The sequence below is a fragment of the Candoia aspera genome, chromosome 1 (genome assembly GCF_035149785.1).
Source record: "Candoia aspera isolate rCanAsp1 chromosome 1, rCanAsp1.hap2, whole genome shotgun sequence".
Lineage (NCBI taxonomy): Eukaryota > Metazoa > Chordata > Lepidosauria > Squamata > Boidae > Candoia > Candoia aspera.
In genome coordinates, this window is record NC_086153.1 from 51,828,330 (window position 1) to 51,900,418 (window position 72,089).

Below are 72,089 nucleotides of genomic sequence, written 5' to 3' on the forward strand. Positions count from 1 at the left end.
CCTTTGCCCGGACCAGAGAAGCCATCAACATACCTCCTGGACATCGCCACATTACCCTGGGGCACACACCTGCACCGGACACAGGAAGGAGGCAGAGGAGACCAGCGATAATCATCCTGATCGCCCATCAACAGACCGGTATCGCATCCCGATCGCCCATCAAGGATCCGGATCCAAACTGTGGGACAATAGGGGGTGGGGAAGGGCCAGGTCCGCACCACAGGTATTTACGAGGTACCCCGCAACCACGCCCTCATTCCCGTCTTTTTGCGCGTATGCACTCTGTTCTCATTAAACGGAAATCCTTAGCCCCATCTAAGTGAGTCCGTGTCTTTTTGGGAAACAAGGCAACCGTTACAGCAGGGCAGAATTGTTCAAAGATGTTCCTGAAGACAGGACTAGAAAGGAAGAATTTAAACTAAAAGGAAGTATATTTCAGTTGGAAATCTAATGGTAAAAGCTGTTCAACAGAGGGACTCAGGTCAGATGGTGAACTCTCCTTCATTATTCCTACCAAAAAATTCAGCAATTATTTGGGAGTGGAAGACTTTGCTCCTACTTAAACTGCTGAAATTTGGGCTGTGAGTTTCACCCTTCTTCCGTGCCTGATTGCTTTGGATTCTGAGCCTAAATAAACTAATCACCACCCTCCTGGTGGTCCTGAACAACCTACCAGCATTCTGGCTTTCTGAAAAAACACTAATGCTATTCCAAACATCAGATGCCATATTTTCATGGCCATCCCTCCAAATGCTTGGAATGTTAGCAATAACTGATTCTTTTCATAATTCAGCTGAGCAGTCTATTATTTATTTATCCCCTAAAAAAGGAAGGGTTCTTAAATATTTGATGTCACTGGCTTCAGAATCTCCACTGCCTCTAATCTGGCTGTCCTTGAATGTTGTAAATTCCATGGTGGGCTGCCTGTGAATTACAATTCTCCCATTCTAGCTACAAGGGAGTTTATTTATCTATCCTGGCTAGAGTTCTTAGTATCAACGCAATGTTTGTGATTAATTTTTATTAGGACATGATTGTAGCCCCTGATTGTAAAATGGAAGTCCCAGGTTCAATCTGTGGCATTCTCATTTTAAAAGAGCATGAGAAAGAGCTCTGCCTGACATAGGACATTACTAGGTCATTTTGACAAATGACCGTGTATAAGACAGTCTTCCTCTCTAATTTCAGGTCAGGTAGAAAGGAATTTTAATTTCAATCCATCTCTGACTGCCATATGGGATACCCCTACAGGACACCAACCTTCTAATCATTTCTTTCAAGTCTTCTCTTCATCCCCGGAAATTTATGCATTCAGTGATAAACAATAAAGTATTTTATCATTCTAGCAGGCAGAAACAGTCTGTACTTTCACTGCTTGATAGCAGGACACAGTATCCTGCTGATGAGACAGTTAAAATAAAGGTGCCACCACACCACTGAATGCACTGGAAATGCACTCAGGTTGAGCTGACCTGCATCTCGGTTGGAATCAGTAGCTTTCCCTGCTTTGATCACCCTTCTTTCAACTTCAAAGCAGCAACATTGTCAAAAAGCCAGATTAGAGGCAAACTTTTGGGTTTGATTGCCATGAAATCTTCTAGGATATACAGTGTATATCTGGGGCATTTTTCATCTGTCTTGCGATACATACAGTTAGTGTTCCAAACTGTAGGCTATCCTATGTTCCGTTCCTAACCTGTCCAGTTAGAGCAGCCTCCACTAACCTATTCCCTCCGGGACTGGACTAGAACCTTAATAATCCCATGCTTATTGGGAATAGGGGAGCTCTGATCCAATGCATGTAGAAAGCACCAGGCTGAAGGAGGCTGAGTAAAAGCTGACATAGCTGGAGTGGGGAGGGGAGGAGAAGGACAGAACCCTCAGCCCAGGATTCTTGGAAAGATATTGACATGCCTTTGTCAACTTTTATGAACTCGATTTGAAAAAAACGCAAGGTAAATGAGAGCCAACTGTCTATTTAAAAGCAGACTTTTTAAAAAAGTAATTTAAGCATGAAGTTTAAAAGCTGAACTTTTTGAAAATGAAATCTGATTACATATTTTAAAATTTGGTATGTTTCAGTTTATTGGATTACCTCCAGTATTGTCCACAGAACAACAAATTTAAAAGCTGAAGTTTAAAGAAAAAGGTGGGATGGAATTACTTTCACCCCATTCTCCTTCCCTGCTGTAACTTTCCAGTGTTCTGGAGGGCCAGAAGGACTCTCAGAACAGGGTGGAAAGTGATTTTTAGGAGTGCCAGGAGAAAATCACCTGCCGCTCCCTTGTTCTGACAGAAAGCATCTAGTAGAGGTAGGTCTGGCCCTAACCCAGTTTATCTGATAACAGGATTGTAAACTGAGAAAACACTTTCAATTTTATAAAAGAGAATAAAAGCAGGAGTGAAGCTAGAGTGCAGAGAAAAATGAAACAGTACAAAATGCATGGCTGGAGCCATACTTTTTGCTAAGCCGTTGGGCAGCAGGTTGTTTGGTTTTGATTCAGTATAATGTGCAAATCCAACAAATGCAGGGAGCATGAATGTCTGCAAGGGATCACAGTAGTCAAGCTGGTGGGCACGTCGGTGCAACTGAAGCCCCACCCCTTTTTTACATGCATCACATGTACAATGCATGTAAAAAAGGGGCAGGATTTCAGTCTTGCAGATGGACTGCTATCTTTTTCTACTCCCATGCTCCTGCAGATGCCCCGGCAGGGACTCACTTCTGGCCCTGGATGGGTGTGCCAGAGGGTGCAATCCAAAAAACAGAAACATGAAAATAATAAAATTGATTTAATTTATATTTCCAAATGCATTAGAGATAACTCAGTATGTTTAACTGGTTTACTTCCCATGTATTCATTTTTTTTTCTTTTATAACTGGGTGGTGGCTTTTGTGGGAGCCTCAGACAAGGCTCCTGGGATCCTACCTTGTCTTGGGGCATTCCCAGCTCTGTGCCATGAGTGAACACCACCACTGGGTCTTGTTCTGCAATTTCCCTGATCCTGAAGTGCATGAAAGAATGGTTTCTCATTAGGCAACATTAGGCCGGTCACTGTAGCAATACATTTTGGAAAAATTAATACAAATACAATGTGATTGTGCAAAATAACAGACTCTGGGATGGTTATACCCTCCTATATTTAAATCCTGTGCAGAAATCCTGGCTTTTTTTCCAATTCAGCATATGAATAGCAAGAGATTGTCATAAGTACAAACATAGTTGCCCAATCACGTGCTCTAAGAACTTCTTCAAAACCTATAAACCTGAATGCCAAAATGACAGGTTATATACAGCCTCTGTCACATAAGCCAGCTCAGTGGAGTCAAAGTCCCTTTGGGTCGGCAGTGGAAACTTACCTTTTCCAAATACGATGAACACATAAGCCCAAGGGCTGAATGCAGGATTGCTGAGATCAGGGCTATTCTGGGGCAGACAAGTTATGTCCTGCTGATAGGAAAGGATTAATGACCTGGTCGGCTCATTCGTTGCAATTAGAAACAAGACTCAAACTATTCTGGGGCTAGTTTGATGGCAAGAAGTTGAACAGCAGCTTATCAGAACCCAGCTACTTGTAAGGCTTCATGTAAAATGAGGGATGATGTAAACGTTTTATTTAATTAATTAATTAATTTCTATCCCCCCTTTATTATTCTTATAAATAACTCAGGGCGGTGAACATACCTAATACTCTGTCCTCCTCCTATTTTCCCCACAACAGCCACCCTGTGAGGTGAGTTATCAGATGATAAAACCAGGGACAAGCACTAAACTGGTGGTTCCTCTTTTAGCAGCCAAATGGGCTATGTATTAACTGGCACACAGGCATTTTCAAGGAGGACAGGTTTAGGGAGCAGACCCAGCAGGAATTCGGGGGTGGGGGATGGAGCTTGCATTATTTGACTGCAGCTCAGGCTGCAGGTGTTGTTTTAGCTGCTATGAGGAACAAGAAGATCTAACCTAGGAAGTGCTGCACCAAGGACTTCAAAAAATGTGGGGATTTTTGGCAAGGAAAAGGATATACCTCTTGCATGCTTCTTTTGCTAAGAGTGTTATGATTGGAGTTTGTTCTCCATGCCTGCATGTTTTTGACAAGGAAGAGCCTTTGCCAAAATAACCTATCTTGCTCAGTATCTTTTTTCCAATTCATGATCACCAGTCAGATGCTTCTAGAAAGCAGCGATGAGGTTAGGGAATGCTAGACTCTGGATGTAGTGATCTTGCAGAAAAACAGTGGTACAGGTCTATTCCGTGTTATTGTTTAACTCTTACCATTGAGGTTCAAGAAGAATGGATGAAACTATGCCAAAAGGAAGATAATGAAATTGGTGAAAGACCTTGTAAGGAAGTCCTATCGGCAAAGATTGATGAGATTGCCAGATTTTCTGAGATTTCAGTTTATCACCCCAAAGATTTCACAAGATCTCTTGTCGAGGATGCCAAACTTTCATGAGGTTAGAAAAATCTTGTGAGATACTTTCAGCCATTTATGTATGTCATTTTAGAGTCCAAATGATGTTCAGATACCTAGAAGCACTGTGTTGGCAACCTTTCCCCTAAATAGCCCCAATTACAAATGCTTGGGATGATGTTTTGGAAATATTCTCCTTATGACAGTTTTCCAGGTATACCGACTCCCCTGTCTTTCTTTCACGTTATTCCTATCAATAGCTTTCCTGGAGTTGATGGTAAGGAGTAATAAAGTTGTGTGATAACTCACCCCAAAACTTAATCTTCCCCAGCAGTTTCAGGTAGAGGTTGAACAGCATGCAGAACAAGAGAAAGCTCCTGGGATGCCATAGGTCAATACGTTGAACAATTCCCTAGCACCTCATTCAGGACATGGCCTGACAGTAAGTACTGGAACCACCATTGCTTCTAGGGCTTTATCCACCAGGCATCCAGAAGGATATTGTAGTCAGTAGTATCAAAAGCCATCAAGAGATTCAGGAGAACTGGCTGGTCCACATTCTCTCCATCAAGTTTCCAGACTCCCTTAATCACAGGCCAGTTCCATATCTAAAAGCCTATCACACAAGACAGTAATATAGAAGGCATCAAAGGGTAGTGAGACTATAATTGCTCAATCACCAATCCATTGTCCATCCTGTTTGGTGATATTGGAAATTAGAAACAAATACCCGGGAAGTCACAGGCTTCCTACTCCTGACATCAGGAAAAAAATAAATAAATTTAGAAGTATAAATTCATCTTTGGCTAACAGTTCTCCATAACCCAAGAAGAAGTTTAGTCAAGGAGAGTTCCTATAATTTAAACAGTGCAAATTCACCTCCCCATGTTTTCATGAAGCAGCTATCTTCATGCAAATCAGGACCTGATCATTCTTAGCCTTTTATTATATAGTACATTCCCCTTTGAAAGGAGGAGGAAATTGGGAGAGAAAAAAACTGCCACTATTCAGAAAAAGGCAAAATATATAATCAATTCTTGTAGAAAAATATTTTAATAAAATGCATCAAATATCAAGAAAATATATGTTTAATATTAACATTGTTTGGCAAAAGTAGTTACATACATTTCTGGGATCCACATACATAAGTCTTCTACCACAACTCCTTTCTTTTAGTTTCATTCAGTATATATATATATTTTTAAAAATCCAACGCCCCTGCCCCCATTGCAACTATGATGCTTATCCAAATCAATTCTACAAACAGTAGACATTTCCCCATTCCTTCCAAACTGATCTTAATAGAAGGCACAACTTACCATCAAGATTTCTGTGCACTCCATTGAAATGAATAAAAGGGGCACAAAAAGACTCATTTGAATGGCTCTTACACAGCCCTTTATTCTGCCAAAGCTTTCCATCAACCAATAGCAGGCTTACGCTATAAAATGGGAATCCTCACAGGTGACTATTTAAGAAAAACTAGCACTTCTAATGAAGTCAGTGGTAAAGCAGGATTTAAAATGTCCAATTTCACACTGACATGACCAAGATGAAAAATAAAACATAGATATTATTCCAAAGTGAAAGGGACTGGAAGCCAAAAGCACTTTCCCCAAGAAGATTCAAACAGTTACTTTTCTGAACATGGGTATTTAATTTGTTGACAATAAAATAATAGACAAATGAAGATTTAGATGATTTCCTGAGAATGAGTAGTCCTCAAATCACAACTCCATGAGAGATGCCTCCATTTTATTTCTGCCTTTACTGGTCCCCCATTTAGGAATCACATAAATACAACTAAATTGGGTTCTTTTCCACATTTAAATAGCTCTAATGGTGCAAAATGAAAAGTTAGTTAATGATAAGTCTGTACTACAATGTCTTATGCTGCCACTTCACTAGTTAACTGGAGATGCCAAACTAAAAAATGACATGAAGTTTCTGCAAATTTCCAAACTTGTATCTGCTTTGTGATTCTCCCATCTGTTATGCATCCACCTGGGAATCAGTGCACACCTTCTACTAGTGTCAGAATTACTCATGTGAATTAAAAATTGGCAAAAAAAAATCCCAGGAAGCAGACAGCTGCACATGCGCATTCCCTGAAATGACCGATACTTTTCTCCATTATTACTTTTCTTTTCCCTGCTTTGCATTTACACTTCAGAAAAATAAAGTCAATTCCCTGAGAAATATTTGAGAACTTGCAAGATATCTTTTAGGTGGAAAAAAGAAAAGAGAAGAAATGGGAGAAGAAAGTGCATTTCAGGAGCCTTTTGCCCTCTTTAGACCTGATGAGAGCCCTTGATGAAAAATTCATCTGTAGGTCCTGTAGCTGCCATCTGTTTTTGCTATTTGTTCTGTGTGCATTGGGCCACACACATGCAGGCTTATTGTGTCAATGGTAAGCTGGCCCAAGTGAACATGCTTCTGGTGTGTTGATGCTGCAGGCACACTGACCAGTTGTCAGATGTCATCTGGATCAAGCCAAGAATGTACGGGCCCTCCCTCACTTCATTCCTTCTCTTTTGTGAATACATCTGGGGATATCTCAGATAAATCCAGAAGTCTGGAATCTGGGGATATCTCAGATAAATCCAGAAGTCTGGAATTAGTGTGTTGAAGAGAGAAAGCAGCACAGAGGCAAAAGTCTCTATTTTAGTTCAATATACCATGTTTAAACTAGGGCAAGATTGTTGTGCCTGAATGAGGCCGCTGTAAGTGAGATAGGAGCCATGGGATACATCATGGATAAGTTATCTGGGCAAAACACATGCAGTCAATTCCCGCTCCCTGAACTGTTCCATACCTATTACAAGTTGGAAGCTAAACTAGCTAAGTGATTTTATTAAGGAAATAATAAAAAGGACACACACACTCACAATTCTAAAACACTTCATTTTATAATCACCTTTTTCTTTACATAAACAGAAACACGCCAGTATTTTGTGCGAAAAAATATTTCAAATAAACTTTGCTTATTCTTGATCTGTGTACATTCTGATATACATATGTAACAAGGTTTATGGCACCATAACTAGAACCAGAAAAGGGGGAGGGGGGAATAATTGCTTTTGTTGTATTCCTGCTTCTATATCAAGCCAGTCATCTCTGCACTATTTTTAAAAAAATAGTATTATTGGGTAGCCCGCAGTAACTGGTTTGAACACTCAAAATAAAAATGCTTTCCATTCCCAAAAACTATTATTGCACAAGAAGCCAATAAAGGCATATGGCATAAAATGGTCAAGTCCCTTGGTGTTTAATGTCCTAGCCCACCTACCCACACCCCAAATAGAAAAATAGTACCAGAAGATGAAACACAGGAAATAAAATGGTTTTCTCTAGTCAGAAGGGTGAGAAGTGATTTGCAAATAATTTAAGCTGCTCTGATCATCTTTGCACCAGCAAGCATTTTCCTTCAGTTTTCTTTAGCAAAGTCTTTGCAAACTCACCTGCGGATCTGGTCTTTTTGCTATTACTTTGGCTGGTTGTGTTATTATTTTTTTAAAAATAATAAAGCTGTTCTCAGTCTATGAACCTGCACAGACTACTTAATCATAATCTCTACAAGTAGCTGAACCACCCACCCCCTCAAAAAACAAAAACAAAAACCCTAAATAATATCCAGGATGGTTTTTTTCCCCTCATAAACATATCAACTTTAAAAAGCTGGTTTCTTTTTAAGCCTTTCTCCTTCATCCATTTCTTTGAGAATGGACTTGCAATGGCATTCTGCGCAAAATCTGTGAAGACCTTTTGAAAAAGAGTTTTTTTTATAATATATATAGGCTTTCCCTAGTAAAGCTGAAAAGAAAAAGATCACCCGAGCCTCCCAGTCTCCGGAAAGTTAAAAAAAAAAACAGTCCTGTGTTTCTTTGCTGTCACACGACAGTCTCCACCCCAATCAGCTTTGGTGTAAGAATTCGTGGGGTGACTCCGTTGTTCAAATCTTCTTCGAACTCCAATAACTGTCCCATAAAATTAAGATTGGGAGAAATGATTGGTCGCTTGCCTTTGACAAACTTATAGGCGTCTGTCATAGTCATCCTTGTGTGCTTCATAAGGTAAGCAATGACAATGGTGGCGGAACGGGACACACCAGCCTGGCAGTGGATAAGAAGACCCTTCCCACATTGGTGAGCTTCCTCTGAAAAGATCAGAAACAAAGGGAGACATTGACTTTAACAGGACAAGGCCTTTGAAAGCAATCAAGACATAACGTCATCGTGCAATTCACAGCTTAACATTTCATTGGTCTAGTTTAATGCCAAGGGAAAAACATACGAGCATATATTTAATGCACCCTTCCCAGCCTGATGTCTTCTGGATGTGTTATGATTGCAACTCTGAGAATTCCCAGTGAGCATGAGAATTTCGCATTGGGAAGGAGGAGGAGAAGGAAGAGAAAATAAAATTGGGCATTGATCAGTTTCACTCTGCCCTGGTTTGTTTTTGCTAATACACAAATCAATACAGGTCAAATAAATTCAAAGGATTGCAAGGAAGAATGCTTAGTTAGGATGCAAGCAACAAATGAGAAGAAATTGAGGAAGAACTTGACGGGAGTCGTCTTCTTCACTGCATAGACAGGAGAGCTGGGGAGCAGGAATGAAAGCCCCCAAGCCCAAAGCTTTGCTTGTTCTCAGAGAGACTAATGAACCCAAAAACTGCATTTATATGAATCAGCATTGTTGCTTATGAAGTGTCCAAAAAGTACAAAGTTCATATACTTTTGAGAAATGTGTGCTTTGCTTCTCTCTGCCCCAGAAAGCGATTCTAAAACTTTGTTAGAAAAATGGCTGAGAAGAATCCATTCACCTCTCCTCTCTCCTGCACTCTTCATTTCAGAACATTTCTGCTATTACAACCTCCCATGAAAGTTCATCAGAGTATTGCTGATAATGCATGGCAGGCACACATAGACAGGTTTTAGATAGATAGATAGATAGATAGATAGATAGATAGATAGATAGATAGATAGATAGATAGATAGATAGATAGATATAATGAATTGGTCTAGCTATTTTTCATGGGGCCCAATAGCCCTACATATTGTATCATGACAGAAGTTGAACAACATTTAAGAAAGGAATTGGGAACCTTCAGGCTGGACACTTGTGCAGAAACACAACTCTCAGCATACTTTGTCCCTGGCCATGTTGCTTGGGGAGGCTAGAGACACTAGCAGCATTTGAAAATTCTCCCCCTTTAAGATTTTGTCCTCTATTTCAGAGTCTTCATATGAATCACATACAGACTTGAATGCACACAGGCCAGCAATGCAAGCATTGGTAAAATGGTGACTAGAAGAGATTGAGTACAACTAAGATATACAAACAATGAAGGTCACTACTCTTATACAGCACACATATATTTCTGACTGTTCAAATAAGAATCTCTGCCTGCTGCTATCTGAGTAGTTTCGTGTAACTTAACGTAAAGGAAGTGCTTCGGTATTGCACACCACTTGAAAAAAACAGCAGTGTCTTTGAGATTGATTATACCCTCATGTCTTCCCAGGAAGTCATCATCAGAAAAGAAGTATCTGCAATCTTCTTTGGCAATGTTCAGATCTCTTAATTTTAAATGGGAGAAATCCTACAATTCTATTTATTCCACCACATGGGGTGCATTTATAAGAGAGAAGCAATAGTAATATTTAAAACTTGGTTCTTTTCCTGGCAAGATTTCTCTCTCCACACACATTTTAAACGAAACATAAATTCAGTGCGATTCCTTACATCACTCAAAGCTATCCTAAACAAACCTACCAGCAAAAAAAAAGCAAAAGCAAAAGCCAGGCCAGGATAGTCTCCAGCTTTGGCTAATCCAGAATATAACACTGATAGGATTTAGGAAATGTCATTGTTCTGCAAGTAGCAATTAATGCCAGTCAACCTTTGTGGAGCCCTACAAAGCTAAGCCCTGGTATCCCCTTCCATGTTGGACAATGCAATAAACAATACAAAATTTTTAATGAGCAATCACAAAACTGAGTTTGCTAGTTAGAAAAAAAAGGCCAATTTTATTTTATGGTTTTCAAAGACCGTATCTGCCAGTTAAGAAGTAAAAGGTCTGTTGGAAATTCAACTTACCAGAGCTAGAAATTTGCTGCCTGTTTCGTTTTCCTCTATAACAAACAGCTACATTTAAGTATATTTAAGTTGCAATGTCATAATGGTCATAATGGGACAAGGCTTGGATGGTTAGATATGGCCAAATTCTTATTTTGCTATCTGGGCTCTAGAAAAATGGATTTGGCCTAGAGGCAAAATAATCTTCAGCTGATGGCAGGAGTCATCCTGTTGCCACAACAAAAAGAGAATGGACTATATTTATTTAGCAATAGAACTATTAAGTTGCTAAACAAGAAGTGTGCAACCTGGACCCACTGTCTTCTGAGTGAAAACTACAAAAGAGACATATTTACAGAAACATCAGGTCTATGTTCATTCATTATTCCCATCAATCCCATCTTTATGCCCCAAACTGAACATCACAAGAAAGCAGTGAGGCAAGCTGAAGGATTTAATCAACTTTTCTCAATCTTGTGCCTTTGGCTATATAGGGCTTCAACTATCACAGTCTTCAGCCAGTATGGTCAATGATCATGCTAACTGAAGGATGAGGAAGCTGATGACTAATACATTTGGCCCAAGTTGGGGAATGCTGTCTTAACTTACCTAGGAAAAAAATGTGCTTTTCTATTTCCACAGATAAAATAGCTGCAAGCATTTTAGCTCAATATTATTAGAAATTCTGAAAGCACAATCATTGTACCCTTTAACATTCTGCCCATACCCAAAAGCCAAAATGCATCATGCCAGATACAGCAAGCAATGAGAAAGCATTTCTTTGAACAACATACACATATATAATTCTTGGCATGTTATGAAGTCCCAGATTTCTCTTGCTTTGCTGCAGTTCCCCCTTCATAATCTTTCCTGGTTGTGTTTAACTCTGTCCTATTTATTCACTTTTTCACCAGCCTCTTATCACAAGCCTACTATACAGGATTGTATCACTTGAGATGTTTGCAGAGCAAATGGCATAAAGTTTTGTGTTCTGTAGAAATTATCCTTCCTTCTTGAACTGTATGCTGGGGAAAAGTCCCTCAGAAGATCCTTCAGTGTTCTTAATGAAGGACCAGTAATAAAAGACAAGCAGTTCTCACAGTGTTGATGGACAAACTGGCTAACTTCAAAACAGTTCTGAGGGATCAAAGGAAGACCAAAGAAAGACCCATCTAGCCCAGCATCTTAATCCTAATTCCCATAATCTTAATTCCCATAATCCTGAAATTTTTGTTCATTGTTGGTTTTTAGCAGCTGATATTCTTGTGGCATGCCGCTTCTCATCCTGGAAGCAATAAAACACTACTGCATTTAGCCACTGAGACCTCTATTCTCCATGAATGTGCCTATAACCCCCTGGGAATCCATGGCCATAATCACATGTATGAACCAGATTCAACAGTTTAATCAAGCACTACTATTTTAACATTGTGACTACAATTTCTCAGCTTCTGTATTAGTGAGTTTATGAAGGTGGAGTCCATCTGAGGTGTTTTTCCCAGATCTCTCAGCACCTGGACTGAGTTACTGTTTCTGAGATAACCTGCCAGTTGACTGTCCCAAACATCCCCACAGTCTCTCATAGGCAGGTATGTTGTTCCTTTAAGAGTGTGAGAATACAGAGAAGTGATATTAGCAAACATCTGCAGGATAGCATTAGTATAGTATTCATAAAGAGAGGCTACAATTCCCTGTCAAACCTATGTTCTAACAAAGAACAAAAACACCTTCTATGCCCTAAAAACCTGCAGGAAAAAGCTCAACACTAGAACTGAGTGATCAATTATTTTGGAAATGCAGCCAGAGATAGATAAAGAGCTTCTGTCCAAAGTAGCAACAATCATCCAACCCTCTGGGCACAGATATATTTTTCAACCCAGAACTAAAGTCAGGAAAGCAGCACTTAGAGCAATCTAGCCAAACTGGAAACAAAGGTAGTTACCAATGAATTCAAAAGCCTCTTCGAAATACTGTCTGAGGTTCTGCTTGTTGCTGTCTGTGGCGGGGAGACGTTTGTAGCTGAACAAACCTTTCTCATAATGGTAGAGAGGGAGGTGAGTGGTGACGTTGATTACGTAGCCGATGTTCAACCTCTGGATCTTCTCCAAGTCCTGAGCATCATGTTCATTGCCGAGGAAGAGGAAGGGCAAAATGGGGGTCAGCTCAGCGTTCTCAATGTCAGGAGTGGTAGGGATGGACTGAGGTAGTGTACAGGTCACTGCGGCACCTCCGCCTTCAGGACACTCCTGAAGTTGGAGGGAATTATTGCAGAGGTTTCCATGGTTCTGCTTAAAACTGCTGAGTCCACCTGCAACGAGAGAAAGGGGTTGGGGGTTTTTAATGACAGAGAATAGAAGGGGAGGTCAGGAGCGATTCAGAGCCTCAGTGCTGACATTCCTAGTCCACCAAGCAAAGACATAGCTCCACCCTGTTTCTGAAGCTGTAATTTTCATTTTCTGCCACATGCTGGAAATCCAAATCAAGAAGGCTGCTTGGGAGAGCAAATTACCATGGACCACAAAGTCCAGGAATGTATTTGCTTAGCGGTTACTTCACTGGTGCATCAGTGGCCTCAAAAAAACAGACAAGGTACCTCTGAGTTGCCGTAGATACATGTACTTACTTTACGTATACGTAAACCTCAGCACAGGAAGAACTGGAGTAACTCTGGTTTATATACACCTTTCTGCAGGTTGTTAGCAACTTTCCCACAGATCTCTTAGCCCACAGGAGATGAATCTAGTACCAGGAAACCAAAGTTGAAGCAATGCCTAACTCTGGTTTGTCTGTTGCAGGAAATGGAAACAACACAGAGTTGGTACCTTTTGCTTTTTTTTTCATTCAGAAGGGTAACTTCTGAATAAAACCATTTGGATTTCACAATCCAATTTTCCTTCTAATAAAGTTCCACAAATCTGCTTCACAAAGAAGAGATTACTCAAAGAGAGGATGGTTGAAAGGCAGGGCTACACGCAAGACTGAACATTTCTTTCTAGTGCCTGAGCAGGCTTCAGGATTGCCCTCTGTTCTCTAGCAATCGGGACAACGATTCTGAAGAGAAAAGTAGAAATGTGGAAACTTTATTCCCCTCAATCCAAAATGACTTCAGCTGAGGCTCCCCACCTGCCTGGTTGCCATGGCACTGACACAAAGACATAGAATGACATCAGCTTGGCATGACATCAGCTCTTTGAGTGCAAACAATGCAAGAAGCACCACTTTGTTTAAGGGCTTTTGGTACAACTGTGTGCTTCAGAGTCCATGATGTAATGCTATAACAGGTGGTTGGACCAGCTTTTGCCTAAGAGGGAGAAGGAGGAAAAATACAGCTATGTCTCTTCTGAATGCATAGGAGATTATAGGTGAGGCTGCAACTAACAACAGAGGAACTCTGTCTTTAATTAAAGAGAAATGCTGCTTTTGGCAAACCGGGCAAGCAGACATTTGAAAACTGCAAGATGTCTTGCACACAGCAAAGTCATCTTAACAGAAAGTATTGCTCCCTATAAGCACTCTGAAAGTGAAGAACTGGTAACCTAAAGGCAGTTGTGTTCCCAAACAATTCAGGATAGTCCCACTATTTCATCCACTGATGCTCTTCTGTGCCAAAACAACTTAAAAAAAAGTTTAGACATTCCAAACTAAGTTCTCAAAAAAAAAAACACCCCAAATATACCACTCCGTTAAAAAAAAAGAAAAAAGACTAGCTTGTATTTGAAAGGCAACCATCACGTCCTAGAAAACAGGTGAGGATGTCATGAGAAATCAAGAGTTTGATTATCCTAATAATTTAGCAGTTTGCTCAATTCATTTGAAGATCTTCGCCCCACACCCTCTGTTGGGTTTTGCTACTTTGTTAGCCAACAGAGAAACATTATGATCAAGATCTAAAGTAATTTGACAAAGGCATCTCAGAAAGATCAGATTCTTTTGCTCTGAATTCTATTCAAGCCCTTAAAGGTTTCTTCCTTTCAGTCTGGAGAGAACAGTGGGAGAAACCTTGAAACATTTCAAAAGAGAGATCAGCAGCACCCAATTGCAACTTTGGCTTTAGCCAGAGGAAATCTTTTTTCTTCTCCATATCGTGAACACCCTTAATTTCTTTAACTATCTGCAATGGTTCTTAGGTAGTGGTGCAATTATGAGTTTTTTCATGAAAAAGTTCTGTTCCTAATGATGGCTTGATGGAAAAATGCAACCAATGCACACTTTTCTACTTGCATAATCAAGTTATACCTGCCCCCTAGTCCACACTGAGGTTTTTGTTGTTGTCATTGGGCCTGGAGTAAAAGGCAGGGTCTCTCTCCAAAATGAGGAGCAGCCCAACTGTAAGAAAAGCTTCCATGCTACTTTAGAAAACATGGCTGCAAAACCTGTGGCTCTCTCTAGACATTGCTAACAATATATCCTTCATCATTGGCCAAGTTCTTTGGAGGTGGTGTGTGTTGTGGTTCAGCAACATTTGAAAGGCCACCCATTCTCCAACTCCCTATAAAAGATTTCAGGAACCACTGATGCAAATACAAGCAAAGCTCTGCTGAGTCTTGGAGCATCCACAAGATTAGTGTCCCCACCCCAAGCCACACATTTTAGACATGGTTATAGCAAACTCTTGGTTTAACTGATCTTTGATACAATGAACTGGGAGATGGGCAATGGATTATAAGAGCTAGGAAGACTGGGTGTGCATGTTTCATATTTGAGTTCCTGGTAAAGTGGGGGGAGGCACTAGGAAGATTGGTCAGAGGGGTGGGCAGCAGTGGAGTTAAGGGAGCAAGGCTGGGAAGGAAGAATGGGTGGGTGATGTGCTGGGGCAGTAGCTGAGGAGCAGGGAGGAAAAGTGCTGGGAAGATTGATAGGTCAGGCAGGCAGTTGGATATAAGTTGGCAGCAAATATAATTCTTTCCCCTCACCATGGCTCCTGCCCCAATCCATAGCTCCTTGCTGGCAAAACAATAGGAGAAAAACGGATCCTTCAACAATCCCTAAAGCTGGTGCCAAGAATGATGTCCCTTAGAGAGCTATCTTTGAAGTGCCAGTATTGCAGTCAGTCTCAGATTCAACAAACTCTCCTTCCTCCAAACAGTACTTTAAAATGAGATTCCACTGTAATTCCCAGTTTGATCTCCAGGATCCTAATGTTATTGTATGCCTTTGTACTTGAACACAACCCCTTTTTTTCTTAAGAGAATGAATATCGAGCAATGTCTTCCTTAAAAACCCTTAACAATATTCAACTTTCGCATCCATCACACCTGTACTTATAATGGTTTTGGAGTACAGGAGGAGATGAATGGGAAGAGAACACTGTGAAACTTCCAGCAGAGTTTTAATACGTAAATAAATAAGTATCTTTCCATATCATATTATATGTAGAAGAGTTGGGTTTAGAGCAGTGTTTTTCAGCCTTGGCAACTTTCAGATGTGTGGACTTCAGCTCCCAGAATTCCCCAGCCATGTGTAAGGTCGGAGAACCCAGAAGCAATAGCTAATTGCGACTGGGTACTCTAACCTTACACATCAAGGGGAATGAAAGAGAGAAGATAAATAATGGAGGGACGAGGGATGAGAAGAGAGCAGCTAGCAACAACCCCACTCACAACTGAAAGACTGCGAAGCCACCATCACACAAGCTGTCAACGCAGAGGAAGGGGTGGGACAAAGAAAAGGCAGGAGGTGGGAGGAAGTGGGGTTAGTTGTGGCTTTGACAGCCTGAGAGAAAGACCTAATAAAGAACTTCACATATCCATTGTGGCTTGTGCTGTGAGTTTCTAAAATTAGGCCTTAAAATCATAACTCTCACACCATGTTCTCAGACACAAATTGGTATCTACTGCAGCATGCAGATACACAGAGAAAGGCTGGGGCCCTGGGAGCCCTCTTCAGTCCCAACTTTTCATAGAATCATAAGAGTTGGAAGGTATCTTTGGGGTCATCCAATCCAACCCTCTGCTCACTGCAGGATCCACTAGAGCATCTCTGACATCTTTTTCCTCCCCCTATTTACATGCATTTCCCGTCTGTCATTTCTATTTATGCTTTATGGTTTAAAAATATTCCTACATTTTTTAGAATTAAAATATTCTTTACACAATACACAAAATATGACTGGATTAAAAAATAAATCATCGTAAAAAATAATTACTAGTAAAATTGTGTATTTCAGTTGCACAATAATCATAGGAGCTAATAACACTTTTGAAAAGTGTTGTGCAAGAAAACCTTATCAGATGAAGAGTTCATACAAACTCTGAAGTATGTACACTTCTTTTGTACAATTATGGATGTTGGATTTTTGTCATGGACCAGCATGTCTATGCATTACTGATTTTATTCATACAATAAATGTTGATAAGAATAATATGGCATCAAATATTGGGGGAAGATCTTAGCCATGAGGTTCATCTTCAAGATACATCAAAAACACAGCACAGTACATGGGATTTCCAGGTGTTTTAAATGAAAGGCCATTTCAGAGCATCAATGCCATGGTCAAAACTTATTTGGCACATTGCAATAGCTGTGCTTTTGTACTCAGGTTTACTTTTGCTCTGCCATGCTTAGGATTGCTATCTAATACCTAAACTCAGTAGTGGTAAGAATTCATGAGAATCCTATTATTTGTCCCTCAAAGTGCACATACTCCCATTTCCTTGGGGTATAAAAGGCTAGAAACTAGAAGAAGAGGCACTCTACACCTAACTGGCAAGATGAGCTTTGAGCCATGCCCCTCCCAGGATGGAGGCAAGATTCAAAGTCCAAGTAGAACTTCTAGTGGAAATAGGATGGTATTTGCAGCCAGCCAACAGTCCATAAGTGAGGCAGAACTCCTTGGTGCAATTCAAGGTGTTGGGTGTCACCTCTAAAGCCTACATGGACTTTCTCTTAATTGAAAAAAGGCAGTCCCATAAATAACCATGGCTCAGGCCCTGGTTATTTATGGGACTGCCTTTCTCCAATTATCACTACCTGTACCATAAGATGAAACAGATTAAAGAGTCCCATCTTGTAGGATCCTGGAGCCATGCTTTCTCTACCATCACCCCCACCCTCTAGAATATTGTTTCCAGGAGGTTCACCTGGCCCTGACCTTCATGTCCTATGAAAAGCTCTAAAAACCTGCCTTTTGAGACCAGAGGCCAGTGTGATTTGTGATCCCGACACCAGAGGATAGTTGATAGTAAGGTGCATTTTTTCTCCCCAATGTGTTCTATTTGTCTATGTGACTTTATATTGTATATTTACACTCTTTTTGTACATTGACTTGAGTCTTCAGATTTGGTGGCCTACAAATCAAACTAAATAAATCTCAGAGGGAAGCAGAGAAACATGGAGACAGGAGAAAACCAGAGTTTCTGCTGAGTGTTCCTCAAATATTTTTCACAAGAAATACTCATATTTAATCAGCAGTAAATGATATTAACCTCCTGAAGTGGTAACAGGGATTGCCGGTACAGGAAACATCAAATAATCAATGCAAGCCATCTATGTGTGCACATACAAGTGCCCTGCTGTAAAAACTTCTAGTTCTAAAGGAAGAAACTGATAAAAGCAGGAAAATCTCAACCCATCATTCTGTGGGAGAACAGATGGTCTTAATCCCCAGAACAAAATCCTGCTTTAGCATCTCAGAAATTCTGGAAGTACAACAGAGAGCGGAATCTATGATTGTATGCATTATTTTGCTGACCTTTAAATAGGATTTCATTTTCTTTCATCATAGGCAGTTTCTACAATTCAGTTACGTGAATTTATATTTTATACACACATATATCACACTGCCCTTTGGTGGGGGGGGAATGAAATTAGTTTCACTTTATTTGACCAGTCAGTGTCAAGTAACATGTCAGTAAGATCACACTGTGAAAAAGGTGTGTAAGCAAAATGCCAGCATAGAGACAATAGCGTATCTCATGGTTTTCCTGGTGCAGTACTCTCCAAATGCATTGAATCATGTGCTGTCAGGACCATTAGCATGGCCAGTAATTTATTACAGTCTGAATCATTTGGAGAGCAGTACATGGGTAAGGCTGACCTAGAAAATTTTAGACCTTCTACTTAGTCTATAAGTAACATACATGCAAATACAAATACAGTGAAACAGTAGATCCATTTGGGTTGGGGTAGACTGACAATTTGATTATCAACGGTCAGATTCTAAAACCATTGTTTTTATTTTAATTAAAAGTCGAGGGAAAAATGCAGAGATTTCAGTGCCTGCTCTTTATAACTTCCAGAAATACATCCACATTTAAAACATATTTTTAAGAATGTCAGCAACATTCATCCTCAACCATGACGTCTGAGAAGCAACATAGCTGCCCAATTTTTTATAGATCATCTTGCAAAAGCAGAAAGGCCCCACCTAGGAAGGAGAGCCTTTTAAATAATGGAATCTATTTAATTTAGAAGATTCAGGCTTGAAGTTGGCAGTCACATTGAAAGAAGAAAATCGGAAGGGTCCAACAGATATAATGAAAATACGATTTTCAGACAATCTTTGACAATGTGCTGTTAGCCAGAGAGTGAATCAGAGTTATTTCAACATCAAATGCCTGCTTTTTATAACAAGCAAGCCAACTCACAGGCACAGCTGACTGAATCTATCAATATCAAAAATCAACAGAAATTCCCATTTTCTTTCCTATTGTCAATGATGTTACACAACAGTATAGTACACACTGCATAAGCAGTTAAATTATTTCTGGCATTTGTCATTGGCTTCCAGCCTGAAAACAAGCACTGGTCTATCTGGACTTTCCAGAAAGCTCCTATAGATGAACTTTGTCTTTTTAGGCCAGACCATTGCTGAAGATCATGGGGCCTGTGCTGAGTGACATTTTACAGTTTTACAGACTGACTGGTTTAACTCATTCAAAGGGCTTAATCAACCTCTCAGGAATACACTTGGGCTTTCTACTGGTTCAGCTATGTAGTCACAGAACAAAGAGGTGACCCACATTTAGTAAATAATTTCAGGATTTGGGCAAGATATCCTCAGCTTTGTGTGTTAAGTATTCTCCAATATCACCTCTGATATCCATAGGTCATCTTTAGGACCACACTGATGCCAGACATCATCCTCTGAAGCTAACTTGGAAGACAACAAAAAGCTATTTTAAAAAGATAATTGAGATTTACAATTCTAATGTGTTGTGAGTGCCTAAAGGAGGCCTTTTAGACTGAAATGATCTCAAACTACCTTCTTGAAATTTAAGCAGACAAAAAACTTACATAACCCATGTTGGTAGCATTATAAAATCAGATTTCCTCCAGCAGTTACTATTGAACATAGTAGTTTATTCACAAAAGCTTTTGCTTAGATTACCCTCAGAAGAGCCTCTGAGTCAGTGCAGTATAGAAGATAGTGTCTGGAGACAGAAGACTGGTGAGAATTGGGTTTAACTGCCCAATTACCACTGATGAACTAATCTTTGGATTACACTGATCCAAAGTCACCATTCTTAGAGAATTTGTGTTAGACATTCTTCCAAGGAAGAAAAATTTTCAGAGAAATCTCATGGGTATTGTATGGTGGCCAAGATTTTCATAGGTACATAAATGGTATGTCTTTTATTGTACATTTCTGAAACCTCCAGGGTTTCCCCTGTTTCAGTTAAGTCTCAAGAAAGTCATCAGGGAACAAAACTCTTCCCCACTCTTCTTACTCTGTAGCAGTGCTTTTGCCACTACTAAGAGGAAGTCTCACCCTTGAGAGTGTTAGGAAATTTCTCCTTTTCTTATTAGAATGCACAGCAATTGTCCACCCACATTTCCTAACCACAATGTGCTAGAGAATTCTTAAAGGATATTTATGCCTAGCAGTAGTCTATACTATCTTAACTTAAACCTGTCAGGGTCCACATTCCAGAACCAAACTGGATGGAGGTACATATGCACTCTCTCTGGGAAAAATCGGAACTTGCCCTGTTGGGCTCCGTCCTTCTCTTTCTCCATCCCTTCACTGTAGTAGTTGCCCAGAATAAATGGCACAAGGTAACAGTTCTTGTCCAAAGTCCTCATCTGCGGATCTGAAGTCAATCCATCCCCAAAACCATGGGGACATATAAAGAAGTTAAACAAGGTTGTAGTGTATTTTGGTGGTAAAAATGATGAGTTGAAGAGTGGCTGTATGTCCAGAAACCAGTCTCAGGTATGGAAATCAGCCATTAACAATTTCAGTTCTCACTGGTGTGTCTGACTGGGTAGGCAATACATATCTGCGTGCAACAGAAGAATCTATGAAATTGGCTGTGGCTCCTGAATCAATCAGGGCTTCAGGTTTATTATAGATCTACTTTGAGAGTGAACAGTAACAGGCAGTATAAAACACTGTAGGTCTAAGATCCCCTAAATTGCTGTATGCCCCCCTCCTGAGCCTCTGGAGAGAAGAACTGTGTCATTTCCTAGCAATGTAGGTTTTGTGTGACTAGGGTACTTTACTTGGAAAATAGTCCTTCAACTCACAGTTGTGACACTTCACAGTCAATTCAAGATGGTTTATTGTGGAAAGCTAGTGCAAAATGCCCCAAAGCTCCACAATATAAACAAAGACCTTGCATACATTTGCACTGTTTTTCTGCAGCCATCAGTGAGGTCCATTGGCTATAAACTGCATGGGCTTGATGTTTGAAAAACCTGATAACTGAGCAAGAGAGAGGGAAGGGGTACTCATACACAGAGAGAGAGAATAAAGGCAGCTGCCTGTTCCCATCCATAGTATGCCATAGTTCTTCAATTCTTCCATCAATAGTCATATGCTGAAATAATCCTCAAGAATTTGAATACTCTGTGAAACAGCTCAGCCCACAGTTCATCAGATAGGACCTCTTTGAATTGATCAGTTTAAGCCATTTCACTTCATTTCATTCCAGTCCAGTCCAGTCCATATCCCAAATCACTAATATGCCTATACTCAGCATTTACCTTGTTGTAACCTGTTAATTTCATGGCTGGCTGTCACTCTTCCAGCAGTGATGTCCGAGGCAACTCTCAGTATGACCATAAAATTAGCATACTGTCCAAGGCAGGATTGTTATTTTCCAGAAGTAAAATTGCTCATTTAGCTGCTCCCCTTGTTAAGAGTCCAAGTATAAATCCTACATGAGAATACTTAGTGGGGAATTCTACCTGTCTTCTGGAAATGTATAATTTATAGTAAGTGATGAAAGCCTTAAATCACTCTGGTACTCCATGGGGAGCTATGTAACAAGGTAGCAGGAAGCTATGCAGCAACAGGCGGTTGCTGGGTTTTTCCCATCTGTTGCGTGATCCAGCTTATTGTTTGGATCAATTGGTTAATCTGCAAATCTATTTGCGTCTGTAGCAGATCCGTTTGGTCCTTATACTGGAGCAAGGCATTAACATTTTCTCAGTGATCAGTGGTGTGGTAAAAGAAGTGGTCATCATGGTCCAGGTCTAGGAGCTTGAAGCAAGCACCCTTACAGTGAGAGTAAATAGTTGCTGAAATTTGTCACGCTTCAACCCACAGGCAGGACTGAATCAAGAATTATAGATAAGTAATGTTTACTGGAGAAAATAGGAAGCTATAACCAAAGAATTTGTTACTTCTGTGATTCAAGAACAAGCCCTGTAGATAGAAACAATGATCAAACCGTCTTATTTTTTGTTTTTCTTTCTGCCCCATGTAATGGACTACTTAGCCCTTCTCTTTTGAGTGGGCTGGCCTGTTTCCATCTGTCCTTTGTTTTTGTGGCTATCAGATTTGTGATCAAATTGTTTTTCACGGACTATATGAGAACTTTCACACCAACCCCTCTCATCTACCTACCCCCCAAAAAAAGCTTCCAGGATGACTCATTTTTACCATTTTACAATAAACAAACTCTGAGCATTTCATAAATATACAAGACCATTCTCCTGTCACCACCCTTTCATCCCCGATATACTTGTTACCTGTAGAAGCCAATTTATGAACAAGCTGCATCCTGAAGTAATTCACGAGCAATCTAAATTGTATTACAGTCCCTTTTTGATTCCTGAAGCAGCTAATGGCTGACCCATGAGCAACAGGTAGCTGTTACAATAGGCAGGGATAAAGTAGTAGTAAATCCAGGACAAGCAAATGATTCAGTCTCTCACCCTCCCTGAATACCACCTGAGCTGGTAAGCTTGCAAGTCTGATCCTTCTACTTTCCCTACATCCTGCAAGTGAAAAAAGCTCCCACTGTTGGAGTCAGGAAACAACATATAGAAGTTCGTGAATATAACTGAAATCAAAAGCAGCCGCATTCTCATGCTGACCTTCGTGAGAACGTGAAGACACATGCCTGTTAAAATTGAGCTGGGGTCGGCAGTATTTGCACACTGGTGCAGAAACTGTTTGAAACAAACTAAAAGCCAGGAAACTGAGAAAATGGACAAAACCAAAATGAACAAATTCCTAATTATCAGGGAAATTTTACAGGCAGTCCTCATTTAGTGACTGCCTCATTTAGCAACTGTTTGAACTTATGACAGTGATGAAGAAGTAACTTTACAACCAGTCCTCACGTTTATGACCTTTGTAGGTCTGTAAAGCAAAAGAAAGCTGAGGTAAGAGCATAAAATGGGATGTTTCATTTAGTGACCACTTTGCTTAACAACCAAGTTCCCGTTCCCAATTGTGGTTGCTAATTGAGGACTACCTGTATATTGTCTATGCATGTATATGTGCAAGTGTAAGCAGGGATACATGTGTGTAGACATATATACAAATAGAAATTTATTTCCACACAGTAGTACTGAGTATATATTGTTTAAATCCATCTCATAATGTATTTCCCCTTTATTTTTTACTAACTGGTAAAATTAAGGCATATTGAAGTACTTTTGGATCCAGCCCTTGGCAGTTACAGCAACGTAAGTATATTTATAGCAATTGTTTGAATAAAGCTAAGACATCTGTAATTGTACAATTCATAAAGCATAAATGATACAGCCAAGCTGTATGTCATTCATAGCAATTTTTGTGTTTCTGAATAACAAAGCTTTCAAACAGAGCTCTAGAGCACACCTCTGTTGCTACAAGCTTTCTGTGGAATTTCTATCCTTTATATGCTGCAATGATCCATCTTTTACAATGAGTTTGCCACAACCTGGGATTTTAGCCCAGGATCCCATTGTCAGTTACCTTTTATTTCTCTAGCACAGGTATCCCACTCATGACAACCCAGTGTTCTTAGAACTTGGAAAGGCAGTGCGCCCATACAGGAATTTGCAATCTTAGGTCAATAATACGTGTTCATTTTCTGCCTAAGAACTGGCTGTCTATCGGTGCAATGGAAAGACTGATCAATATTATTTCACGTTGTCATGTTTTAAAACTGAGTTGAGTGAATTTCTCCAGATAAAATATAATATATCCCTGTTTTCTTTTTTATTTGTTCTTGGGGTTTTGTTTCATTTTGTTCTCTTTTTTGTATATTAAAACAGTAATGACAAAGAACTTACCTTGTCACACATTTTTAATTCAAAAATAATGAAAAGGTCCTTTATTTATTAATGGGGAGCACTAAAGAAAGGCAATCAGTGTTAGGATTTTTTTCCTTTACTGCCCAAAACAGGACATGCATTTTGGAACAGTGATGGTCCAAAAAGTTTTCTTCAGTGATAGCCAGGTATGCATAAGCTGATAATACTTTCAGAAAGCAACTAAAGATATTTTGATTCTGGATGGTAAAATCATCAACAAAATCATCATCATCATCATCAACTATTGCTTACTATGTGGGCTTGTACCCATCTTCAATTTACTAGGTAAATGTGAAATATTAAAATTGCTTTGAATTTTAAAAAAAAAGGTAATAAAATCCCCTCATTATGACTACATATGATATTTGTCTTTTTGACAAATTTGTTACCTCTGGGTCAGTGGATGCCACAAACTTTAACCTAAAGTTAAAAAATCCCAAAAAATCTTAAAAACCTTTTCTATCAAAGGAAATTTACCAATCTAAGAGTGATTGTAGAGATCCATCAGATGTATTTATCCATTGCTCTCAGGCCTAGAGGTGGTCAATGGCTGGTTAGAACAAACAAAAACAGCAAAAGGAGAATGTCCTGAAGCAAGACTTCAGCCAATTCTGGAATCTCATTTAAGGTGAAATCCGTGTACTAATTTTCAGGGACGTTAAATATAGTTATTCTTACTCTACTGCATGTTGCCACCCAATTCTTGGAAGCAGCCCACAGAACTCTTTCAAAATGTGTCAAGCTGTAATTCTTATTGTGACAGAAGGGGTGAAATTATTAAATGAATAGGGAAAAAGTTATATTAATTATTATGCATTTAACTTAACTAGATTTAAACTGAATCAAGGTGGGGGGAGGATGTCCTGGCCTTGCCTACTTTTTAGAAGTCAACCCCACCATACTACTTGAGAACCAAGTGCAGCTCTTGGGCCAAAAAGGATGGGTTCCAACAGTAAATTCATATTTCAGATAAAAATCTTCACTTTTAAATATCAATAAACAAATGCATCATTCCAGGTGATGGAAAAGGAAGCAGAAGCACTCAACTGTAATGAAGACAGTCAACTATAAGTGTATTGTCTAAAAACTGCAGCACCAAATTAAACAAAATACTAGTCAAATGAAAGTTCAGAGGTATTGATCTTTATGAAACTACAGAGGAATTTTATTATTGCAATCTTGTTATTGCCCAGAATTTGAAATGTAACCTTGAAGATATGGTTCCCCCTGAAGGGTGGTAATATCATCATATAATGAAAATCAGAGACCTTAAACCAGGACCTTCTTAGCCTGTTTGATAATCTAGCCCTGCTAAACATGGACACAGCTGCTACTTTCAGCAAACCACCTAGCATAATTGGAGGAGCCTTTATCTAAAGCAGCGTTTTTCAAACTATCTAAAGAAAGTGCAAAACCACCTCCCTAGAAGTGGTTCAGAGGAAGTATCTTGCAGAGTTTGCTTCCAATCTTCTTGTGTAAAAGATTCCACAGATCTCCACTGCAGCAAAGGTCAATTATTCTCCTACTTTCTGTTTTCAACCTTTGCACATCAATTGGCAATATATGAGTTGGAAGTTATATTTGATGGTTCACATTAGCCACAACAATTTTAGGACTGGATTGCCTCCTGACCACATACAAAGGATGATGTATTTGAAGTCAGCACTTACAAATTTTATGTTCATAGTTAAGAGATGAATCTCTAACAGGGCATGACCTTGAGTTTTCAAACTATTAGCAGTGGGCATATGGAATGAAGGAGAGAGTAGCTCCTGTCCAGGGGAAAAAAACAAAGTATTTTGATATATCATACCTGTGCATATACAGCAAGCAGAAATAACATTAAATTGTAAAGCTGGAGCCTAGAGGCATCTCCTGTGCCATTTATTCTTTGAAAGAAATAATATTCTAATTCAAAAACTGTGGCCTCAATCCAGTCAAAGTCACTCATGACCAAAACCCAATTTAAAGGAATGGGATTTAATTGTGATAAAGTGAAAAGGATATACAGTTTTTAAAAATGTGACTTCTTCCAAAGAGAAACTTGGGACTTGCTCCTCTTTACTCAAGTTATGTAATTATAAGTTGTGCTAAACTTTGCTTAACTCTTTAAACTATCCTTAGCCAATGTGGCGACCTCCAGAATTCACAATCCACACAACCAACAGTAATAACTTGTCAATGCCTCCAGGTTCCCTTATATACTGGAACTGTTTACAGCCTTCAGAGTTCTCAAACCCAATTTTTCCAGAAAGATTTACATAGCATAGATATACATATAAAACCAATTGTAACAAAAAAATACCCCAAAATATTGTTTGGGTCTGATGGGACTTGAGAACCAAAACACTGCCAGATCCCAGATTGCCTACTCCTAACCTATATAGTCTGGCATCTTATTTCTTCAGTGACCAACAACTTGTTTGCCAGCAAAATATGAAATCAATATTCCAGTCCTGGGTTCCTTCCTCTTTTAACTTCAGCTGGATCTCAGTGTCATGTTCGCCGTTTCAATGTCTTTGATGCATCGTAACGTTTCGCATGTCATTAATTGGATGCGTGTTTCATCTTTCTCGGGAGGATGGGAACGGTTATCTTTTGGCTTTGCTTTGGAATGTATTTGTATTATCTACTGCGCTCAAGGTTACTTTCCCAGGCTAGCAACTCTGACGATTGCTAGCACCTGTGCCGGGCGGGGCTGTTACGAGGGAGGCGGGATACGTTTGCACCAAGGGTTTAAGTTTGTATTTGGCGCGCTTTTGCTCATTCTCAGCTTTCTCTGTATTTGTCTTTAGTACTCTAAATAAATCAGATTTCATTTAGCAGCCTCTTGTGAGTCTGAGTATTTGGGGCTAGGGCAACCATTACATAAAGCTGAGAATCTAAGTTCCTAACTCCGCTGGCCCCTGTCCAGGAAAGACAAGCGTCTAACCCTGTGAGGGAGAGAGCCCGCGATGACTGAACCCGACATCATGATGATGGAGGAAGGGGAACCGGACTCGACCGTGAGGCAGTCCGGCCGACCGTCCCAAGGTGGGGAGCTGTCAGCCATCCGAGAGGAGGCGAGCTCCGAGTCGGAGAGTGAAGCCGGGGGGCTGAAAACGGCCCCAGAGACCACCGTAAATTCTCCGGGCGAGCTGCTCACCTGGGATACGACCCAAGGAGATGCCACGGCAGCGGGGGGTCCCTCCTGGAGGCAGAGATACCCATTGTCCCCCAACGTGGTGCAGGTGCAGCCAACGGAGGGCTCACCCACTCCGGATCGGATCCGAGTGTTGGAGTCCAAAATGGATTCGTTGGAGGCTATATTGAAACAGCTGAGCTTGGATGTGACCTCGTTGCGAGAGGTCCGGGAAGAATCAAGCCAAAGGCATTCAACCCCCTCTTCCCAGGGGCTGTCCCCGGAACGGCGACGGGTGGTGCGGAGGCGCGAAGGGGACCAGTCGGTCCGGATGGAAATCGCAGCATCGCCAGGGCGATCGCCCCGGGGCCCCGTGCCGCCCCAAGCCAGGGGAACACAAGCCGCGGCAGCACCGGTGGTGGGGCGCAGCGCGGCGGGAGGCGGCATGCGAGACTTCCCTGTCAAGTTTGATGGGGACCCGACCAAACTCTCATTCTTCCTGACGAACGCGAAAGCCTATATGGAAGAATGGGGGGCGTTTTTCCAATCGGAAAAGGCAAGGATCATCACCATTGCCACCAAACTGAAGGGGAGGGCGGCAGACTGGTATGTCCAGATGTGCCAGTCGGAGGCGCCTGAACTGGAAAGTCTCGAGGAGTTCCTCTGGGCGTTGAAGCAACACTTCGAGGACCCCTTAGCAAAGGAGAGAGCAAAGCGAGCCCTGAAGGAACTCAAGCAGGGGTTCAGATCAGTGGCCGATTATGCTTTGGAGTTTAAAGCGCTAGCTGGGAAGGTGGATGACTGGTCCCAAGCAACCATTATCGAGCTCTTCAAGGATGGCTTGAATACAGAGGTGCTGCGCTGGTCCCTGGGGAGGGACGACCCATACACGCTGTATGAGTGGATCCTGCTGGCGGGGAGGGCTGAACATGCACAAGAGATCTTTGCCCAGCGGAAGACCGCCAAGTCGGGGCGGGAGGTGAAGCCCAGCCGCCCATCGACCACCGGGGGGAAACCGGGACAACGACCCTGGGATGAGGAGCGGGAGAAGCGGTACGCAAAAGGCTTGTGCCTGAGATGTGGTAAGGAGGGGCATAGAGTGGCAGCATGCCCGAAGGCAAAGGTGGAGGAACGGCCCGGAAAACCGCCAGCAAAGTCCCCTGCATTGCCGAGGAAGCAAAAAGCTGCGGTGGCTGAAACCGAGGGAGACGATGTGATGCTCTTCGAAATTGAGGGGGAGACCGAAATCCCGCAGCCGGCGGGAAACGCCAGCCACCTGCTCTAAAGGGCGCCGCTGGGCAGGTGGTAGAGGATGGGCGCGAGCCTCCATCGGTGAGTGGCACTTACCGCATACTCATGGTGAAATTGAAATTGGGCTCCCAATCAAAGACTGTGGAAGTATGGGCCATGATTGATTCGGGGTGTTCCCGGTGTCTTATGCACCCCGACGTGGTGGCGGCTTTGGAGCTCCCCACGTTCCCTTTACAGCGACCCATCGCTTTTACTCAGCTGGATGGGTCCGTGGCAGGGGGCCAACCGGTCACCCATTTTACAGGGCGTGTAGCCTTGCAACTGGGCAGTCACCAGGAAGGGCTGTCTTTTGTCGTGGCTCCGGTTGGGGGGCCATTGGTGGTGTTGGGGGTACCCTGGTTGGTGCAGCAAAACCCCCACATAAACTGGGTCTACCGAACTATCACGTTTAGGGATGGGTTTTATCAAGCGGCCGAGGGTAAGGGTGCCCCAGAGGAGATGGTGGGGGTTGCGGCAGCTGCGACTCCGCCTTACCCGGCCTCTCCTCTGGAAGGCTTGCCGGCCGAGTACTGGATGTTTGCTGATGTATTCGGTGAAAAGGAAGCCGATCAGTTGCCCCCCCATCGAAAGACGGACTGTGCCATAGAACTGTTGCCCAACACCCAATTGCCTAAACCAAAAATTTATTCCATGACGCAGAAGGAACTGACTCTGTTGAGGGAATTTGTGGACAAAAATCTGGCGCGCGGATTTATTGAGCCGGCGAATTCACCCGTGGGGGCGCCGGTTCTTTTTCGCCCAAAAAAGGACGGGACATTGAGACTTTGTACGGATTTCCGCGGATTAAATGCCGTCTCAATTTCCAACAAATATCCCTTGCCATTGATAAAGGACATGTTGTCACATCTGGCCAACGGCAAGATCTTCTCTAAGCTTGATTTAAGAGAAGCCTACTATCGTGTACGGATCAAGGAGGGGGATGAGTGGAAAACCGCATTCAATTGCCCGTTGGGAGCTTTCCAGTATAAGGTGTTGCCGTTTGGGTTGGCTGGGGCCCCTGGGGTATTTATGCAATTAATCAATGAGGTTTTGCATGAACATTTGTTCAAAGGTGTACTTGTGTATTTGGATGATGTATTGATTTATACTGAAACCATGAAAGAGCATGTAGCTCTGGTAAAGCAGGTCTTGTGTAAACTCAGGTCGGCTGAATTGTATGCTAAGCTGTCGAAATGTGCCTTTCATCAGACCCAAATTGACTACTTGGGGTATAGAATTTCAGATAAAGGCATAGAAATGGACCCTGCCAAGGTGCAGGCTATCATGGACTGGGAGAGTCCCCGCACCCGCAGGCAACTTCAAAGTTTCCTGGGGTTCAGCAACTATTACAGATTGTTCATAAGGGGATTCGCTGAGATTGCCTTGCCCCTAACTGAGCTGCTGCGAACCAAAGGGGTGGGAGATACTAGGAGAGTCAAGAATCCCGGAGCGCTGTTGAGGTGGACGCCTGCTTGTCAAACGGCGTTCGAGCGCCTGAAAGCAGCTTTTGTCAAAGAGCCAATTTTACAGCATCCTGATCCCTCCAAGCCGTTTGTTGTACAGGCAGATGCTTCCGATTATTCTATTGGGGCATTGTTGATGCAGAAGGATGAGGCAGGATGCCTCAAGCCCTGTGCCTACTTATCCCGCAAATTCTCTGAGACTGAGAGGCGTTGGCATGTTTGGGAGAAGGAGGCATTTGCAGTAAAAGCTGCATTAGAAGCTTGGCGGCATCTGTTGGAAGGGGCAAATCATCCCTTTGAAGTATGGACTGACCATAAAAACTTGGAGGCTCTTAGTACCCCTCGAAAACTGAGCCCCAAACAAGTTCGTTGGGCTCAATTTTTCAATCGATTCAATTTTCAGTTTAAATTTATTCCAGGGAAAAAGAACTTCTTGGCTGATGCCTTGTCAAGGCAACCTCAGGACTCTGGGGCAGCGCCAGATGTGGTAAGCACCCTATGGACGGCGCCCCAATTGGGCATGCAGGCTGTGACGCGAAGCCAAACGCGCGCGCAGCAGCCGCCCACTACAAGCGCTGTTCAGCCAAGTCCTTTGTCAATTCCCTCCCAGTTGCAACAAAAGTTTCTAAAAGAACTAAAAACGGATACTTGGTTGCTTGCAAATAAAGACAATGTTACTTTTGACAGAGGCTTTGCTTGGAAATCCGACCGCCTCTACGTCCCTGAAAGCCTCAGAAAAGATGTGTTACTACGTTCACACGATGACAAACTTGCAGGTCACTTCGGGTTTGTAAAAACCTTGCACCTCGTTCGGAGGCAATTCTGGTGGCCCACATTACGTAAAGATGTCAAAGACTACATTGCCTCCTGCACTGTTTGTGCAATGTCCAAGCGCAAGGTGGGCAAGCCCCAAGGACTGCTGCAACCGGTGGCAGCCCCTTCTTCCCCTTGGGAGGAAATCTCCATGGACTTTATTGTCGAGCTCCCGCCCAGCCAACGCAAAACGGTCATTTGGGTGGTCAAAGACTATTTCTCCAAACAGGCTCACTTCATCCCTTGCGTGTCCATTCCGTCGGCCCGTCAATTGGCTCGCCTATTCCTTGTACACGTGTACAGGTTGCACGGATGTCCCTCCCGCTTGATTTCGGACAGAGGTACACAATTTACCTCGCAATTTTGGCGGGCGTTTCTCAAGCTGTTAGGCACGAAACAAGCCCTATCCACGGCTTGGCATCCTCAGACGGACGGGGCCACTGAGGCGCTTAACTCGACTCTAGAACAGTACCTTCGAGCTTTTGTGAATTACCAGCAAGACAATTGGGTAGACCTCCTACCATTTGCTGAAGTGGCTTACAACAATGCAGTGCATCAAAGCACTGGCCAAACCCCCTTTCGGGTAGCCCTGGGTAAGGACTTTGTACCTATCTCTGATCTACCACAACCTCCGGCTGGTGCAGTCACTCCAGATGATTGGACAACACAACTGGCTGACTCCTGGCCAATGATTCAAAAGGCATTGGCAGATGCACAAGCAGATTATAAACTGTATGCTGATCGGAAGCGGGCCCCCCAACCGGCATTCCAAGTGGGGGACTCTGTGTACCTTTCAACAAAGTTTATCAAGTCATCCCAACCTTCAAAGAAACTTGCGCCTAAGTTTGTGGGTCCTTTCCCGATTATCGCTCAGATTAACCCTGTGACTTTTAAACTTGACTTGCCTCATAACCTTAAACGCTTACACCCTGTTTTTCATTGCAGCTTACTCAAACCGACTATTCCTTCTGACCGCTGGCATCGTCAACCTCCACCTCCCACCCCCATCATGATTGATGGTCAGCAACACTTCGAAGTTAAAGAAATTCTGGACTCTAGACGCCTTCGCAATTCATTGCAATACTTAGTTCGTTGGAAACATTTCCCTCATCCTGAGTGGGTCGCTGCACCAGATGTAGCTTCCCCTGTTTTGGTGGCCCGCTTCCACTCTGCTTATCCCACAAAACCGGGTCCCTAAGTGTATTTTTAGGAGGGCGGTATGTCATGTTCGCCGTTTCAATGTCTTTGATGCATCGTAACGTTTCGCATGTCATTAATTGGATGCGTGTTTCATCTTTCTCGGGAGGATGGGAACGGTTATCTTTTGGCTTTGCTTTGGAATGTATTTGTATTATCTACTGCGCTCAAGGTTACTTTCCCAGGCTAGCAACTCTGACGATTGCTAGCACCTGTGCCGGGCGGGGCTGTTACGAGGGAGGCGGGATACGTTTGCACCAAGGGTTTAAGTTTGTATTTGGCGCGCTTTTGCTCATTCTCAGCTTTCTCTGTATTTGTCTTTAGTACTCTAAATAAATCAGATTTCATTTAGCAGCCTCTTGTGAGTCTGAGTATTTGGGGCTAGGGCAACCATTACACTCAGCCTATTATTCTCTCCAGTCCATTCAGATCTTATTCTTACAAGTCAAGTCTCCTTTGAGTCAAGCTCAGCTCCTGGTTTTTTGGCAACAATACAAACATTATTTGCCAATACCATTTTCTGGTTTGTTTTTTCAACTGCTCAAATCCTATAGTGGTACATCCCTCAAATCCTATAGTGGTCTCCCATTGGCGTAACAACCAGATCTAACCTTGCTTAGCTTTTGGAGATCAGCCAAAGTCAGCTAGGTGCCACCATTGAGCTGAGCATTCAGAGATGAGATAAAAATTTAATATACAAGTATCAAACTATGCAAGCCCCATGTGTGAATTACTATGAACAGAGGAGAGGCAAGTAAATTCCACCTGAACCAGCCCTCTGCCTTCATTCTTCTCCACCCATGAAACCTCCTGCCTTCCACTACCTCAGCCCCCTCCCCACCCACTTTGCCAAGATGAGTGTTCCTCCATTTGGGCTGGGAAAGACATAGCAGGAACATTTGCATCCTCTGAACCCTCCTTTCAGAGACTTTCAACACGGTGCATGAGTCTCTATCTGAAACTGGAGCATCCAAAGAGTTTAACTGATGTTTGATCCAAATTTCAATACTTCACAGTTTTTAACTTTCAGTAAGAATGTTCTTTTCTGATTCTTGGAGGAAAAGAGAAGATGGCTGAGATAAAATCAATCATGTCAGAGTTTCTCCCACAACTATCACATAGATTTGTAATACAAAAAGTCACTATTGTTTTTATAGAGTGGAGGAGAATTCACAGGGCAATTCATTAATTTATGCGTATTTTATTTTAGTACTAGTTAAAGGTGCTCTATCATTTTGCCCAGGCTTAGCCAGCATGCACATACATAGAAAATGACTTGTGTGAAATATTAATATGGCCATTAGGAGGTTTTAGAGCTGATTCTGTCCTTCTCCCAGCCAGCACGGTATTGGTATCTAACTCAACAGTTTGCCCTTCGTTGCAGCCTTGGTTCAGGAACAAAATCAGCAGCTGGTGCTTGTCATGTGGGGGATTATGCAAGCATTAAGACAACACAAAGGGCAACATTCAGAAATTTGGAGAAGGGGCAGAACGAGAAGCCCCTTGGATGAATTTAGCAATCTGGAACTTTTAACACAGGGAATGCTCACTGTTAATGAACTGTAAATACACCTCCTTTGCTAAAGTTAACAACTTTACTCCCTTTGGGTCTTTAGCGATGTTTATGGCTGTTCAAAACATTTAAAATGCACAGTGGCAAGAACCAATATGCTATTTCTTAAGTTAATTTTCCGCAATGGGTGGCTGACGTCCCCACCCCAAATGCGATGGGAAATGTGCAAGTAGAAATATCTGAACAAAGCTACAGCTGTTCTCAAATCAAATGAAGTCAATTTCAAGGAAAACACTAAGAATCGATACATTATCCTCTAACTCCATTTAACAGTCAGCTGCGCAAACATATTCATCTTCTATTTGCATAGATAAAAATGAGAACTTTCAAATTAGCATTCTTAAGGTGACACCGTAGCACCTACCACAACTGCAGCACAAAGCTAGCTGATCAAACCTTTCCCGCCTGAATTCCTGTATTTTCCCATAATAAGCATAAAAGCAAGAATTCAGTCTAGATAGTGAACCAAATGTGGTACAAGATAATGCTAAATAACAACTATGCTGCTTCAGACAAAACAAAATAGGTTTGCCCAAGTAAGAAAAACCCACAGCATTTCACTTTCAACAAGCCACGTGCCTTTTGTATCACTATTCAGAATACATGTTGATCTATAAAGTTACAGTAGGAGCTTAGAAATAAAATAGCACTGTTTCAGTTTTGAATGCATGTTTTGATAACACTTTCCAAACTATGGTCCACATAAAATGAAAAATAATTATATTTATTTATTTATTTATCAAATTTGTCACGGCCCATCTCCTCCCACCAGAGGATATTCATCACAGTAAAAGGAATGCAGGCTCTTGATAGAAAATTCCCGGTAGGATATGTCACTGGCACACAACAAAGTGCCATCTGAGTTCTGTGGGGAACTGGAAGGCATAAACATTCCTCAGATGCCAGCATGAAAATAAAGGTAACCCTGATCCTCTAACTAAAAACCAACTGCCAACAGATAACTGATAATGCCGCACATGAGGGTAAATGCCTAACCTGTATCATCCTGTTCAATGATGGTGAGGGGAGGGGGGCATGTCTCACGTTAATAGACCTCACCTGAGGGTTAGCATACAACTTGGAGCATGCCCTTACCAAAATACAGCATATCTTCCAAAAGTGCTTGGAAAACTGGCAAATTTAAAAAATTCCTCATGGCTGGCTGAACGTTGTGGGAACTGCAGTCCCAATTCACCTGGAGATCAGAAGACTAGAGAAAACTGGCCTGATACGTGTTTCTAAGACTCAGTAACTTAGCATGGCAGTTACCAATAAGATCTACCAAATAGTTGACAACACTGTAGAAAACAACAGGAACTACTCGCTCAAACTTTCCAGTCATTCCCACTGTATTTAGTTCCTTTGCCTTAAACCCACACTTCATCCAATTGCTCATCAACCTTCCTGCTAAAAAGATATAACCTTGTGTTTTTAAGAAAAAGGGCTTTACATAGTGTTACTGTGCCTTGCCACACCAAAAGCATACAGGCTGCCTAATTCTCCTGCTAGAATCATTTGTCTCTTGTGGCCTTCACCACATAATTGCCGTTAATTTTATTTTTCCCTCTTCCTGTGCTCTCCAGGACAAATACATATTTCAGCATTACATTGGCAAAGGCACTAACTCTCAACAACACTGATCAGACTCTCAAAATTCCAATTAAGAGGGGAGGCCCAGTGAGCATCAACTGATCACCAATGGTGAAGATCTAACAATCATGACTGGGACTAACAAAAATTTTGGCAAGACTTGCATTGGAGAGAGGAGGAAGTACCCAGCACGCACCAATTGCTTCCCATAGTTAAGAAACTGGCAAACATATGAAAAAGGATTCCATATTTTTTTCCTACCAATGCTCATTCAATATGATGAAAGAGAATTCATTTTGGTATGCTTCTTTCCACAAAGAATAGAAATTCTCAGCGGTAGAGTTCAGTGTCTTCTTGTTACTTACTTAGTTGCAAGCTAGCTGCTGTATTCAACTGTTAATCAATAATCTCTCTAGTAGTCTGCAGACGCCCTGGCTTCCTGCATTTCAATTGAATCAAAGGAAAAAATTCAGGAAGGAACTCCCCCAAGAGGTTTCTTCAAGTTGGAAAGACTGGGCAGCTAGGAAGGCTGTGGAGTGATGGGAAGCTGCATAACACCAGCATTAGCACTGCTAATTAGTAAGTCAGCCCAAAAGTACCAACCAGAGAAAATCAAAAGAAAATCTTAAGCATTCTGAGACAAAAAAGCATTTTTGCCAAGGAAGAAAATTGTGAAGAAATTGCAAAACAGGTTTCGACACAGCATTACTCTCTTAAGACTGAGTTCCACTGAAATAGCACTTGGTTTTTAAACCAGTGCAGTCCTGAAAGTCTGTGTATTCTCCATCTCAGTCAACTACCTGATGTTCAGAAACATCAGAAGTAGTCACTGGCAGCACTTAATTCTCAGAAAATTGTTGAGAAAGCAAGTTCTGCTAGAATAAATATGCTGTCATTTTACAAATAGCATAGCATAAGCAGTTCTGTATATAGAACTGGAGGAGGAAAACATTATATTCTAACTAAGAAAACCACTAGAGCAGGGTTTCTCAGCCTTGGCAACTTGAAGACGTGCGGACTTCAACTCCCAGAATTCTGGCTGGGGAATTTTGGGAGTTGAAGTCCACACGTCTTCAAGTTGCCAAGGCTGAGAAACCCTGCTCTAAAGAAACTATTTTTTCCTTTTCTTTCAAAAAATCACATGATGCACAGTTGGTTCCTAAAAACGAAAGGGGAGAAAATCTCATACTAAGCCATGCTGCCAAACAGAACAACAACAACACTGTTCCATGAAATCAAACTAAAATTACAGCTAGTTAGTTGGGGTATTCTCAACTACCACATTTCTTCTGTTTCTCTGTAGGGTTGTGTTACTTACCAATCAGTCAAATATCAAACCAGGAGATTTGTACTGAAGTTAAACATTTCTTAGTTAACTGTTAATGGATATGAAGTAATGGGTATACAACACATCTGAATTAACAGTACCAAGGGTTGCAATCACTGTTATATTTATTTACTCACCGGATTTAGGTTCCACCTGTCCTCCAGTGCCACACCCCTAGTACTCTTTTCTCCAATTTTATTACAACATTCCAGAAGGTAGACTGGGCTGAGGGGTACTGGCCCAATTTCAACAAGACACTGAATCCATCCAGCCACTAATATAGTATATAGTACAGTGTGTGTGTGTGTATGTGTGTGTGTATATACACACACACACACATACATACACACACACACTCTGTATGTGTAGAGTGTATAGAGTCACTTCTTGTGAGATGGGTGGCCATATAAATTTGATTAAAATAAATAAAATGACATATCCACTGTCATTGGCATTCTCAAAGTCCAAAAGCATTATCTGGGGAAGGCAGAATCTCACTACCCTTATAGGAAGTGCTAAGTATTCCATGAGCCCTCGGCTTGGGTGCCAAAGCCACTGTTTGGGACATGCATTCTTCTCTGCCAGGCTTGGCAATCAATTCTTCTTTAAACCAACTAGAGCACCAAAATGGGTCACCTCAATATTGTTGTAGGAACACCTAGATGTAGGTGTTCCTACAGCAACATTGAATGGAGTTAGTTTAACTGTGCATGGCTAAGTTTTTGAGGAGTTAAATTTAACCCCTGGGCCAATTAATCCCTTTTTGATATTCCCAGAACACACTGTCCCCCATTGATCTAAGTAAGCATGTGGAAACAGAGCCAGTGACTGACCCAAAGTCATCCAGTGAGCTCCCATGGCTGAATCTGAACATTAAGCTCCTAATCAAAGGTTCCAACTACTATATCACACTGTTGGTTCATTTTTAAATATCAACATAAAGGATCAACATAATACAGTATAAGGACATCTGTAATTATTAGTTAGCCATTCTCAATCCAATGTGTTGAACCTCATACTCCATAGCCACCATAGCACATGGACAACATTAGAGTAAGTCTGTATTCCAATCATCTGCCCTAGGTCATTTCTGTCAAATTATGCTAGAGATAGGTGAATGTTCAAGACAGATTACTTCTGCTTTATGGCAGGACTATGAGTTATTTAACAGAGCTGCAGAGTCACTGCTATAGGTCAATACTTCAGTTACCAAGCTGCAAAATGGCAACCGAAGCATCTGGAAGAAAACCACGCCAGCAGTTGGCGCTTTCATTTGAGAAGATCTTATTTATTAACAGGGGGCCAAGTTCTACTTCAGGAGTAATATAAGAGTCCTAAATCTAATCTAATGTAAGAGCATTATAACAAAGACCTGTCTCAATCTTCATGGTACAATGAAGCCACATTTCTCAAAACCAATGGCCATAAAAGCTACAATTCTGGAAGATCCAACACCATCTGGAGCTCATCAGGTTGGGGAAGGCTAGTTTATGTCATCCAGCATTCTGTTCCCACAGTGGTCAACCAGAGGCTTATACACTACAGAAGCATAGTACTAAGAGATAGAAATAGGAGAGACAGAATATGAACATCTGAAATTCTTACAGTAAAGATAGGGTAGACATATGATAAAATAACTAGAGTTTTTATCTGTACATTCCAGTAGGTAACCTTATAATATATTTAATAGGAAGGCAATCTGGCCTTCTATGTGGTTTCCAACATTTCCTTATACTTAAAAAAACCAACAACAAAATACACCAGATGTCTAGAAGAGGGAAAATATACTTGATCGAGGTCACCAGGCAGAGCTGTAAATTAAGCCTGTAACTTAATCGGTGGGGAGGGGGGGACAGGGAGGAGGCCAGTAGAGGCTCTCTGATCAGTTTCTCCTCTGTGTGACACTGAACCACTGAAATGGCAACAACACAGTCTGCATGACAGGCAGCACCAAACATGGAGAACATGGTACTAGACTAGGAGGGAGGGAGTGGAGACAAACTTGGATAAGGCAGTTAGCAACCAATGTTTACAAACATAAACCAGGAAGATCAGATGGGCCGGCCATAAATTATGACTGGATTGCAGTCAAGAAACAGCCTCACTCAACATAAAAAGCAGAGCAGCTCCATAGCCCAACTTCAGTTTTAGTTCAATATCTAAAAACAAAAATGGCATCACACCCAGGGCATTAGGAGCTACTGAAGCATGATGGAAAAAATTCCATCTGACAAGTGAAATTGAATAACAAACACCTCTCCAACCACACTGCAAGCACAGAGGCTGAAGCAGAGCCTGATGATAATATGCATCCAGTCCAAATCCTACTTCCAAACAAGGCCTTCTCTTGCTACTGTTTTTTCAAATAGTGATTTTTTTAAGAAAGGAGAACATCATACAGAGAAATTAGGATCATTCTTTTTCCTGCTCATATTTTTCTGCCATCATTAAATTTCAAAAAGGATAGTGTAGTAATTAATCCTTTGATTCAACCTACATTTGTTTCCAACTGGTAAAAGGGGAGGGAAAATTAATATCTTCTCTAACGCATCTTTAGATCAAGCTACTCAGTGTTTCTGCTCATTTTAAACTTCCAGCTTCAGAACACAGACATAGCAGTTTTTTGCTGGGTGATGGTGTAAGAATGCTTTCACTCCGAATCAGCAGTTTGACAGCTTCAGAGGGGCCCCAGTTTTTGCTTTTCCATGGGTCCTTACTTCTAAAGATTTGGACTCCTGGTTACCTCTCAGACTTCATACACTGAACCATCCTGAAATCACAGTTACACTCAACTTCAATCTTCTAAAACTCAGGAGTGAATGTACAGTATAGGACATTAAGTGTTTAAAAGTATTACACATCTCCTTTTACTATCCCTGGCTGTCAATTTTTTTCAAAAAGAAGGAACCATGTGTTGAGATGGAGTAACTATTGCCTTTGCCTCAGCAGGTGGCAGCACCTGGCTGACCTTTCCAGAAGCTAAGCAGGACCGGGGCTAGTTATTATTTAGACAGGGTACCACCAGGGAACACCAGAACTGTAGGGTCGACTGAAAATTTGAATAACTTCCCAGAAGGCAATGATAAACCACTTGTATACTATTGCCAGGAAAACTGCAAGTACAGACCCATGAAATCACCAAGAGTTGGGCTTGTATCCCAGGAGATTTTTTAAAATATCTTTAATTCAAAATTCTCCTCTAATAGTTCTCTGTAAAATAAAAGAGCAGATCAGCAGTGAGGTATTTATGATCCATATAAAATTACTTAAACTTTAGGCTAATGAAGGTTTTTTGTAATTATGACTAACACAGTTACAAACCCACAAGTTCTATTTGCTGGTCAGGGAATCATTATCATCATTTTCCATATTCCTTTTTTTTCTGTTGTAAAACTCAAAGTGGAAATTGTTTTAAAAGTTTGTAAATGCAGAAACCAATGTTAAAGTTCCTTAGGTTTTGGTTCTTTCTGCAGATCCCCAAAATTAAATCCTGAAGACCAAATGCCATTCTCTTGATTTCAACCTCTCTCTACGGATCAGGCTTCCTCACCCTAGTGTTTTCTGGCTGCTTTGGATTCTAATCCCCCAAATCCCTGGTCAGTGTGTCTGAGAACTATGGTAGTTATAATGTCTGGAACAGTGTTTCTCAACCTTGGCAACTTTAAATTGTGTGGACTTCAACTCCCAGAATTCCCCAGCCAGCATGGCTGGGGAATTCTGGGGGTTGAAGTCCACACAATTTAAAGTTGCCAAGGTTGAGAAACACTGGTCTGGAAGGCATCAGGTGGGGGGAAGTGGCTGAGGACATGCTGCCTTCAGATTCACAGTATCAAAGTAGTTGTCCTCTTCCTTTCTCACCATTCCAGGGACATCTCGAGGGGGAAAGAGGCAAGATAGTGCCATCTCTGCATGAGCAAAAGACTTCAGTCATGTGGTTCTGGCCATCTTGTCTATTCTGCAACCTCCCATAGCCCCTTTCCCAATCAATGCTTCCAAACTTACATAAAAAGGGACCAACTTAACAGTACGTACAACGCTTGCCATAGCAATTTTAAGATGAATTAATGCTTGAAGAGGAGTGAAAGACCACCCAACTTCCTTCCAATGGAGACAAGAGAGTCCATCCCAATTTGAAACTAAGTTACAGTAAAAGCCATTTTTAATTCCACTTTGCACAAAGCCTTTTATAGTCAGAGGATACCTCCCATTTCAGAAGTCAGGCTAGCAAGCAATTCCTGTACACAAGAGGGAGAGAAAATAGAGTTTGTAGATCTGTTTGTAGATCTCTGCATGTTTTGCAACAGAAAATGCTAAAATTCATCAGATTGAATTTTCCTAGGTAAAAATTCCTGAAGCTTACCAGGAATGGTTGTTTTTGTTTTTAAGTTGAGCTCGATTCCAAAACTGAAAAAAAATTCCTAGGCACGGACATTATTCTAAAAGTCCCAAGCGCACTTGGAAATAGAGGTGTTACAAGTACACTAAGATGTTTTCTTTCCATTTCATCTAAAAATGATGTTCCACTGACAACCTTAGAATACAATGGTTTGTAAAATAACAGCCGAAATTCTCAAAGATATCACAACTGGGTGAATTTTTACAACGGGATGCTCTATTTACAGAGGAGCACAGGCACAACCTTCCCCTGGCCAAGGCGCACAGGACTTAGCCAACAGGGTGTTTTCCTGAAGGCCTTCACAATTTGCTCAGAAGAATCTCCCCTCTCCTGAAACAAATTCTGAAGGTGCAAAGAGTGAAGAGAAAATCATTCACTGCCTTATTAATAGAATTAAGTGCATATGACCCATACACTACCTTTATTGTTAGAGGTATAATAAGAGTTATGCAATTAAGTACTGGTGAAAGAATCAACCTTATATATTCCTGCATTAATTATGCTGCTATGCATCCCTCCATATAACAGACTCATATGAAAAATCTGCAAGGTCTATTAGAGTATCCCATCCTTGGATCTTATTGTGGTATCTAAAAAGGTTGGCTACCATTGGATTGCAACAGCTTTGCTAAACAGGATTCCTAACAACAATATTTGTCAGAAGACGCCTGCCTTATCAGAGTCCTAGCAGACAGTATTGATAATCTTGAGGTCAAAGGCCAAGGAACTGAACCTAGCTTTGCTGTCTTTAGAAAAAGAATAGCAGTACAATCCTAAATATCTATTTACAAATCATATCCCACGCATTCAGTGGAACTTACTACCAGATGAGGTATGTAATTGCTACTGAAGAAGTCTTGCTTACTCAGATTTTGAAACAGATCATTTATTGCCATCAATAGCTTTCTCCAAACTTCCAGGATGATAATTCCCACCACCCCCTACCTGCATAGTTTCTCAAGGAAATCACATTCCTGCAGGTTTTGCAATCTCAATTCCCCAAAGTTATACCACACATATTAAAGTTACTTTCTGTATTTAAAAAAAAGTACCTTGCCTTTCAGTCAAAAGGACAGTTTACCATGAAGTTTAATTGCAAAGTTCTCATAGCTGCATACCTAAACATATTTTAACAGGCTTTTTTTAACCAGCCAGACAACTTTTCTCCACTTTCTCTCGTTTTTTGTTCTTCTCTTGAAAGTATTCTAAAATGAGTAGAACTTTTGACTAAACTTTTGCATTCTTAGACCTTTGACTAAATTTTTGCATGCCATTCCTCATTACTGAATTATGAAGCTCACTTCAGTTATCATTCTAAAAATGATACCTAAAGCTGTCTTATATCAATCTTAAGCTGATAATTCTGAATTTCAAAATTCTGATAGTCATTTGTTTGGGGATTGCATTCAAACTGAGATGCTCATGAAAAGTACAATTGGAATCAATGAGATTATTAGTTATAGTGATTAACTTAAGTCCCATTAATTTTCGAATGGCTTCATTATAACTGACATAGTCTGAATGTGAAACAACTTGCCTCATTAAAAGCAGTATATATATTAACTCAATACCTTTACAATGACCATTACAGTATATTCTAATAAACTGCAGCTCATGTATTTGATTTCAGAGCTGCTCAGCTTAGACTATCTAGTCCAAATCTGCCTATAAGAGGTCATTTCACCATCACCCACCATTTCTTCCTGTGTGCTTTGAAAACTCTGTGTGCACCCGCCGCCCAAATCAGGATGGAAGCCCAAGAGACAGGCCTTTTAAAGTACTTATTTCTCTTACGTTCAGCCTCTTCAGGTTTCAGAATAAGAATGATGTTTGTATTTTGCAAAGGTTTTCTTCTTAAGAACATTTCTCCTGATCTATCACTTCGTGAGTTATAAATATTGTGAATAAATTGCTAAAGCAACTAGGCCTTTCAGATCTTTAGATAGCGCTTTTTCATGATCCTTTCCAGGGGCAATGCCACAGAATTTTAATAATATTGTTTGGTATGGATTTATGTTTTGTAGTTTTAATTTTGCTTACAAACTACTCCGATTGACAGGAAGGACATAATAACAGTGATAAAGCACAATGCTCCAATATTCTACACTGAAAGACTTAGCACTTGTATTATACTAACACAAGATACCACCTTATAAAAACAAGCAATAGAACAACAAAAGGTTTTTTAAATGATGCTTTTAAGTAATAAGGTAATAAGTAACTAATCACCAGATATTTTTCATCACAAAATGACTGAGTCAATAACCAGCAAGCCTGGATATATATATATATGTGTGTGTGTGTGTGTGTATGTGTGTGTGTATATATGTATATGTATATATGTATATGTATATATGGTGCATGCAGATGGGCGTGTATGAGGTACACTTCTTTTTATTGGGGCTAATCACACTTCAGACCTTAAATAAGTGCAGCATCTCTCCACTATTCCTTAAAATAGCCCCCTTTTTTCAGGCTTCTGCTCAAATCTGAAAAATAGTGCCAGTGTTTTAAGAAATCGACTGATTGATGTGATTCTTAAAGCAGCAGCATTTTTTGTTATTGTTCAGGTTTGCACAGAAGCCTGAAAAAGTTGGGCTACCTTAATAAATAGCAGAGATGGGCTGCACTTATCTGAGATCTGAAGTATTTATTTCAAATCATTTTTGAGGCACATATACACCACTAAACTGTAAGGGAGCTTATAGTATGTATTTTGAATGCCAGCCCATTAGGGTCAATCCCCATTTTATTAAAGTACTTTAAAGTTTTTTTTAAACTCTTTTAGATCATTAACATGCTGAGTCCTTCAGAAACTAGGGAGAAAATTACCCCAAAAGGAAGTATGAGTGGCCTGAACTTCCTCCTTCCCCCGGCCGTGTAGAACATGTTCCTCTTCCCAGCAACTGGGAGTTCCAAAAATGATTGAAACAGCCTGTGCTTTGAGATCTTGAGATGGGGTCCTGTTCATGGTCCTTTCTATTAACAGTACCACAGAAAGCTATTATTAAATAATAGTTTTATGTGGGTTTGTGTTTTGTTTTGGTTCCCTTCCCAGGAAACACAGAAGGTCCAGAACATATCTGGATGGCTGTGATCTCCTCTGAACATCACTTTGTTCAAAAGGAAGTAATGGTCAGTATACGTGTGGTGTGGGAAGGGGTAACCCAGTCAAGATTCAGATCTTCTTTGCCCAACTTAAATTGGTTCCAGGGGAGAAAAAAGCAGAACAGTGGCCATAAATACCTTTGAGAACCAGTGGTTCCTTGCCTTCCCTCTTGAGAGACTCCAACACTATGTGCAGTGGCTGTGAAGGCATTACTCTGCTTGGCTCATTAGTATTTTCATCATAAACAACTATTTCTTTGGAAAAGATTCGTTTAAAGGCATCCTTCCCTTCTCTGCAAGAGATCAAGTCCAAGACAGTGATCTTGCCCTGCTGAAGCCTTCTCCTGCTAATCTTATCAGAGCAATTGATATGAACAGCCCCTTGGATGTGGCCTTTGTTGTACTCCATGAAAGGCCGGCAATCAATGATGACTGGGCCTTGGTGGCTTTTGTTGCATTTGGTCATCTTTTTGGCCAGGTCATTGGGATGGATGATTTTGATGCTTGCCAGTTGCTTTGTTGGACCTGAGATTGGGCTCCCCACACCACCGGATGGACTCAGAGGGCCAGAGTTCTCATTGTTGTTGACCATTTGGTTTGCTGGGCAAGGAGTCAAGGTTCCTATGCTGGCAGAGAGGCTGGCGGTGCTTGCTTGGGTTTGGGCCTGATTGTCCTTGTCGTATGTTGCCACAGTGCAGCAACTGGCACTGCTGCATCCACAACTCAAGGAGCGGGCAGAGCCGTTGGATGAGGGCATATACGTCAGATTAGCAGCCTTGAGGGACACAGCAGCCGTGCTGAGGAGACTCACGGGGCTTTCGCCGGCAGAGGAAACAGATTCAAGGTAGCCAGAATCTAGGCAAAGATTGAGATCCTGAGGTCTCACAGGCCTGGAGAGTGCCACTACAACCCTGTCGTCTAGGGGAGAAGGAGGCATGAGGAGGCTGAGGATGGGAAGTCAAAGGAATTCAAGCTCTCTCTGTTAAAAACAAAATAAGAGGAGGAGGAAAAGTTAGTTATCTATGATGGACAAGCTTTCACCTTTATACCTCTGTGAGAGTCTCCCTTAACACTGATCATTCCAAGAGCTGTTTGGCACAAAACCAAAGAAAACCATTAGCAGCTGCTATCATTTAGCACAGAAGCACTGGAAAACTAAAGCTGTGTTAACTTTTTAGCTTATTTAGAAGCAAGAGTGTAAATAAATCAGAAAAACCTTCAGCCCAACCTCCATGGAACTGCAGAATTGACAGATTGTAATCCGTTGCAAACTAGGACTTCATACATGCTACGTTCATGTGGGCACAAGGATGGCTTTTGTTACAGAATATCCCCTTTATTTCACATTTAAACCTTAAGGGCAGTGTTTCTCAGCCTTGGCAACTTTAAGCAGGGTGGACTTCAACTCCCATAATTCCCCAGCCAGCAAGCTCTAAAGGTGAAGAAAGATTATAGAACAGATCTTGATCTACTCCCAGGCTTTCTCCTACATAATCCATAAATGAAATAGTCAAAAGTTGCTAATGTGAAGATAACATCTCAAGAAAGCAGGGAAAATAAATCTGAGCAGGGAAGAAAATGTTGCAAGAAAGAAAATGTTTAACAAGACATTTTCAAAATTGCCAAGGAAGAAAGGAGGAAGGATGCGTCCAGTAATGAAAACAAACCTTGAAAAGGGGAAATTTTTAAAAAATGGGATGGTGTCATGTATCTCTTATGAGTAGAACTGCTATTTTGGAACTGTTCTTTATTCAGATGCTAACGCAATCATTTAATAACAGCTCTGGAACATCCGTGCCTCAAGGTACCCAAACTCTTCTCATTACTGCCGGACACATGATTCCATAGCTTGAGATTATTTCTTAATAAAAAAATTAAACCTCCCTATTATCTTGGAAGATCAAATCTTATACTAGCTTACAGCACTGCTGAGTGACCAATTACATTGGCACCTGGCCCAGTCTAATTGAAAGGGGTCAGAAATGACACTGCTTTTTAAAAAGGGGTTTTGCATCACCTTCTGAGTCTCTGAAACTTGAAAACTTAACCGTACTTATGGATAACCAATTCCCATTTAAGTCATAAGAACTTAAGTTCAAAGTAAGCTTGCCCAGGATCAGACTATAGCAAACAAAAGTAAGGGCAATTGTCCTCATCTCCTCCAAAGCAGCTGTGCCTCAGCACAGAAGGAGAAGTAAAAATGATTTTTAACCCTATTTAAGAAGCAGGTTTCTAAAAAAGGAAAACTGATCCTTCTCTATTGCTTTTCTATAGTCAGCTGCCTTCTCTTCTAAAATCATAGAGTCCTCTCCACCATCACGTCCTGCCTTTAGTACGGCCCTTATCCTAAGACAACAGTCAGGCAAAATAAGTAATGTTCTTCTCTCTGCGGAGGGGAGGGAGTATTTGCAGGATGAATTTAAATCGCTGCTGCACAACAGGACAAAATAATCTGTCATCTAGGTGGAAAGAAGCAGCCCAATAATGCTACACAGAGGCAAGAAATCTGAAATAAAGTATAGGAAAGTAGCCTTTTAACCTCTGTCCCTCTCGTTTGGGAAGCGCAAATCTTGGTGCGCGTGAGGGTGCACCTCAGGTACTCTAAGGAATAAGGAAGCAAAGGCGGGGGAGAGGAAGGACACACAGAGAGACTTTCTAAAACAAAAAACAGGAGCATGCTGTGACTTTTATAACCGAGCCAGGTGTGGAATTGGAGAGGATTTTTCTTTAAAACATCTGAAGAGCATATTGGGAGGCCGTACAGGTAAGTTAACCCTGCTGTCTCCCGATGGCCAGGCTATTCGGGAAGATCTGCATCTCTGCAGCAATTTATATTTCCAGCCAAGCCATTAAGTCAATGTCGCGATTGAAGAAGATCGCAGCCAACAATAACAATAACAAGTCCTTCTCAGGCTCATCCAGTTCCACAGCTCCCAGAAAAGGGAAGACGTTCTCCCGGGGGATACGAGGGATGCCGAAGCTGAATGCCTCTTATGCACCCCGATCCCCACCCCCCTAGATACTGCAGCAATCCCAAACGAGAACGGCTTTCTTTCGCCCGATTCATTCGGTGAACGTCCGCTAGAGAGAAGCGCACAAACGGCGACAGGAGGAACGTCGTGTTGGGGGCTGGGGGTTTGGAGGAGAGGCAACCCTCTTATTTTTCTCGACCCAAACTGTATTTTAAAAAAAAACTCTTTTCGAAGCTCTTGTGTTGTCTACATAAACACACAGACCGGCCTCTCTCCCGTATGAAAGAAAGTCACCCACTTACTTCATAAATGAATGGATATCCTCCAGCACCTGGCGCTCGGCTGTGGTGAGCGATTTACACATCAAGCCCCCATCTACTCGGCTTCATTGATCTCCAGCTGCAACATACTTACTTTCTCTTTTGCTACCCAGTAAATGTAAGGTTCGAAAGGGGCCGAGGCAGTGGAAGAGATAGACGGGGCCTTCATCCAATAAGCGTTCTCTTCTGGAAGCTTGTTTTCCGCCCCTCGCGGAGATGCCAATGATTGGGAGCGAATGAGTAAGGGGCGGAGCTTGTGGCTGGCTCCTCGTCTCTTAAGGGGTGGTTTGGTCGCAGTCGCTTCGGGCTTTCTGTGTTATAACCTGCGGAGCGAGTGATGTCATTGAAAGCCAATCAAAAGCTCCAGTGGGCCAGCCTCAGCCGGAGAGGAGCAGTAGCAGCTGCTCCCTATTTACATGTAAACTTAACCAGAAGGATGTGGTTAACCCTTCCCTGCGCAGAATTGTCAATCGCTCCCTTTAACTAATTTTCCTCCAAGTGGCTCGGCTGGCTGATTCTCCCCGCTCCTTCTTCTCTTTTACACTTCTTTATTCGCGAGGTTCGCCAGTTTCTCGTGTCGACTACTCTCCCTTTAAGATCCACCTTTTTTCCCCTTTCAATGAATGAATGGATGAATCGGTGAATGAATCTTGCAACCACTCAGTTCTTACACAACGCATTAACACACCGGAGCCCCTCGCTGAATGACTATTAGCTTTTCAGTTGGAACAGCCCTGCAGACAAAGAAACATCAGTTGGTCCAACTCTTATCTTCATCTGCCGCGGCTTGTAGGACAAGAGGAACAAGAAGACCAGGGTTCCCTCTGAGTCCTTTAATTCGGTTATGCATTGTGATTTCCACAGAGAAGGGTGCAATGAGGTTTTAAGGCAGTGCAAGGGAAGCAAGAGCGAAGCAAGGAGTAAACAGCCACACCATAGTTGATGAGATCTAAATAAAGAACGGAAAATAAGAACGCATCTTGCAGTTTTGAGAAATAGCCAAATAACACTTCCTGTTCTCAGATTTCACCAGGCCTATGATCGCTACTCGAATTACACAGGGGAGGGCCGGAGTGCTCCATCTGGTGCTTTTAGCTTTTCAGTCTTGGGTATAATTTGTCTAATTTTGAGAGCACAAAGAGAGGGGCTGGTAGATTTCAATTTGTTGTTTATTCGTTTAGTTGCTTCCGACTCTTCGTGACTTCATGGACCAGCCCACGCCAGAACTTCCTGCCGGTTGTCAACACCCCCAGCTCCCCCAGGGACGAGTCTGTCACCTCTAGAATATCATCCATCCACCTTGCCCTTGGTCAGCCCCTCTTCCTTTTGCCCTCCACTCTCCCTAGCATCAGCATCTTCTCCAGGGTGTCCTGTCTTCTCAGTATGTGGCCAAAGATTTCAATACTCCTACCTTATTTGTGCTCTATTAACCAGCCCTGGACTGGGGAAACATTCAAAACCAGCCCTCTGTAGATGACCTCCCTGTGAATGTCATATAATACAGCATAGGGCAGCCATGTCTAGCCTCACTTCTTCTAGCTGGGTTGGGACAACTTCTGTTATTCCCAAAAAGCATGGCCACTGGGCTAGCAGGGGGTGAATCTGAGCAGTGCCAGTCACTAGGAAACATGAAAATAGGATATGGATCAAAGCAGACATAGCACACTACCCATATTTGCACCCCATCCTGGAAGACTGTATTTCAGATGATCTGGTGATACATTTTTCTATTTGTGGTATAAAGCCCTACGTGGCTTGGTTCCTACTTACTTGCAGGTTCAGCTCCACTGACTGGATTTTAGTCATTCTCTGTGATCATCCCAAGATGCGATATTTAAGTGGGGCTCAGAGGCAAACCTCCTCAATGGTGGTCCTCCCAACACTGGGGCAAAATTTACTCCCTGAGACTCATTTGGCTACCATCCTGCAGGCATTCTATAAGCCTGTTAAAATAATCCTGTTTTGACAGGTTCATGGGTGCTAGTAGGTGTGTTGGACTGTCATTTTAATTGTTGTTATGGTTAAATTTTATTTTGGTCATAGATTTTTGTTATGAGGTAATGGATTTTATAGTGGGTGGAGGGCTTTTTATGATTGCTATGTATTTTGTTTTCTTATTTTGGTAAACTGTCTTGTGTCTGTGTAATTGAGCAGCATAGAAGGAGAACTTCCACTTTCAAATATCATAGTCTGTTATCTTGGAAATATATTAGTGAATATTTATTTATATATATTTATGTATAAATATAAATTATACATTAATAAATATAAAGTATAAAATATAAAATAAATGTATAATAAATATAAATAAATAATACAATAAAAATAAATACTGTATGGCTGACTGTACAATGGTTTCAAACATTTAACAGCATTCCAACCAGAACAGCAGCGTATGTTACATTACAGGACTGGATTTGGTGAACCTATCAAGGAAAGGAAAGATTGCAGACCTATATAATTACATATTCAATTGTCAGATATTGGGAAAATAAAGACATAAGTTAATACTGGAAATCTTCTCTATAATTTCAATTTCAAACAACCAGTAAAAGAATCAGGATACTATTCTGTATGATATAAGTGGGATCTGTTAGGATTTAAAGCTTTTATTTGCAATGGAGTTCTCATTTTGTATGCTCAATTAAAAGATAAAGATGCATTTCTTTTTTATAAAAGTTATCAGATACTTGGTGACCTTTTCTAGGACCAGATTGTAGAGGATGGATAATTGAAGTAGTATTACCTGTAATCTATATGCCAGAGTTTGTCAATATTTTTATATCAATATTTTACAAACATATTGGTCAGCAATTGCAGGATCTTTACTGTCTTCATAATCAATTACCATTATATAAGCTTCACTGACGGAGGATGGAAAACTTTATACAAAAAGGACCTCCAATAATATTGAGGAAAAGAACATAATATATATCTTTTAATACTCAGTGGGGAGACCATCCAGACCAGGAGCTTTTTTCTTTTTTCATAGATGTAATTATATCTATATTTTTAGAGATCTCTTAGGAAGAACTATATTATATAAAAATTGATTGATTTCTCAGTTGCATTTGACTCAGCTTTGTACAACCAAAAATAAAAATAATTTTTGGAAAAGGCTGAATTTATAGTGTTTCTGAAAATAACTATATACATCTGCCAAAAAATTTTGAGGAAAAAAATTATTCCATCTTAACTATCTGAGATTATTTCTCCCAAATGATATGATTTGGAAGCAAATGTTACAATAGAAGCGGGGGACTTCTGACCCTCCAAATTTTTTGTACTGTAATGTCCATCTTCCCTTGTTAATAGGGCAAACAGTCAGTGATGATAGAATTGTAAATTGATAGTATCTGGAGGATGACAAGTTTATTGGTTTTGCGTTACAGTAACATTTACAGGGACGCGGTGGCGCTGCGGGTTAAACCACTGAGCTGCCGATCGGAAGGTCGGCGGTTCGAAACCACGCGGCGGGGTGAGCTCCCGTTGCTCGTCCCAGCTCCTGCTCACCTAGCAGTTCGAAAACATGCAAATGTGAGTAGATCAATAGGTACCGCTTCGGCGGGAAGGTAACGGCATTCTGAGTCATCATGCTGGCCACATGACCCGGAAGTGTCTATGACAACGCCGGCTCTAAGGCTTAGAAACGGAGATGAGCACCACCCCCTAGAGTCGGACACGACTGGACTTTACGTCAAGGGAAACCTTTACCTTTACCCTAACATTTTCTAAATTATTTTATAAGATTATTAGATACCTTCTGAACTGGACCAAGGCAAGCTTAGCATCAGGATTCCTACTCTGACCACTTAGGTGTTTCAGGAAAGTCCAAAAGTAGATATTGATACAATACTCTGGCCTACTGTTTCTTCCTAGCAACATTTAAAAACTATTCAACCTCATGTTTGCATATGTTATTTATTTAATTTATTTTATATTCCGCCTTTATTTTTATAAATAACTCAAGGTGGTGAACATACCTAATACTCCTTCCTCCTCCTATTTTCCACACAACAACAACAACCCTGTCTGGTGAGTTGGGCTGAGAGAGAGTGACTGGCCCAAGGTCACCCAGCCGGCTTTCATGCCTAAGGCAGGACTAGAACTCACAGACTCCTGGTTTCTAGCCCACTGCCTAGGCCAGGGATGAACAACTTTTTCAGTTGTTCTGACCATTCACAGGAACTACATTCTAAACAATACAGTTGAGAAAGAGAAAGAAATAGGTAGAGCCAAACAGGCACAAACTAAATTTGACTTCATTACATTTAATACAGATTACTTTATGATAAATAATATCCTCATGTCCTACTTCATTAATATTTTTTCTCTTCTATTACATTCAACCTTAAAATCCCAAGAGTCCCTTTTGGGAGATGGGTGGTGATAAATTTGATTAATAAATAAATAAAATAAAATTTTGTGGCCACTGTTGGAAGACTCTGGACTCCACAGCTAAGGCTTTCAGGGTCAAAGTGAGCTTGATGCTTGTGATACTGACCCCTGAGGCAACCATTTACAGAATTCTACTCCATATATTTGCCTAATTTCCCTTTTAAATGCAGTCTTAAGCTACAACCATAATTGAGAGTTGCCAACCATGAATTAATTCTGTGCTCTTCAGAGAAGTCCTTTCTTTAGTTGATCCTTAATCTTTTCCCAATTTAATTGGATGACCCTGAGCTCAAGTACAATGAAAGAAGACATTTTTATCACCAGTCTATTTTCTCTACAGCATGAATCCTTTTATAAATCTCTATACTTCCCATCTTTAACTATCTTTATTTTTTTTTCCTAAATCAAAAATTCCTCAGCACATTAGCCTTTCTTTGCAGCAGATATGCCTTGACCTTATGACCATCTGATTGCAATAATTTAGCACATGAAATGATGAACTGCGAAGTAGTGCAGTGTGAAAAGAAAAAAAGGAGGGAGATGTGAAACACAGGCTACAAACTAAAGTCCCCTCTTGGCTCAGGGGGAAGAAGAGCACCTCTCAGGTGAGTCATCCACTTCTACAACAGTAGCCTTGCTGAGCAACCTGGATCATGCAGCATCCTGACAGAAATGTAGGAGGGATGAAGAGATTTGGAGAGAGACATGGATGAAGAACAGGATGACTTGCTGCAGGAGGCATTTAGTGAGTTTCTTATCCCAAAGGTCTTATGAATCAGCAGCCCATGGAGACAGGCAAGATGATTGGTTCTGATCAAAATCCATGGCAGATGAATGGTTCACCATTGGGGAGGTAGAGGTGGGCCTGCATTTTGTGGAGGAAGAACATGGAAGATGGGCAGGCCACACAACACCCCTTTTTTGCCATTTACTACAAGCACCTAAACCTTGGCTAAAGAGGAGAACATGGGACATGAAATGCTGAAACTGTTGTCCAAGGTGAATACTCCTGCCAGTTGCCTTCAGATGTTGATTATATTGGTGAAGAGACAGAATAGAATCATTCACTTATTCATAGAGATATGCACAGTTCTATTTAGCCATGATAGGAGGAGAGCCATGTTATCGTAACCAAAAATCAGGACTCAGGAGCACCTTTCAGTGTCATATAGATGTAAGTACCATATCAAAAAATGAGGAGGAGTCTGGTGGCATCTTTTTCAACTAAAAAATTTAATCAGAAGACATGGGACTGGGAACCGCACTTGTCTGACTCACTAAAGCAGTGTTTCTCAACCTCAGCAACTTTAAGATGCATGGACTTCAACTCACAGAATTCCCCAGCCAGCCATGCTGTGTGGCTGCTGAAGAGAAGCTTCTGTTGAATCCATGAGATCTTGGGAATGCAGGTGGCTGCTTAAATGAGTCACACACAAATGCTGAACTTAAGATCCCAAGCTTTTGAAAGCAGCCCTTCCAGGATGAATCTGAGGCATTGCACAGTCTTAATCCATATTGCTCTGCTCACCATGAATCAAGCAGTAGATTCTTATTGAGTATTCTGAGTCTTATAGGGAAGAGATAAGAAGAGAAGTAGGGGACTCCATGCTAGAATCAGTCACATAGGCATTTTGGAATTGTGGGATTGGTTACTGCCAGGAAGGGGGAAGGCGGATCAAATAGTTGTCTGAGCACAAGAGAACCCATCAGCTCACAAATGCCCAGACAAGTGTGTTTTTCCAACTGTAGCTGGGCACACATGTTGGTGGAATAGGCACTACATTTTGGCTTCGGCTGATCCAGTAGCAATCCCTTTGCCTGTGCCCTACAATTTTGATATGCATGCATTAATTGTAATAAAACATCCTAATAACTGAACAGAAAGAGAAACCAATGGTTTATATGGCAAGGAAAAAACCAGAAAAAAACAGGTGCAGGGCATTACTATAGGAGTGAGGTTTCTATTACAGAAAGCAGACTATAAACAGCTGATAGGTTTAGTTATTTTAAATAAGCAAACATTCTTGTACAGCTGAGCATCTCAAGTCAGTTTATAAAAAACAAACATAAAACAAAAATTCAAAAAAAACAACTTCTGACAAAGTTAGATTTGGAGAGCCAGTTCAAAATTATGCACAAAAAACAAGGGAAGATGTTTGTGTATGTGCATTATATTTTACATTTGTATGTATTTCAAAAGAATATGACTGAAAAGCCTGAAAATTACATTCAGTTGTGGTCTTAAGTGAAAATGCTAACAAATGTGTGTTCTGCATACATTTTCCTTTATAAATTTCATAGCATGCATCTTAGTTTTCAGAATTAACCCACCCCCTCCAATTCTGTTTCTTCCTGCCATATAGAAGTACCAGCATCTTTTCATCAATTAAAATATCCTCAGTATTTCTATGGCAAAGGATTGTTGGGATGGGGAGATCATGAACAGAGTCTATGGGAGTGGGCAACTATAATAAATTTAAATAAATTATATTAGCTAAAATAATGGAAGAAACAAAGAATGGGATGGGACATTTCTTTCATAGTCATTTTGCTGCTATTTTTTTTAACTGCACTATTATGACTACACCTCATTCAGCTAGCTTAAATAATGATGGAGGAATGAAAGGAAGTCATGGGACAGTCATTTTTGCTTCAGGGTTTTTTTAAAAAACTATGCTGCAAGTAAATTATTATGAGTACATCTCATTCAACCAACTAGTTATTTGTGGATCTGGAATTTGAATCCAAGGCCAAGTTCATATGAATGGATTGTTTACAAATCCAGTGAAGTCCTCTTTAGGGACTGCAATATATGTAGGAGGCTGATAAGAAAAACAACCAATCATTGCAAAGTTCCAGGGTGTTTATTGTCTGTACTACTGTGTGATCACTACACCCTAGAGAAGCCTGCATAGGATTTCCTCCATAGATAGGTAGATAGATAGATAATTTATGTTCATGCTATATCTGAAATTGGCAACTTGGTGTCCTCCAGCCTATATCTCGATACCTTCTGACCTTTGACATGCTAGCTGGAGTGTGCGGGAACTATAATCCGTATATCTGAAGGGCACCAGGATGTCTACTCCTCCACTACATTTTCACCCTAAGCTTATGTAAGGAGAAGTACAATAGCTTCTGGAAGAGTCCAATTTGGAAAAGAGGGCTAAGTGGCATGCTGTTTTTTAATCTCTCCAGTGGTTGCAAAGTTAGACATCCAGAACACAAAAGCTGTGTTTGTACCACACCCTGAACTAGCTAAACCCATTTTACCCTACTGCGCTGTGCTTTTGTTGTTTATTCATTTAGTCGCTTCTGACTCTTCGTGACTTCATGGACCAGCCCACGCCAGAGCTTCCTGTCGGTCATCACCACCCCCAGCTCCCCCAGGGATGAGTCCATCACCTCTAGAATATCATCTATCCATCTTGCCCTTGGTTGGCCCCTCTTCCTTTTGCCCTCCACTCTCCCTAGCATCAGCACCTTCTCCAGGGTGTCCTGTCTTCTCATTATGTGGCAAAAGTATTTCAGTTTTGCCTTTAATATCGTTCCCTCAAGTGAGCAGTCTGGCTTTATTTCCTGGAGGATGGACTGGTTTGATCTTATTGCAGTCCAAGGCACTCTCAGAATTTTCCTCCAGCACCACAGTTCAAAAGCATCGATCTTCCTTCTCTCAGCCTTCCTTATGGTCCAGCTCTCGCAGCCATATGTTACTACAGGGAACACCATTGCTTTAACTATGCGGACCTTTGTTGGCAGTGTAATGTCTTTGCTCTTAACTATTTTATCGAGATTTGTCATTGCTTTTCTCCCAAGGATTAAGCGTCTTCTGATTTCCTGACTGCAGTCAGCATCTGCAGTAATCTTCGCACCTAGAAATACAAAGTCTTTCACTGCGTCTACATTTTCTCCCTCTATTTGCCAGTTATCAATCAAGCTGGTTGCCATAATCTTGGTTTTTTTGAGGTTTAGCTGCAAGCCAGCTTTTGCACTTTCTTCTTTCACCTTCATCATAAGGCTCCTCAGTTCCTCTTCGCTTTCAGCCATCAAAGTGGTATCATCTGCATATCTGAGATTGTTAATGTTTCTTCCAGAGATTTTAACTCCAGCCTTGGATCCCTCAAGCCCAGCATGTTGCATGATGTGTTCTGCGTACAAGTTGAATAGGTAGGGTGAGAGTATACAGCCCTGCCGTACTCCTTTCCCAATCTTAAACCAGTCCGTTGTTCCGTGGTCTGTTCTTACTGTTGCTACTTGGTCATTATACAGATTCTTCAGGGGGCATACAAGATGACTTGGTAACCCCATACCACTAAGAACTTGCCACAATTTGTTATGGTCCACACAGTCAAAGGCTTTAGAATAGTCAATAAAACAGAAATAGATGTTTTTCTGAAACTCCCTGGCTTTTTCCATTATCCAGCGGATATTGGCAATTTGGTCCCTAGTTCCTCTGCCTTTTCTAAACCCAGCTTGTACATCTGGCAATTCTCGCTCCATGAATTGCTGAAGTCTACCTTGCAGGATCTTGAGCATTACCTTACTGGCATGTGAAATGAGTGCCACTGTTTGATAGTTTGAACATTCTTTAGTGTTTCCCTTTTTTGGTATGGGGATATAAGTTGATTTTTTCCAAACTGATGGCCATTCTTGTGTTTTCCAAATTTGCTGGCATATAGCATGTATTACCTTGACAGCATCATCTTGCAAGATTTTGAACAGTTCAGCTGGGATGCCGTCGTCTCCTGCTGCCTTGTTATTAGCAATGCTTCTTAAGGCCCATTCAATCTCACTCTTCAGGGTGTCTGGCTCTAGCTCACTGACCACACCGTCAAAGCTATCCCCGATATTGTTATCCTTCCTATACAGGCCTTCTGTATATTCTTGCCACCTTTTCTTGATCTCTTCTTCTTCTGTTAGGTCCTTGCCATCTTTGTTTTTGATCATGCCCATTTTTGCCTGGAATTTACCTCCAATGTTTCTAATTTTCTGGAAGAGGTCTCTTGTCCTTCCTATTCTATTGTCTTCTTCCACTTCCGCGCATTGCTTGTTTAAAAATAATTCCTTATCTCTTCTGGCTAACCTCTGGAATTTTACATTTAATTGGGCATATCTCGCCCTATCACTGTTGCCTTTTGCTTTCCTTCTTTCTTGGGCTACTTCTAGTGTCTCAGCACACAGTCATTTTGCCTTCTTGGTTTTCTCTTTCTTTGGGATGTATTTTGTTGCCGCCTCTTGAACAATGTTGCGGACTTCTGTCCAGAGTTCTTCCGGGACCCTATCTACTAAGTCCAGTCCCTTAAATCTATTCTTCACCTCCACTGCATATTCCTTAGGAATATTAGTGAGCTCATATCTAGCTGATCTGTGGGTCTTCCCTAATCTCTTTAGTCTGACCCTAAATTGTGCAAGAAGAAGTTCGTGATCTGAACTACAGTCAGCTCCAGGTCTTGTTTTTATCGACTGTATAGATGTGCACCACCTTTGGCTGCAAAGGATGTAGTCAATCTGATTTCGGTGTTGTCCATCTGGGGAAGTCCATGTATAAAGCTGTCACTTAGGTTGCTGGAAGAGAGTGTTTGTTATGCACATTGAGTTGTCTTGGCAAAATTCTATCAGCCTATGTCCTGCTTCGTTTTGTTCTCCCAGGCCATGCTTACCTGTAATTCCAGGTGTCATTTGACTGCCCACCTTAGCATGTTGATCCTTAGAACATCGGATTCGCCGTTCACCACCAGCACCATCAGCTGCTAGCCATCCTTTCGGCTTTGAGCTAGCTGCATCATCACGTCTGGGGCTAGTTGAACTCATCCTCTGTTCCTCCCCAGTAGCATTTTGACCATCTTCCAACCTGGGGGTCTCATCTTCCGATGGTATACCGACATATCTCTGGTTGTACTGATCCATTGAGTTTTCACGGCAAGAATACTGGGGTGGGTTGCCATTACCTTCCCCAGGGATCGCATTTAGTCTGACCTCTCTGTCATGACCTTCCCGTCTTGGGTGGCCCTTCACGGTTTAGCTCATGGCATCATTGAGGTGCTCAAGTTCCAGCACCATGGCAAGGTAACGATTCTTTGCTGAAGCTCCCAGGCCATGCTTAACTGTAATTCCAGGTGTCATTTGACTGCCCACCTTAGCATTCCAGTCTCCTGTGATGAAAATAACATCTCTTTTAGGCGTGTTGTCCAGTAGGTGCTGCAGATCCTCATAGAACTGATCTACTTCAGCTTCTTCAGCATCTGTGGTTTGGGTGTATATCTGGATCACTGTGATGTTAGATGGCTTGCCCTGAATTTGAATTGAGACCATTCTATCGTTTTATGGATTGTATCCAAGCACTGCTTTAGCCACTTTACGATTAATTATGAAGGCTACTCCATTTCTTCTGTGGTCCTCTTGTCCACAGTAGTAGATCTGGTGGTCATTTGATGTGAAGTGGCCCATTCCAGTCCATTTCAGTTCACTCATGCCCAGAATGTCTATCTTTAATCTTGACATCTCACCAATAACCACATCCCATTTGCCCTGGCTCATAGTTCTTACATTCCAGGTTCCAATGGTGTGCTGATCCTTAGAACTTCGGATTCGCCATTCACCACCAGCACCGTCGGCCGCTAGCCGTCCTTTTGGCTTTGAGCTAGCAGAGTCATCACGTCTGGGGCTAGTTGAACTTATCTTCTGTTCCTCCCCAGTAGCATTTTGACCATCTTCCGACCTGGGGGTATCATCTTCCGATGGTATACGGACATATCTCTGGTTGTACTGATCCATTTAGTTTTCACGGCAAGAATACTGGGGTCGGTTGCCATTACCTTCCCCAAGGATCACATTTAGTCTAACCTCTCTGTCATGACCTTCCCGTCTTGGGTGGCCCTTCATAGTTTAGCTCATGGCATCATTGAGGTGCTCAAGCTCCAGCACTACGGCAAGGTAACGATCCTTTGCTGAAGGCGCTGTGCTTACTTACCCTTTAAGTTCAGGGTGTTGGTCAAACTCACAGTTTAGTTAACTCAACTTATATTAGCTATAAGCAAGTTAATATGAAACAACCAGTGTATCTTATATGAAGATTACCAAGCTACTGGGAAACTAAGAGACAAATCTTATTTCCAATACAAAGTACCTTTGTTTAGGCATTGGCCTGGCTCAGTCATAACGCCAAATGGTGATTTTGTGCTAAAAGCATATGGCTTTCACTTGCACGCTGCCCCTTCTCTTCTTTTAATCTGGCCATAAGGAGGAAAATTAAAAATGGTTTCTTTTCAAGTAACTAGTTTGTTTCCCCAAAAGCCTACATTTTAGCTAATCTTACACAGCTTCACAAAGTTTAAGCATGTTCTGCTGCTTATCTTCCCTTAGCATATGCCTTCTGATACTAATCATGATAGTATTATGAACCATCATGACTAGCCATTAATAACTGTTTTTCACCAGAACCTTGGCCTCAAAATACTGCTGAGGAGCTTAAATATGTGCTAAGATTGTTCCCACAGGGAAGTCAGGCAAAACCATCTGCTATGAATTGTATAAACCATAAAGAAAGATTGTCCCCAGTTGTCTGAATGTTCACTGCATCAGTCATTTATCGCACATAAGCAGCAACAAACAAAATCACTCTTAACAAGACTTCCGCCCCCTCCCACCCCCCATCAAGTTGCATCAGTTTACTGTTAATATGATGAATGCAGTAGCTCCATTTCAGGGTACTCTGGTTTTGGTTTTGTTTGTTTGTTTGTTTTTGTTTTTGTTTTAGAAAAAAGAATGTCAGTATTCCTAACATCTCTTCCTCTTTGCCCATCTCCCTTCTTAGAATTGCCCATGCACACTACTGTAATTCATACATGCAAAAAAAAAAAAAGATAATGGAAGATGAAATGAAATGGAAACTGTTTCTTTATGAGACTCATCAGAAGTGTTTATTCTACTACTGTTATTTTGCCTTCTTGCCTAATATAGCAAAATTTGTTCTTTCATTTCTGCTTTAAATTATTTTTGAGATTTTTGATCTACTAAGAATTAAATTTGCATGTGATTTTGCTTGCTAAAGGTCATGTTTTTTATCCACAGTAATTATCTAATCCTTGCAGGTTTAGCAAGGAATTCCTTCTGTAAACATATAGGAGGCAATGGGGAAATGGAAGCAAAGGGAAATATGTGAGGAGGGTTAGAAATTCAGAGTCAGAAGATAGATTAGGAGAGTACTCAAGTCTTATACCCAAAGATTACTTTACTGCCAGATGCTTAAATGATTAATTTAGATGACCTTTGACTAGTACAATCAGTTCATTTACCTAAAAGGGTAAATATTCTTTATATAAGCAATTTTCTACTCCCCCCCTTCATGTTCAGTTTCTTACTTTTGATTGTATGCATTTGTCTGATCAAAGGTGAGCTGCAGCTATGATGGAGAGCTATAAACCTATTAAGCCACCTTTCTCTTTGAAAGACCTGCTAAGATCACAGAAGCCTAGACAAAATCTAGGAGCCAAGACATGTGGTGGGACAATAGTTCCCCAAATGAGGAATCAGAGCACTCCTAAACTCTATAAAGTTACAGCATTACAAAAAAACAAAACAGAATACCACCTAAACAAGACCAAAATGGTTTCAAATGTACTGTAGCTGTAGCAGAAATAAATCAGCTCAACTACCAAACATAAACAGCATGAGATTGCACAACTGTTACTGATACTTAAGTGAAGTGAGGACCCCATGTGGCAGTACCCTGATCTGATGACTTCCTGCTAGACACTTAGAAATACATGAACTTTAAAATGGATCTCCCTCTCCTTGCTGAGACATAGATACATGACTGTGCAATCTGACCCGTTACTTATTTGCAGTTGGATCCTATGTGTGCTTGTTCTAAAATGAGACAATTTTCTATGAATCATAGGATTCTGAACACTATTGATTTTTTTTATTCCTATTTTATAATATTAAAATAGTATATGTTTTGTGAAAGGCTAAACAATCTAGCAAAAACACCATCTCAAGTGGAATAGGAGGAAAACATTTTTACAGTTTCCTTTTGTCCCATAGTTATAGGGAAAACTACTACTTACACTGCTCAAGAGGGTCTAACCTGTCCTCTGGGGTAGATTGGAGAGGGCTCTATGGTGATCATAACAACTCTTTTTTAAAGAGAGAGTTCTACTTATGGGATCTCTAGAGCAAAGTCATAAAATTTAATAGGATACAAACCATTCAATAATGCTAGAATACACATTTTGCCTGCTTATTTTCCTCCTCTAATAATTTTTCTGTTTAAATAAGTGAGCTGAGAGAAATTATTTTGAAATTATTTACTGTTGTATGTAGCTGAATTGCTTATAGTGCTTGAAAATATTGCAATATATAGTGCATTCTGTTTTATATATTCCGTTAAACAGACAGCTTCACATTTTGGCCTTAACAATCAATCCTTGGCTGATGGTGGAATGAATTTTAGAGCCCTGAGAACCCAAACTCTATCCTCCTACTGTTTATAGACTCATTTCAGTGGTTTTCTCCACCACTGGGTGTAGAAGAGGTGGGAAATTTTCAGTCTGAAAGCTTCCAAATTGAAGATGGCTACATGCATGAGACACAGACAGAAACTTGGGAGTGAACAGGCCTTGGGGTGAGAGGTTATTATGGGCCTTAAGAATCATATTCTTATTTTATTCATGCCATAATATCCAGAATCATGTAGGAGTACCTTGTTTGGCCTGAGTTGTGCCTAGGTGGAACAGATTCACATTTGTGGATGCAGCCTTTTCCATCAGAGCAAGCTGGTGAGCCTGTTTAATATAGGTGCTGATGTAGTATTTCTTTCGTCATTGTGCTGAGGTAAAACAATTCCTTGTTCACAACAGGAAAGCTTTACTAATCTAGATCAGTCATAATTTTGGGCATTCTGTTAGTGAGCAGATGCCATTCTCCCTCATCCACCCTTCAGCACTTTCTCTCATTTGGCTGGTGATAAAAGACTCCCATCTCCCAACACACCTTTTTTTTACTTCTCATGGAGTTACCAGTATAGAAGAATGGAGTTAAGCCAGCTCAGATGAACATGCTTTTTCCTGCCCTCCATTATTTGTAGGAAAGCCAAGCATCATATTCATTTCAGTGCTCTTGCCATAGCTAGGATCTATCAATTAAAAAATATTTCTGAAAAAATAAATTGTATTTTTTCAAATACGTTGTTGTTCCATTGCTGTCTGCTACCATCAGATCAAAAGCACCAACTGTCAGACTGCTGACATCTTTCACAGTGGAGTAACAGCCCATGGAAGGAGAGAGAGAAGCCATCAACCCAAATGGTCACTTCACAGATGATTTACTGTGATGCACTCTACATGTAGCTGCCCTTGAAGAACACTTGGAAGCCACAGCTGGTTCATTACACCCATGTGATCCCACTGCTCCCAGGGCTTTATGACGATAACCAGCATCTTGAATTGCACACATACCCTGGTATTAAAAGGGGAGAGTTTCCATGTTGTTATCATGATGTATTTTGCCATTTCCATCTACCCACTCCTTGTCTCACTTCAGTAGATGCCCATGGTAAGGCTGTCCCTGCAATTTTTCACTATCAAGACAGCAACAGAAGTAATCTTGATTATAGTTACATTTCTGGATTTTTCAAACCATTGTTAGATATGTAAACTCCAGTCTCATGAAGAGAGTGCATTTAAGAGGACCTGGAATAAAATGAAAATGAAATTCAATCTGAGATGTCCTACTGAACTGTTCTATAACCTGATGCTTGTGATGAAATTTTACATTCCTCTATCTTTCTTCTGTTACATTTGTTCCTTTTTATGCTACTATAGCTTTAAGAAGAAAAACCTGTTCTCGTTTCCCCTTCTTTTTCTCATGGCTATCTTGGATTTAGAAAAGGACAAGCCTACCTCCATATTTTCTTCCTTCTTGTTCTTCTACCCTTGAATTTCCCTCCCTGCTTCTCCATTGTTATTCCACAGCATCTTCTGCATTACTAGATCTTTCCACCACTGCTAAACAGATCAAGGTTCTCAAACAGAGCTCAGCTAAAATTGACCTTCATCTAACCACAAGTATACATTGTTTAAAATTCTTCCTGTTTATGCTCAAGATTTTTTTAAGTGCCTATATCTCAATAAGGACTGTGCATCACTGTATCTAGCCCTTTGCTGATTGCTGTTAATAGCTCATTCTTTTGACCTGCTAAATAACATAAGGGTGTTCTGTTTCTCTGATTTCTTCTCCTTTATTTGCAATGTCCTATTGACTTAAAGTTTACTCATGTACAGAAATGTATACAAATCTGCATCAGGATGCTCTAGGGGGAAGGTGTAGCAAGGTAAAGAGATAGATACCTGTGCTACACCTCCCAATTCTGAAATTTAAAATAAAATGTCATTGCCTTTTGCCCTGTCTACAAGTGCTGCAAATTTCCTTAATAACCTCCAGATTATGTAACTCCAGATTATCCTGACCACCCCAGTTGGCTGGAAATGTGAGAAAAAGAATGACATCTTTCAGGTATATCCTTTGATGTTTCATACCTATAAGTTATTCTTGGGTTTGGACAGTTTTACATTCACATTGTAAATTTTACAAGTACATTTTTATCTCTAAAGTGTAAAAAGTGCTGGCAAAGCACAACATCCTGTGATTTTATTATTTCTTTCTCCTAACCACTCTTTGTCCCTTTCCCTTGCTCTCACAAATATTTGCACTTGAATGTATCTTTCATATCTACCACAGTTCACCAACAACATCCAAAAAGGACATGAAAGAATATTCAGTTTCTTTTTTAACCTTCATTTGTATGCATTTATTCATCATATATTATTCCTTCCTTATCAAAAAATATTTTTTTCTTTTATCATTTTTGATGCCACTGTTTCCCCTAGATTTTTTTTTTTCTTCCTTAGTTTTGCTTCATTTTCCTTCCTTCATAAATCTTATCCCTGACCTTGCCCAAACAGGATTCATATACTGGAAAGAAAGCAGTCACAATATTATGCAAACAATCAGATTTGATAAATGAAGGCAACTGAGAATGAAAGAAAATGAAGGCAACTTGAAGAGTTAAGGGCACAGTTCTGTAGGAAGTCCCATAAAGTCACTGAAAATGCAAAATGGTCAATTTCTCATCAAAAAGCCTATCAACTCTACTCCCCCAAATAAATTAGGTAATGTATGTAATCTATATATAGCACTTTAGGTAATTTTTTTCCAAATAAAGAGCTGTAATTTGAAATGAAAATAATTAAGAAATACAAGGCTTTTATAAAAACTGTTCAGGTATTCATAGGTTGTATTATACTATTATAGTAACCATTATTGGTTGTACTTACAGCACAACAAATGGAACTGACTTCCTGATTATTTGCATTACATGGTATCTTATTCTGGATGTAAAACCAGGCACAAATGATGGCAATAACTTGTGAATCAGTTGTCATTCACACTTCAGTGAACAGGAGGCTTCAATTAAGGTATTCATTCAGGTAAATGCAGATCAGCAGTTGCTGTGTTCTTTATATGTGAACAACCCCCAGAATATTGAAACAACTGCAGTTTCTCTGACTGTCATATTCTGTACTTAACTGTAACTTACAGTGGAGTCAGAGAGCAGGCTGCTGTTGTATAGTTTCAAGGAAGATTAGATTGTGCTATAATTCTATTCTTGAAGGGGAACATTCAAATTCAACCCTCCTCTTCTCTCCAAAACATTCCAGTTATTGATGACAAGACCACAGTATCAGAGAGGATGAAAAGAGGATTGAGCAGCAGGAAGAACAGGGCCAGATTAGGAAATGTTTTGAGTCTATAGAATCTAATACTCTGATGGGCCACAGACATACTCTCAAATCTGTGCTCAATCTACACCAGTGCTGGAGTTGGCTTGGGCAATCCCCCCGCTTCTGTTTTTAATGGGAGGAAAGATTTAAAGCAGTGGTGTCCTCCAGATGTTTTGGCCTATGACTTTCTTAAATCACAGTGTGTAGAGTCCAAAGCCAGAAATGGGAATTGCAGACTAAAACATCTGGTAGACAACTGGGCTCAGCTGATTTAATTCATTACTTGTGGCAGAGTCAACATTTAAGTCCTGAACACCTATATAAGTTAAACAATGCAAAGCACTTTCTTATCTGAAAGCACTTTGAGAAGGAGGCATTTAGCCACTGCTTGGCTGCAGATTGACTTTCAAGGAATGCTGGTCTGAACTATTGAGAAGAGCCCAGCTGGATCCAACCAAGTGTTTTACCTGAATCCAACATTCTGTTTCTCAGTAGACTAACCAGAAGCATCTAAGAATTGCATAAGGAAGCCCTTTCTCCTGTTACTCCCAGTAACTTTCATTAGCAGGCTGCCCCTGAATTAGGGGGGCAGAAGGGTGTTTCCTTAGAACCACTGGTAGACCTCTTCTGCATGATTTTTTCTAGCCCCCTTCTTGCAGCAATCACCAGAGATGAGCCAGCATAAGGCAGCAGTTAAAGGGCTGGAGTAAGATGTGGAAGATAAGAGTTCATATCCTATCTCAGCACTGAAGCTCACTGGTAATCCTGGCTCTCCTCTCTCTCTTGTAACTGAACTACTTCACAGAATTGTTTGAAAGGACAAAAGGGAAATGGATAGAACCATTCACTTGGTTTCTCACCTGGGAGAATGAATAGAAAATCACTATAATAAGGAATTACCCTGCAGCAATGAATTCTGTCAAGTATGCATTACGTGGAGGTATACTTTACTTTATCTGTCATCAGTTCCATTATTATAAGAAATAAAGAAAAACTGCTCTTTAATTCCTTGATGATGTTTAACTGTGATGAAACTCTGCATTCAGTCTGAAATCTCTCATGGTAGAAGAGGGATTTTTTTTTTCATCTTTCTAATTTACCTAGTCTCATACACAAACTTTTGAGAAATCTAAAGTTTGTCCACCTTTCTGTGATTAAAAAAAAGTATTGTCTAACTCCAGGTTTTGATTTAACTTGGTATTTTAGTCTTAGACCATTACTGTGCAATTAAAAAAAATCAGAAGTAAACCTTGGAACTAAGGAAGTTGGGTTTCCATTTGTTCTCTCTTGTTGAATGCCTGAATTTTTATTACAGCTTTTGGCCTATCAACAAAGACAATAAATGTCACAAGTGGAGTATCATTCTTAAAGTATTAGTTTAATGCAGTCAGTGTAGTTACATCAACAATAAATGAGCTTTGTCTCAATAACAGTATTAAAAAACCTGCAAGGCTCACATCTGCAAGATAGTAGGTGACATAAAATAAATAATTTCTTCCTGGAAACCTCGAAAGTAGTGACTGCATAAGTTCTTTCTTTATATCCTGGTACAGAATAGAAGAACAGGTGTCACAGCTTCCAAGGCCCCCAAATAATAGTGAGAAATGGCACTAGAGAGTTGATGTTTTGAAAATCTCCTCTCTAGGAAGGATGAGAGAAGCAATTTAAAATGGGCTTCTTTAAAAGAATTCCTCCACTTTATTAATCTTTTTGATTAACATATTTCTTGGTCCAGGGGAATCTCACACTTGATTATTTTTTTATTACTCAAGTCCACTTGTGGTTTGACACACCCTTTTGTTTGGTGTGCATGTCACAGCAGAAGGCAGCAGAAAGCAGCTTCCCTTTAGCATCTCAAATAGCAGCACATGAGCCTTGTGTATCTATTTCTTTTTTTAATAGCAACCCTTCTGTAAATGGGAACAGCCACAATTTGTGAAACACCTTTTTTGGAGCGGAGGGTGGGGAGTCTCACCAAAATGACAGGTTTCCTCTGTCTGGAGATGTGATGCGCAAAATGCATTTCAGAATTGCAAAATGAATACAGCAATTCTCTTTATAATGACACTAAGTCAGTCATCTGAAAGGGGGGGCAGTAGAGCGAAGAGATCCAGCTGTTTTGTATGGATAACAAATGGCCAGGCCTAATGGCACGCTATCAAGCAAAACAATGATCTGAAGCTATAAAAGCCATTTTCTTTACAATCTTATATATGTGGTCTAGAACAGTAGAGAAAAAAGGAGGATGCTAAATCTAAAAGGAAAGATAAAACCTTCTTTATGATTAGCTTTTACCTCTGTTATTTTGTCTTGTTTCCTTTACTGAAAATTGCCTTGTGACATTTTTATTATACAGTTCTTGTGTTTTAAAATATGTATGACTATATTCTGGTTGGCCATGAAACAAGTGTTCTGAAATGACTTCTTTATTTGTGGCCTTTTTAAAAAAAAATACCTTATTTTAATTGGTCTTCTTGACCTCTCTCACAGGAAGGTTCAGCAGCATATCAGCTGTCTGTTTCAGACTGCAATATTGTCCTATTAATTCAAACAGGAAAGCAAGCTGTTTTTTTTAATTGGTTTATACAGCTTGAATGTTGAGGATATCAGTTAGAGGTTTTGCTTGATTCTCTTAAAGATACTTCGTGCTCTGTTTGCCAGCTTCCTTACCCTTCCAGTGCAAGTTTACTTGGAAGTAAGTTCTTCTGGAGTTGGTAGAACATTCTCAAATAACTGTGCCCAAAACCACATCCTTTTGTATGTATTTGCATGGGTTATTTCCTTTGTGAGATTTTCTTAAGGCAGTGTTTCTCAACCTTGGCAACCTTAAGATGTGTGGACCTCAACTCCCAGAATTCCCCAGCCAGCCATGTTGGGAATTCTGGGAGTTGAAGTCCACACATCTTAAAGTTGCCAAGGTTGACAAACACTGTCTTAAGGTGATGATTTGCTTCCTGTTGTATATTTGCTGCTGGTATAGCTTCTTTAAAAATATATTGCCTTCCTATGGTGTACCAAATTTTTTTAAATGTGACTTGATTTGTCCAGTAATTCAATACATTAAACCTTGCCACCTCTGGTAATAACTACAGAGGTGTGGTTAGTTCCAAGGGAGGGTTCCTGGAACCCACTTGAGTCTTGCCAGAATACCTGCTCTACCTAACTTAATTTGTTAAGATTCCTTGAACAAAGGGAGAGACAGGGCCAGTAGGCACTCCTTGTCTTCTGCTCATTTGCAAGCTCAAAGGCACTCAAACTGAAGTGGACATTGTGTCAGAAGGTACTGTACTGATTCCTGAGGGTATATTCTGGGTTGGATGAGACTGGATTTAGGGTTTACTGATAGGATTAGGGAGTTCTTCTTCACAAAGGTGTAATGCTTCATATCAGAAAGTCCAGAGCGCTTGGTGCTAAGGAAGAGAATGAGATAAAATGGGCAAGCTTTCGTGTCTTTCCCCGTGAGATTAATTTCAGACTCCAGGCCTTCCTGCGAATTTGCTGCTTCACCTTGGAAATTCTCCAGAGCCTTTGTACAGTAGTCAGTGCTGCTTGCCTCAGACAACAAGTCCACACTTCTTAAAGTTGTGGAAGCCAGAAAGTGTTTTTAAGTTGCTGATAGATCAGCTGAGTGAGAGAAGTGGCATATCTATGCCCTTTAAACCAACCTGCTGACTTCAAGGGCAGGTTATAACTCTCTTCTTACTTAGCATTATGCCCTTGCCTTATCTTCTGCTCTGGTGGCTGCCACATGAGACCAGCAGATCATTGGCTCCAGCCATGGCTCCTCATCATAGCAAAGGACTGTTTCCTTGAGTGTTGCTCATTTTCATGCCTTTATCACATTTCCTGAGTGCCCCCAAGCCATGGTGACATTTTACTTGTAGCGTTCAATGTACAATGAGTTTTGGAGAGCAAATAATCCTAGCAGCTTTCAGCAGATGGAATTCCTGGGCATCCTGAAAGGAAAAATACTGAAGACTAGTAAGTGCTTTAATTAATACATAAATCAATATTAAGGGGGGAATCTATACTTGTAATTGCATCTTAATGCTATCTGTGCATATTTGGAGAAGGAAAAAAAAACTAAGTATGCTGTGGTATCACATTTTAGAGAAAAAAACCACTTCCCTTCCTGTGTGCGTATTGGAGGTTTATGCTGCTGTATTTTTCAGTACCAATATCATACACTGACGTCAAAACCTCAAATGTCACCCTGCACCAAAAATAATGTTCGTAATCTAATGCATATGTGTTTACAGCTTCTCTACACACAAACTGTGAGATTAACCAATAATTAGTGAAGAAAGGTGTTTGTGTGAGTAGACTGAGAAAACAATTCTTTATGTATTGATATATTGCAATAGATTGTGCTTGAGTGCTAATATCAGTGTACAGTTGTACTCAGACTACTTTCTGTGATGTTTAAGAAATATAGACTTCCAAAGCCAACTCCCCTCCCTCAAGGTTCATACATGATAAGCCTGGATTGCTTCATTTGTTCTACAGACCCAACCATAATGGTTTATAAGCCATCATGTATCAAGTAGCATAAACTTCCCCATCCTAGATGCCTGATGCTGTCAGCTTTGTTGGATGGAATCTGTACATTCTGGAGTTTATTCTGTGTAGCACAATAGACTTCTTATGGGCCAGCCCAGGATAGGCAGCTTTTTAAATTTCACAGAGAGCAATTCTGATTTCCACCAAGCTTTATCTAAAAGGAACTTCTGTGTCATGACAACTTCCAATACATATCTGAATATCTGTCAGCAAATATAGTGATTCAACAAATATATGAAGGAACTGAGACAGAATTACGGCAAATACACAAAGCACTTTACTGCAATATTGATAAGAAATGAATCCATATATTTGTTCCTATAAGAACGTATGTTTGCATGGCAAGGTAGAACAACCTACATTGTACAGTATGTTACAGTTGCCTGGGAACATTCAAGATATGTGATTAAAAAGTAAGAATGAATAAATGATCACCAATTCATAAATCAGCAGCTGATTGCTTGAAAATATCTTTGCATATAAAATTATATAGCCATGTGTGCTATATTTTCCTCCATTGAAGCAGCTACATCTGTTTTCAGGCTCAGAAAGAAATGTACAAAAAGCTATGGCTGCTTGAAAGACGTGTTACACTCATGCTCCCATGCATTCCAAACCATATCTTCCAAATCATTTTTCAAAGCAAGCCTTGCCCTAATGCAAAACCATGTTTCTTTTATATTTATTAGAATGTTTAAGAGGTAGAACAGAGGAATGAGGGTTAGACCAAGTGCAGAAAGGGTTTCAAACTTCCATCACTGAAACATTCCTTCATTTGGTTCAGCCTTGATGTGACTGTTGACAAAATAAGCAGTGAAGATTTTTGAAAAACTTGTTTGCTCAAAGACAGGCCAAAAAAAATTAACTCATGATTGCACAGGTGAAATGAACAAAACTTCTATCTTACTGCTTTTATGTTTCTGAAAAAAGGCAATATTTGAGTAGGCCCCTTCCACTGAAAAACTTTTCTAATCACTTAATGTAATTTTTCAGTAACATCCACTTAAAGTCTATATTGCAGGTGTGGGCAATTTCCCTAGCCTTCTTTTGCTGCCCAAGAATCTCCCATGATCATACTGCCCAACATTTGGTGGCAAAATAGTCATTTTCAGAGATGCATTCTAAATTATCTTTTTAAATTAAAGCCGTCCTCAAACAATTGTGTTAAGCCTGTGACATATTTAAGGTACCTATTTTCAGTTTTAAAAACCCTCTTCCCGTCAGTGGCATCACCACTTCTGTCTGTCCATCCATCCATGTCCATTTTTATCTGGTCACAATCCAATTAAGATTCTTAAACACAATATGACCCCTATACTGTATAAATACTAAACCTGGTACAACCTCCTAACAGAGCAGTATGAATGAATGAATAACTTTATTGATTAGTCAGATGACCATATCAAGAAGTTGGGCATCAGCCACTATAAGATGTAAAATATAAAATATGATACCATAAAACAGATAAGATACAATACGATAAGATAAAATGTACTATGGTAAGATAAAAATACGATAAAATACAGTAGGGTAATAGCGATAAAATTGTAAGATAAAAATGCAAGATATAATAAAACGAGTAATCAAATACAGAAACAATATGAGTTTAAATGAATTCATCACCTTTACATGCCACTCCAATGTGTTCTATAAATTGCGTATTCAGTTGGACAGCCTTAACTCTAAACTTAACAGTTCTATTGACCATATATGTATTTGTGCCCTGGAGGAAGTAACATAGTCTTTTGTTACAGTCCCAGTATTTGGTTCTGTCAAGTGATGTCTGAAAGTACTGAGCCCTTGCTGGGGCATATAGTTGGCAGTTAAATAGGACATGTGCAATGTCTTCTACTTCAGGTGCTCCACAAACACATGTCCTCTCAAGGTAAGACACTTGGTGGAATCGTCTGTATTTGACCATAGAATCTAGCTGCTCAAATCTTGCTCTAGTAAGAGCTATTGTATGGTATTGAGTCAGACCCATTGTCAAATATTTTTTTATTTGAAAGGACAGTTTATTCTTGGCCAGCCATTTCAGTGACCTATTGTGTGCAAGTGACTCAATGTCTGTTTGGGCATTAACATCCAAAACTCTTTGTTTGAATATTGCCTTGGCCTGATCTCCAGCAGAAAGTAAATATTGTGATGAAAAGCTGAGGAATGTGATAGTTTGGAGGAGTTGATTGATCCATGTGGTGGGTTGAGGTGTGCCCATATGTTCTTCAAGGCACATTTTTGGTAGTCTATCATATTCCATTGGGAGAATCCTCTGCCAATAGTTAAAGACTTTGATTACTGATAGACTGTAAATAGAATGGGTGTCTGTTTCAGCTCTTACTGCTGCTGAGGGTATATTCCTGTCAGTCCCCAGAATGGTCCTTAAAAAGCATGCTTGATTTTGTTCAAGTAAGGAGGCCTTTGATAGGCCCCACAGTTCGGCACCATATGTTAGCACTGGTACAATTTTTGCCTTGTGGACCTTCAGAATGGAGACCAGAGAGCAAGGGTGGTTGTAACTAAGTAGTTTAATTAGCGTTTTAGAACTTGCTGTGGCTTGTAGAACTTTGCTTGTAATGACTAACCCAGAGCCCTATATTTGTAAAAATCACCTCTAAATATGAGAAGGAGTCTGTCTGATGTGAGGGTGATCTGGCTGTGACATTTGTCACCCCATTGATCACCAGAGTTGATTCGGCTGATCTGGTTGGCTAGGTGGGTGTCCCGTTCCTCCCTCACCACTCCATGTGCATCCCTCTTGAAGCTGCACGCTCAGTGGAAGAGGACGTCCATCCCAGATAGAAGGAGTGTACTGATCTTCAGTCAAGGGTATACGATAACAGAGCAGGAGAGATAAAAGATACAGCTTTGCCATATCTATGTAAAGAGACAGGCTTTGGGACACAGAACAAATGAGTTGGGCATACTGTGAGCAAGTTTAATTTCATAGTTGAACACTTTTTGGGTATTTTTCAATGTTTTTGTAATTGCGCCATTATCACATCTGAAGTATGTGGTTTGCTTCCTTCTTGCTTCCTTTATTTATATTCAAAATCCCTGTGTACAGGAGCAGCATATTTATTTATAAACTTATAAATACGATCAAGGTGAGTGTAGGGTTACCATGCCTGGCTGCAAAAATCCAGATGACCATTAGATGGCAAATAAACAACTCACTTTCTGCTTCTCTTTGCTGCCATATAGTGGTTGTCC

General features: G+C 40.7%; 1 protein-coding gene across 2 annotated transcripts; it reads right to left on the bottom strand.

Annotated features, from left to right (window-relative positions):
* Positions 1-8,206: 8,206 nt before the first annotated feature.
* Positions 8,207-47,413, bottom strand: DUSP10 (dual specificity phosphatase 10). Of its 2 annotated transcripts, none has more exons than XM_063303930.1 (4): positions 47,234-47,413; positions 43,986-44,826; positions 12,439-12,804; positions 8,207-8,569 (listed from the first exon to the last, which is right to left on the bottom strand). In XM_063303930.1, exons 2-4 carry the CDS (start codon positions 44,782-44,784, stop codon positions 8,304-8,306), a joined length of 1,431 nt encoding a protein of 476 aa, XP_063160000.1. In that variant the 5' UTR covers positions 44,785-44,826; positions 47,234-47,413; the 3' UTR covers positions 8,207-8,303. The 2 variants fall into 2 exon arrangements, with proteins under 2 accessions (XP_063160000.1, XP_063159993.1); XM_063303923.1 differs by having other exon boundaries at positions 47,122-47,413.
* Positions 47,414-72,089: the final 24,676 nt, after the last annotated feature.

What these genes read in the sequence shown, in the direction of transcription:
- DUSP10 (XM_063303930.1), bottom strand. Translation starts at nt 44,784, where the DNA reads ATGCCTCCTTCTCCCCTAGACGACAGGGTTGTAGTGGCACTCTCCAGG. An exon ending in GGAACCACTGGTTCTCAAAG is followed by an intron (nt 12,805 to 43,985) that starts GTATTTATGGCC and finishes CTCTCGTTGCAG; the next exon opens with GTGGACTCAGCAGTTTTAAG. An exon ending in AGAGGCTTTTGAATTCATTG is followed by an intron (nt 8,570 to 12,438) that starts GTAACTACCTTT and finishes TGATCTTTTCAG; the next exon opens with AGGAAGCTCACCAATGTGGG.